The sequence below is a fragment of the Protopterus annectens genome, chromosome 2.part0 (assembly GCF_019279795.1).
Source record: "Protopterus annectens isolate FY-2018-M chromosome 2.part0, PAN1.0, whole genome shotgun sequence".
Classification (NCBI taxonomy): domain Eukaryota; kingdom Metazoa; phylum Chordata; order Ceratodontiformes; family Protopteridae; genus Protopterus; species Protopterus annectens.
The window spans coordinates 528,670,345-528,742,433 of record NC_056728.1 but is presented as its reverse complement, the minus strand read 5'-3'; positions in this window follow the sequence as shown (position 1 = coordinate 528,742,433).

Here is a 72,089-nt window from a genome sequence, read left to right as displayed (position 1 = left end):
AGGAAGGACTTAGATAACGCTATACAAGAACACATACCGTAGTATGTCAAACCAACACAAGTGGGTTCACCTCCCACAGCACCCCAATGTGGGGGTCTGCTCCCTACACATCCCCATCTATATAAACCAACTCTGAGATCACACTACAGTAGGGAAAAGGGCAAATTGTGCTGTTGGCCAACTGCTTCCTATCCCTACTTAAATCTTTTGCTGATGTAAACATTCACATAATTGAATATTCCATGGTTTTGAGTTGATGAAAAGTTCACTTCTGTGAACCTTTCACAAATGGATACAGACCCCTGTGGATGTAATTTATTTATTCTCTGTCATTGGGCTTCAGTGGTTTCATACTTTTCTTTCTCTAGTCATGTCATTATCCACTCAGGATATTGAATTGGTCACTTCCCTACTTGATTTAACCATGAATAATATTTTTTTATTCTTTGGGGGGATTATTATCATCAACCTTCTGAAGTTGCTATGGATGCAGCTTGCAGCCCCATATATGCCTATATTGTGTTGGCAATGTGGGAAATGAGGTGTGTTTTTACCCGCCAATTTGTGGTCTTGATACATGTTTATCGTACCTGGGTGATGATGTAATCTTGTGCAAAGGTAGTTAAAGTCAATGGTAAATATTTTTCAATCAGTGGCAAGATTCCACATCCATTTTAAAGTTTACACAATCCATTACTGGTATTAATATTAACTACCTTGGCATTTCATTGGGGAAGAATGTGGACAAAGGTTGTTATACATTGACTGTTTATAGAAAAGAAACATTCACTAATACCTACCTCCACTTTGAAGGATGCCACCTTTTGTATAAAAAAAAAAGTCTATAGTAAAGGGACAGATGGTTAGGCTGTCCTGACATATCCAATGAGACAATTTTCAACAACCAGTTGCATTATTTGATGTGCTTGTTTTTAGACAGGGGTCCTATTCAACTGTTAAGGGACATCAGAGATGAAGTGGAGGGGCGCCGACAGAACTGCTTCACTCACATTTTAAATATTAATACAAATGTTATTAGAAAAGTGACTACTTGAGATACAACCACTGGTAATGTAGCAACTATTGCTACTGTATATAGACAAAATGTTTTAGTTAATGGGACCCTCCCTCTTTTTATGATTCCTTTCAGTACCAATACATGGGGGAATTTAATAAAGCCTACACATTTTTTTTGCCATGTAGGCATCTTGCAGCGATGCTTACATGGCTGCAAACATATTAAGATTCAGTAAGTGCTGCTGCATGCACGCATAAACTTGGAAAATTTCATGGCTTTCAAATTTCCTCATAAGCAGGTGACTCCCATGCAAATGAGGCAGGTAGAGTGATCCAACAAGCAGAAAAGGTGTTTGTTCAAACCCCATGTCATTGTCCATAGTGCACATGGAAATTCCCATGTACAGGAAACTATACAGAAAAAAAGGAGGCGTAAAGCTGTAGAAATATGAACGTAAATCCCCTGACAATGTAATACTACATACACATATGAGCAAAATATTATTCTGAATGTCAGAAAGATTAAGGGAATAAGTTAAATTAATAATTTCTTTTAATAATCTTGGCATGTTTGTGCTAATTGCCACAATGCGCAGACATGCTTAATAGAAAAATAATAAAAAAAAAATAGGAAGAAAAAGAATTTTATACTATGTGACAGAAATGTATTAAAGGACCTTGCGTGGGGTCCCTACAGTGGTGCATCGCTGCTGTTGTTAAGGTGATAGGGTTATGAAGTGTGTAGTTTCCAGGCTGTCAGCATGGATAAGTATGCACATGAGGTGGAGTTTTTGAATAGCAGAAAGGAGTACTCGTATCTGCATATCCCCTTCATGTAGGGTCATACACCATGTTGATGTTTACACAGAATGTGGCTGACATCAGGGGAGAGTGCCCTTTCACTTCTAAGCTCTTTCAAGCTTAGGTGCACGCATTTGCTCAGCTCACTGCCTAGTTGAGCGTGTCCTCAAAACCAGATGTATTCAATTAAAAATGTTGACCTTTGTCTAAGCTATGCGGTACACAGTGCCATGCGCTGAAATAGGGTCATTAAATACTGTTAGTTATATTGTAGGCAGGTGGAATGCATCATAGTTAGCCAATCACACATTTTGCACCTACAGCAGAGCTGTATAAAATATGCGTACACCCTGCATTCTGATTTTCTCCCAATACTATGTACCATTGGAGTACAGACTTGGGAATTTTAACTGAGATAATGCTAGAGGCTGCTGCAGGTCTGTTACATATGTATATACTAGATGCTGAAGTCAATGTTGCTGGTGCTGCTGACAATAGGCCTAGACAGAGAAGGAGAAGAGTGTCCAGGCCCAGGGTAGCCTTCCAGGAGCTACTTGAGCTGGAGATTGTAGAAAGTTACTGGGTGGATAGGGACATACTACAAGAACTCACTGAGTTCTGCCACCTTCAACTCAGACCCAGAGCCAACAAAGGGGAACCAATCCCAGTGGAAACAAAGTTATGTGTAGCCCTTAGGATACTAGTTACAGGTACTTGCCAGAGACCAACTGAAGACATGATGGGGGTCTCACAGGCATCTGCATCCAGGATACTCCACCAGTTCCTGGATGCCATGCTACCACATGTCAGTGAGTACATATCTCTTACCCTCACTGCTGAGGCAAGTGCCAGCAATATGCATCACTCCTGCCATGTAGCACACTACACTGAGTACTGGGTGCCATAGATTGCACTCATATACACATCAAGGCACTACCCAGTGAAGATGGTAGAATCTATGCCAATCGCAAGGGGTACCACTCCATCAACTTCCAGGTCTTGTGCAATGCCCAGGGGATTAGCCTGAATATGTGTTATGGCAGTCCTGGCAGATATCATGACTCCCATATCTGGCACACATCACAGCTGTACCAGATGTTTGCTAGGGGGGACATCCCAGATGGCCATTTACTGGGGGATGCTGGCTATGCCCTGGAAACGTGAATGATGACACCTGTCAGAAATGCACAGACACCCAAGGAAGAATGTCATAATGAGGCACATGCACAAGCTAAGAACATCATATAGTGTGTGTTTTGGCTTTTGAAGTCATGGTACCAATGCCTCGATATATCTGGTGGAGCCCTGCTGTACTTTCCAGCCACATGTGCACATATGTTCAGAGTATGTGCTATGCTACACACTCTGATACTTTGGAAATAGCTGCAGCAGAATCAGCAAAGGGAAGAGATACACAGCCCCTCACCAGTGCCTAGGTCACCACAGTCAGTGTCACAGGAGGACTTGGAGGAGGAACCCCCTACTGATGTCCCTGTAGGCAGACATAGGCATGCTCAGTACTCCCTGGCTTTGGCTAACAGACAGTGCATAGCACATGCACTGACAGCCTAGGGACCTAGGGTCTGACACCTTACTCCTACTCATATACATATATTAAAATTGATGCCAGGCAACCCACACAACCTGTAACTATCCATGTATTGGCTGTGTACTGCTTGCATCAGACAGAGTGAGCCCTGAACTACAGTTCTGTCAAATGCTGCGTTCACAGTTTAAGTCTCTAGCCTACACAGTACTTGTAAGAATTAGTATGATATGGTATTGTATGTATGGATCTCCTACATTTATGCAAGTAAATAAAGTGGGCTATTTGTACAGAAGTAACATACACATGGGACTACAGATACCCAGTCCACTATCGTGTATTATTTAATATTTACTAGGCCTCATGCATGGAATATTCTCTACATCAGTCAAGGGAGCTGTTAAACAGTGGGGTTACATGATATTTGGACTGCTCTGTATCCTAGCAGAATATGCAGAGTTGTTCCCCCACCCTCAACACAGCAGTATTCACATATAACTGCTTTAACTACTTTACTGGAAAGGCTCACTCAGATTCTGCTGCAGTTTGTTGTGAGGGAAAGGTTAGTTTGCTTTTTATTTGTTGTATTTTGTATTACTTTATTGCCTTTTTCTGTTTTGTATACTGTGATTTGTTTTCTTTACACTGTGTTTTCCTTATATTCCTCTTTTAACTGCATATTAAAACTTGAAAAGAGACCACAACTCTGTCTCTTGTGAGTCAGACAGAAATTAGAACAGGTCAATTAAGGAGTCATACATAAGTTAGAAGAGGTCAGTTAAGGTTAATCATCTGTGAACTGAAGGGGTGGAGCTAGGAACTACACCTTCTATTTAAAGAGTAAAATAAAACATTGCCTTTTTCTATTTTGTATACTGTGATTTGTTTTCTTTATACTGTGTTTTACTTGCATTCTGCTTTTAACTGCATATTAAAACTTGCAAAGAGACCACACCTCTGTCTCTTGTGTGTCAGACAGAAATTTTAAGGTTAATGTTGTGTTAATGTTAAACACCACTGTCTTTCTAGTTGCCAGCCCCTTATGTTAATTTGGTCACATATCTCATTTCCTCTCTGCTTTTACTGGCTGGTGTGAGTAAGTACACAATTATCATTTTGTGAAATCTTTCCCCTTCAACTATTTAAATTTATTGGCCATCCTACTGTATTCCGTAGTACCAGAATACAAAAGTGGCCACACTCTTTCAATCTATCTTGCTGTTTTAAAAATAGTGACTCTCCACTAAAACTTAACTTTTTAGACAGGTAAAACTTGTTACCTACTTTCACATCTAACTCTACTAGTGCACACTGCAGTGCTTAGGATAAACCATTTTCTCATCTTACCTTTAGGTATCTATTGCAAGACCACTAGTTATTGGAGAGCCCACATTCTGCCTCTAAGTAGTCATCTTGAGATTAGTGCTTCTATTTTCTCCTGGTGAGAGAAGGAGTTCAGTTACATTATTTCATGCAGACTGCTGATCACCAGAAAGCTTAATAACTGTTTTATAGGTGACAGCTTGGAATCTGTGCTTATATTTTGATCTTGGTGAGAGTAGGAGCAGAGTGCATAGATTCCTGACTATTTCTGGTTGGAGAGTAAGTGTTTGTGCTTAACGTACCTGATTGGTCAGTTTGCTATTCAAGGCATCTATCAGAAAAAGGCTACAAGCCTGCAGACCCTTGCATTATCTGGGACAAGACTGTGGATCACCAAACAGGCTGTGGCCTGCTTCTCTTCTTGGGACTGGTGCTAACATATTGCTTCTGGTGAGAGAAGAAGCAAAGGAGTATTGTATCCCAACAGAGTGAAGCTGTGCTGAGACTAGTATTAGTAGTAGCCAGACAGTAGCCATTCATGAAACTCCCCTCTTTTCATCATTCTTGGCAAGCTAATTCTTTATTTTTCAGTAAGTACTGCTTGATTTCTTTCTAACTTCAGAATATCTGCCTAAATACTTCATCCTTAAATTGTCAGGGTCTATGTATTAGTTTCCCCTCAAGTGTTTGGCAGTGCTCTGTACAGGCTCAGGCACCTTGAGTGACATTTTTAATGTAAAAGGAATATATAAGAAAACAGCTCCAGTACTTAGTAATAATAACCATCCCTTCTGGCATGTCTACAGGTCAGTTCCCTGTGCTTTCTCCTATTAACCTGGTGAACTTGGGCATTCTGAGGCAGAGTAGCAACTGCTTCATGTACACAGACAACCCTCTCCTCTTACCTCCCAACACTCAGACTTGTGAGAGATGCACTTATATATCCAAATTGGAAGCCATGCACAATCAAGCCTAGACCAGAATAGCTGGTCAAGAGGAGAAGGTCAACACCTGCACCACACCACATACAACACATAGCCCTCCAGGACACCCACCATCACAGCTCTCAAATAAAAACGCAAACCACGCACTCACCTTCGCGGAGGCTGTCAATAGTAATCTACCCAAACAGCAGAGACCTCCAAGGCAGAAACGCACTCGACCAATACAACACAGCACAAACCACAAGACACATAGCTCACCTACACAGTGTGCCCCTCAACCTAAGCCCCTAAGGCAAAACAGCTTGCCCAATACACTAATAATAGGTGACGCGATAGTGAGGCACACTGATGTCCCACTTACTAGGTTGAATAAGGAGAAGGTAACAGTCTGCTGTCTATCAGGTGTCAGAATCCGACACATAACACATGAACTCAGGTCACTCCACAACAAGTACAAGTATGACTCTGTCACTGTCAATGTGGCTGTGAATGACCTGAGATGCATCTCCCTGGACTACATGAAAAGAGAAATGGAGGAGTGCTCAGATTATGTGGCTCAGGCAGGTATGACCCTAGGCCTGAGCAGCATCCTACCGTTACATAGAATGATACCACAGTAGAAGCAGAAAATGATTGACTTCAACAATTGGCAACATTTCTGGTGTCATTCTAAGGGGATCCAGTATCTGTCTGCTTGGGATGACATGATTGCAGACCTCAATGCTTAGCCAGAGATGGCATGCATCTGTTACCCCTGGGTTTCCAAATATGGGCTAAGGCTCTTGCCACCCCTATAGTGCCTTTTTAAGGCGATGTTCCAAAGACCAAATTACCATCACACAACTTATAAATAAATGCAATCTGAGGGTCATGTTGCTCAACGATAGAAGTCTAAACCTCAAGATGCACTTGCTCGAAGCACTCTTCAAAATGGAGAACATCGACATTCATGCTGTAACAGAGACCTGGTTTAAAGCAGCAGAAAGCACCCCTGCACTACCAGGCTATAACTCATTCCACACCTTTCAGCCCCAGAACATGGACAGAAGCTCCAAAGGTGGTGGTGTCTCCATGTTCATAAAGGATATGCACACATCCAGACTAGTAGCCCAGCATAATGGATCTGAGATACTTTAGGTATAATTAACATTGGGTAAGATGGTGATTCAGGTTGTAGCCTGCTATAGGTCCCCAACCATGTCCTAAGATTCTCACTCTATGTTCCTAAGCACCCTGGAAACTATTAGGGTCCAACCCGACACTCTCATACTAGGTGACATATACTACCCCTCCATCAACTGGGAAAACTACTCATGCACCAATACACTGGCCCAACGCTTCCTGGAATTCATCATTTCCAGTGCCCTGGTCCTGCTCATTTTTACCCCCACTAGAGGAAGCAAGATCCTTGACCTGGTTATTACTAACATGGGCAACTGTTGCTCTATACCAATAGGCAATTCCTCCCTGGTTACATCTGCCCACAAACTAATTACCATGGAAATCCACATCTCACCCACACCCCCCACAAAGGTAACCACCATGAAAAACTTCTCCAAAGCTGACTTTGGGCTCCTAGAAACAGAGGTGGCTAACTTCATGGCACCCATGTCAATGAAAAATAAATGTATGACTGTCGAATCATACACCAATGCACTGTACGAACACATACATAAATTCATGGAACTAGCCATGCTCAACAGAAACAAAACGCTCTCCTCTAAAACAGGAAGCTAATCTGGTGGTCACCTGCCATTAATAAACTCTACAACAGAAAGAAGAAACTGTTGCAGAAAAAGTGAAGTCCCAAGACTTGAACAACTCCCTTATTCACCTCAACAAAAAGTTGAGATCCTTCATCAAAACCTCTAAAGCCAGCTATGAAGGCAGAATTGTGGCAGACACTAAAAACATACACAAAGCCTTCTATAGTTATATCAAATATCTCTACTGCAATACCCTGTTTTGCTCTGAGTTTCTACACAATGTTACCTCCTATACTGAGACAACAAATATTGCCAACATACTGGCCAACAGATTCAGTGCTAACTTTACCCATCTCTTCCCCCCTAAAAGACCATTCACAATACTGGAGGAATGCCAGGGACCCAAGATTACTACAGCACAGGTTAAAGCTGCATTGTCCAAGGCCATGTATAAAGGTTCCATGGGACCAAAAATATCCCTGGATGTGTTCTACATGAACTACAAAGTGAACTTGCACCACATCTGTATGCCCTGTTCAATCACAGCCTCACCTCAGGCTTTGTTCATACTGAATGGCACACTGCTACAGTCATCCCTCTCCATAAAGGGGAAGTGACTACAGACCCTGGGAATTATCACCCCATTAGCCTGACAAGTCTGATATGTAAGGTTATGGAGTGAATCATCATAGACCTAATTAACAAGGATATAGGGAATCTCCAAACTCTAGATCCCACGCAATTTGTTTTTGTGAAAGGTAGATCATGCCTGCTCACCCTGGCTGACTTCTTTGAGTCAGTCACCAGTGATGTGGATAAGGGCAAGGCAGTTCATATATCCTACCTCAATCTAGCCAAGGCCTTTGATACCATTTCCCACTCAGGAATTATTGATAAACTCACCAAACTAGGCATCAACCACTATATCACTAGGTGGGTTGCAAATTGGCTCACAGATAGAACCCACAGTGTGAAAGTAGCGGACTCCAAGTCAGACTGCCAACCAGTCACAAGTGGAGTCCCACAGGGATCAGTCCTGGGTCCTCTCCTGTTTGGCATCTACTTCTCAGAAGTGTCCAGGCCAACATGGAGGGACTCGGGCTGACCAAGTTATCAGACAACTGCAAGCTGGTAGCCATTATTAACTCCCCAAGTGATGTAGACATTCTGCAGAAAGCCCTCACTGAGACTAGTGACTAGTGTCAAAACCATAGGTTCATAGGTTCATAGGTTTATACTAGGCTATCTGCCCTAAGGCATTTATAAGCCTAGCCCAAATTATTGTGGCTTACGCCACCCCTTATATGAAAAAATACTGTGCCCATTAGTTTGTTGTGCCTCTGTCCAGCAGTGACCCAGAGATGATTCCCGGGGTAAACCTACGATCTCCCATCCACAGGTCTAGATTTCTCTTGAACAGAGTCAGCGAGGTGCTCTGCCTCACATGGACCGGGATTTTATTCCACAGCATAGGGAGTCTCTGAGTGATAAATCTATCCCTCCAGCACGTCCTATTTATATCCGTGCTAAGGTTTAAGTCGCTTGCTCTAGTGGATTTGGTGGATTTGGATTATTTGAGGTGGAGCATGTCCATTAATTCCGGGTTGGACATGGCCTTGTATGTCAGGCACATGTCACCTCTGAGCAGACGGTATGCACTGAATAGAGCTGGAGTTTCTTCAATCTGGCAGCATATGACAGATTTTGGAGTCCTTTATCCTTTTGGTGAGGAACTTTTGGGGTCTCTCCAATTGCTGCAGATGTCGGGTGAGATACATCCCGAATGGGGCATTGTACTCGATCATTGGTCTGATAAGTGAAGAGTACAGGGGAACAATGACCTCACTAGATCTGGATGTGAATCCCTTCATGATCAGGTGGGCAATGTAGAAGGTCTTTCTAACCACTTTAGCAATGTGAGTGTCAAAGAAAGGCCACTGTCAACCTGGGTCCCCAGGTCCCTGATAACCTCTTCTGTGCTTAGTGGATTGCCACCTATATGGTAGCTTGGGGTTACCTTGTTTTCCCGAAGGGTATGACTATACATTTCTTGGCGTTTAACTTCAGGCCATGGCTCTGGCACCAGCTATCTGTTTCCGTGAGTCCCTTCTGAAGGATATCAGTGTCCGATGCACTTTCCACTATGGCCCAGTTTGCAGTCATCTGCAAACTTTGTCAGCCAAAGTCCTCCCATGTTGGCCTGTACTTCTGAGAAGTAGATGCCAAACAATAGGGGGCCAAGGACCGAGCCCTGTGGGACACCACTTGTGACCGGCTTGGAGTCTGACACAGCGCCAGCAACTCTAACCCTGTGGGTTCTGTCCTTAAGCCAGTTTGCAACCCATCTTGTGACATATGGGTTTACATTTAAGCTGGTAAGTTTTTCTACAATACCCGAGTGGGGTATTGTGTCAGCCTTTGCAAGGTCAAGGTAGGCTGTATGGACTGCCTTTCCCTCATCAATGGCCTTGGTGACTATTTCGAAGAAGTCGACCAAGTTCAAAAGGCATGATCTTCCCTTGACAAAGCCAAACTGGGTCGGGTCCAATGTCTGCAAGTCCCTATATCTTTGTTTATGAGCTCCATTATGATCCTCTCCATAGCTTTGCAGACTAGACTTGTTAAGCTTATGGGGCGGTAATTACCAGGGTCCGTGAGGCCACCTTTGTGGAGTGGGACCACAGTTGCCGCACGCCACTCCTTGGGCACGTATCCTGTGGTAAGGCTGAGATTAAACAGCTGCCTTATGTGCGGGTTTAATTCCTCATTTAGCTTGTGTAGCACACAGCCGGGGACACCATCCGGTCCCATTGATGCTGTGTTTTAGCTTTAGAGAGAGCAGCTTTCACCTGCGCATTTGAGATGTCCGGGAGGCTACACTCGGCTGGGATAGTTATCTCTCCTTTAGGGGAGAGGGGTGAAGTTTGCACTGAACCTGTCTGCCAGTATGTTGGCAATGTCTGTGGGTTCAGTGATTTTTGTATCATTTTGGACTAATTCTGAGCATATCTGTGAGTTTCCACCCAGGTTCCTAACATAGCTGAAAAAGGCCTTATGATTGTCCTTTGAATCCATGGCAATTTTTCTCTCAAAATTGGCCTTAGTTGATTTTATGAGTGCTCGTATTTTTTACTAATAATGATCAGGGTGACTTCCCTTTTATGGATTTTGTTCTATCATGTAATAGCTTTCTCCTCTTATTGTAAAGTTTGTTAATGGCTGGGGTCCACCAGACTGGACGTTTGCCCTTTGTGGAAAGAGTCTTGGTTTTATTTGGGATTGCCTGATCCATGCAGTCCTGGAGGTGTTCATAGAAGGCATTTGTAAGGGCTTCCACAGCTTGGGTTGTGGTTTCCTCTGACTCAGGGGCCTTGAAGGATACCACACCAGTCTTGAGTAGTGTGAAGTTTGCTTTAGAGAAGTTCTTCACTATGGTCTTTTTTGTTTGGGGTGGGGGCGGGATGTGGATTTCCAGTGAGATTAGTTTATGATCAGATCTCACCAATGAGGGATATACTTCCGGTGTGGAGCATTTTGTCCCCATGTTTGTGACAATGAGATCTAGTATATTTTCTCAAGTTTAATGCCAAAAAATATGTTGTCATCCCCTTTGGGAAAAATTCAGTTCCAACTAATTACCACATTGATGGGACCCCACTGAACACTGAAGGCATTATAAGAGATCTGGGGACAGAGGTTGACAGCAACCTCCCCTTCGACCACCACATTGCTACTGTGGTCAGAAAGTCTTTCTATGTGGCACATCTCATTGCCAAGGGTTTTGCATCCAGGAAGAAGGAGGTCATAATCCCTCTCTACTCTTCTCTCATTAGGCCAATCATTGAGTATAATGCCCCATTTGGCATGTATCTCACTAGACACATGCAACAGCTGGAAAGGCCACAAAACAAAAGTATATCACGAAGAGGATGCTAGGCCTTAAACACATGTCATACACGGACAGACTCAAAAAACTCTAGGTATTCTCTGTCTCATATCGTCTACTAAGAGGCGATCTCTGCTTGACTTAAAAAACCATGTCTGACCCAGCTGTTAGAAATGCTTCATCTAAAGAAATCCCATTCCCTCCGCACCACATGCTCCAGATATCTCACCCTCATTACCACGATCAACAGAACATGCTGGAGGTGCAGGTTCATAATCCAGAGACTGCCCATGCTCTGGAATAGACTTCCCATACATGTCAAGCAGAGCACCTCAGTGACCATCTTCAAGAGAAATCTTGATGAGTGGATGGGAAATAGAAAGTTCACCCAGGGCATCACTCAAGTGGCTCTACTTGATAGAGGCACTGGGAAATAACATTGGGCGTCATGATGCCAGGGCACTTCTATTGGCTAGGCTTGCAAAAGGCTCCAGGGCCATTAGCCTAGTACACACCTATGAACCTATGAACAGTAACTCATCAATGGTATATCAGCAGTCCAGGCAATCTCAGGGCAGTAACAAAGAAGTTGATCATACATTGTATGTCTCACTTAATGCAGGAATAACACTGTACATATTTATGCTGTTGATTGTGTGATGAATGACTCCTCTTTGTCTGGCATCTTTTGTGGATCAGTGGACTATGGAAGTGAGTATGTGTAATAGTGTTGATGGTTGTAATCTGGAGGTATCCACATCTTTTGGATGTGAGGTATTATTATGCTGTTTTTTTTTGTTTGTTTTTACAGACTGTCAGTCTGTGTGTGGTGTAACATTATTAATCTCTGTCACATATTAATTAAATCAAACAGCTGAAGAATGCAGTGTCAATTTCATTGAAGTGCAGTACTGCAGAAACGGGGACAGATGTCATTGTTTGTAACACACAAAATCCTGGCCTGGAGTACAGGTAGGTGTGGCGAGGAGTCAGTTTATAAGTACTGACAATCCCACTGGGCATGCTCATACACATAGTTAAACAGAGCACGGTTATGTTGCCCCTTGCTAAAAATGACCTGTTATGTATAGATATGTCTATACATACGGGTTCACTTCAAAATCCTGAAAGCTCAAAATCCCGAACTGAAAATCCTGAAAGCTCACAATACTGAAAACTCATAATACTGAATCTCATAATACTGAAAAACATACAGGACACCAACACTGACTGTATTCCAGCGGAAATACATACAGAAACAAAGAAAAGATAAACCATATCAGTCTAAACCAACTATAAGCAGGGGGGGCAATCCCCTTGCACCCCCCACACTCCCAATAGATCAACTCCGAGATTGCACTTCACTACACTGTGATGAGTTATGTTGTAGTATAGTACATTAAAAGGGAACATGACTTAGGATACAACAGGCAGTCATGAAGTATGTAATGGTATGTTTGCCATTTTCTTCTTTGAAGTGTGATCTTAGAGTTGATATATTTAAGTAGCAGGGGGTGTGGGGGACACATCCCCCCACATGGGGGGTGCAGGGGGGCTTGCCCCCTGCTTATAATTGTAGATGAGTAATATGTTTCTGTATATATTTCTGCTGCAATACAGTCAGTGTTGGTGTCCTGTATGTTTTTCAGCATTATGAGATTCAGTATTAATGAGTTTTCAGTATTTAGAGCTTTCAGGATTTTGAAGTGAGCCCATACATACATACATATATGTATAGATATCTGTCTGTCACTATCTGTACCTCCCATAGATAGTATATCTTTTCATTCACTGATAACTCATTTCACTGAATGTGAATTCACCCTCAAAAAATTGCTGAAAGCTCAAATCACTGAAAACTCATTTTACTAAATCACATTTCACTGAATGTTAAGTACGTTTGGGCAAATAAAATGTATATACCCTTTCCCCACTGTAGTGTGATCCTGGAGTTAGTATATATAGTTAGGGGGGTGTGGAGGCATAACCCCTTACCTACTTAGCTTTTATATTTATGAATCGTATTTCAATGAAAGCTAACAATATAAAACCAAAAATAGGTGGGGGGCTGCACCCCCACACCCCCCAACTATATATAATAACTCCAGGATCAGACTACAGTGAGAAAAAGGGCATATATGTTTTATTTGCCCAACAGTACTTACATTCAGTGAAATGTGATTGAGTGAAATGAGTTTTCAGTGATTTGAGCTTTCAGCAATTTGATGTTAGTGTTTTGAAATTCAGTGAAATGAGTTTTCAGTGAATCAAAGTAGATGATTCAAACTGTTAAGATGTCATTTAATTGAGCTTAGCAACACTGCGTGTCATGTAGCATTATGCAAAAAATCTTTAAATAAAAGAAAAATGGGGTGAGAGAACAGTAGTGAAATGGGCAGCAAGCAGGGTTAAAAACATAGTTAAAGGCAGGTAGGTATGTGCAGGAAGGGTGTAGTAAAGAACAATAGCTGTCCATTTCTTGTACAGCAATAATTGTGCACTTTGACAGACTTTGAAGATGAATTTGTACTGTTACCCACAGAAAGAGGGGTGAGGACATCATAACTACATTGTCAAACCAGGTGGAACCAAATTACACGTGTCCACTGGACAAGTGTGAAATGAAGAGCTATGTATGGGAAGATATGTTTTTTCTTTGGTACAGATGCCCATTTTGTTTTTTAGGGTTAGAGTGGAAAGTTGGGGAAGGGACATAGGTATGTGTGGGGGAGGTAAGTTGGGGAGGTGAGGAAGATTTTGCAGACAGCCAAGACACCAGACAGAGGGGATGTGTGACACAAGAGGGCATGAACACCTTGGAAGGAGAGGGAGTTGTGGAATTGCAGTCTTAGGTAGCTCCACAAGGTAGCAGCATGACTCAAGTCCCCACCCATGGGACTGTCAGCACTTCTCCTGCACTGCTCCAGGGGAGGCAGTGGTGGAGGCTGGGCTCCAGGGTGAGACTGCCCCACCAGGAAGGACACCATGCCCTCCATCTGGTGCAGGCAGTGTCCAAAACCATGAAACACAATCCTGCGCACCAATCCTGGCAGTTTGTAGTGGGTGACAACACCCCCCCACCACCACACCTAGAGGGGTCCCAGCCCTGGCCTATGGGGCAAAACTACCTGACTCCACAAGTATTGCAGGGGCAGCAGAGGAGGCAAAACCAGGCTGGGTCCCAGACGTGCTGAGCCCTGGTGCCATGGACGGAGGAGCCAAGGTAGATGGATTACCTGGAACCAGCCTACCTTGTTGCACTGTAGTAAATTAGTTATAACAATAAGTTAAGGTTAGTAATAACCAAACCAATGTTAGTATTAACATAATTCAACATAATGTTGATTAATCCAAATACATATTAAGGTATATTATGTGGAGCACAACATTAAGCAACATAACAGTAAGTATGTTAACTGCAAACCAGAATGAAATAACCCATAACACCAACAAAACACTTAACAGAATATATTAATATTAAATCATAATAATAAGTAGCATTAATAACTTAAAGAAGATTAGGGGTGGGGGTGAGAGAGAAAAACATAACATTAGTAAAGTAATAGATGATGGGCTGGATTCACGAAGGCTTGCACAGAGTCTTAGAGTAGAGTAAGCCTCCATGCAGCCAACATGTCCGCTGAGCGATTCAGGAACAGCTGGTAGGGGCATGGAACCGAGCTGTCTAAACTAGTCCTACATGGACAGGGCTGGGATATGCAAATTACCTCAATTGCATATGAAAGCTATGCAAATGAGGTAAATTTGTGATCCAGGAAACCCAAACCTGTCCGAGTAGGAGTAGTGTTACTTGCAGAAAAGTACTCAGTTGATAACTGAGTACGGTTCTGCAAATAGCAAAACGGAGCCGTGTCAGCTGGAAATAAAGCATGCATGTACAGGAGGAAGCATGTCAATGGCCAAAAATATGGCCATTGGCAACGGGAAGGGATGCAAATTAAAAATAAAATAACTTTTTTTTTTTATCCCAATCTCCGGGGTTTAACAGTAGCGCAGCGCTGAGCTCTAAAAAGCAGAAAATTAATAATTAAGATCACAAATGTGGATTTTATAGCTAAAAAGAATTTACAACGCAAGGGAATGGCAGGCTGAAGACAACATGGCCACCGAGTAGAGGTTGCTAAGGGGGGAAGCTCAGTCTAAGGGATGTAACTAAGCATTAGTAGGCAATCCTATGTAAATGAGAGTTAGGATAGTGAATTGCAAGTTTACATAGCAAATGAGCACAGTCAGTGGAGTGTAGGAGTAGGATAAGGGGAGTAACAGAGTAGAATATAGGTGACATCACAAGGGGGGGTATGTATGAAAGGATTGAAGCTCATTGGAGCAGAGTGACATGTGTCAGCTTACATTTACATAATAGTGAAAGAGGTGTGTCAACAGGTAGGCCAGGTAAAGTAAAGAAATGGAAGGTGTATGCTGTGGATAACACCAATGTTTCTTGCTGAGCATGCATGCATGCGGGGGTGCGCCAATTAACCCGAGTAAGACAGTGTGCGTGTGTGTAAGCGTGTGTGCATGCGTGTTGCCATGAGTAAGCATATGTAAGGTTGTGTAAACAGTTGTAAGCGCGTTTGCACCGGTGTGCTCGTGTTTTAACAAGAATAAGCAGGTTTTAGTCTGTGTAAGCATGTGTGCGCATGTGTTAGTTGCTGTGTGCGTATTTGCGCTTGTGGGTGTGGCGCTCCCCCCCCCACCGAGGAAACAGAAAAGAAAAAGGAAGCACACCAAGTAGTGGAAGTTACCAGGGAGTATTAGCAGAGCTAGCAGGTGAAAAAAATCTGAATCAGGCAATTACCCAGGCAGAACACTAGCCCAGCCCAGCACTTAAAACTTTACAAACAACAGTCCATTATGTTTCTCTCAAGAGACACTACAACACTGCAGTAAGCTAATAGAAGTGAAAACTGAAAAATCTTCACTGACACAAAAAATGTTAGGGGCTGCCATTGCTGTTATAAGGCGACATATGCAACATGCTGAGGGTGGTGATAATGCAAATGCTGCTGGACAACCCACAGTGAGAAGACGGAGAAGAGTGTACAGGCCCAGGGTTACCTACCAGGGGATACATGAGCTGGAGATAGTGGAGCACTATAGAGTGGACAGAGACCTCTTGCAGCATATTGTTGAGCTGTGCAGGCCACGCCTCACACACAGAACCAACAGAGGGGAACCCATCCCAGTAGAAACTAAGGTATGTGTTGGCCTAAGAATATTAGCAACAGGTACCTTCCAGAGACCAACTGGTGATATGATGGGGATATCACAGGCATCAGCGTCCAGGGTACTGCACCAGTTCCTGGATGCCATGTCAGCACATGTCGGTGATCATGTATATTTCCCCAGTTCCCGTGAGGTATTGGCTAGCAATATGTGTCTCTTCCAGCAAATAGTAGAATACCCTGAGGTAGTGGGTGCAATAGACTGCACGCACATACGCATCAAAGCACCAGACGGTGAACAGGGTAGGGTCTACTTCAACCGCAAGGGCTTCCTCTCCATCAACTGCCAGGTCGTGTGTGATGCCCAGGATATAATACTGAATGTGTGTGCTGGCTGCCCTGGAAGCTACCATGATTCCCATATCTGGCATTTGACGCAGCTGTACCAGGCATTTGCCAATGGGGCATCCCACATGGTCACCTAGTGGGGGATGCTGGCTATGCACTGGAGCCGTGGCTGATGACACCCATCAGAAACGCACACACACCTGAACAAGAATGCCATAATGAGCCACACGCACAAACACGAAATGTAATTGAGCGTGCGTTTGGGCTGCTCAAGTCACGGTTCCAGTGCCTGGGCACATCTGATGGAGCCTTGCAGTACTCACCAACTACATGTAACCAGATTGTCATGGTATGTGCTATCCTACTAATATGATCCTGCAAAAACAGCTGCAGCAGGACCAGCATAGGCCTGGGCCAAACAGCCCCCCACCATTTCCAAGGCCATCACAGGCAGAGAGTGACTCGGAGGAGGAACAACCTGAGCCTGCCCCAGTAGGCAGAAGGAGGCGTGCCTGGTATGATTTGGCCTTGGCAAAGAGGCAATGCATAGCACATACACTGGCTCAGTAGGAACCCTGGAAATTATACCTCTCTCTGACTCGCACAAATAGTAAAAGGGATGCCTAACTTGACACTACCTGTTTCCAAACATGTATAGGGAGTGCAGTATGTGCATCCAAGATAGGCAGCCCTGCAGCACCACCTGAGGCATGATTGCCATGTGTTAAGCAATATAAAGCAGTGCTAAACAGCTTTCACCACCATTTAGTATATGTAAAGCAATTTCACACACTAACACTAGCACAACTGTGGCCAATGTTGAGCAATATTGGGCAATGTTCTGTAATGTTGGTTAACTTTGAGCAATGTTGGACAAGTCTGGTCTACGTTGGGCATAGCTGAACAAAAGCCAACATGTTCATATTTGCTCTACTGGCCCCTAAGCAGTCTGGTCTGCTCAGTATGAAAATATAAGCGGCGATGGGCCTCGAAACCAGGATACTGTGCACTATAGTCATAGTACTGAACCACTAAACCATGACAGTATTGCAGTGGTTAGCCTGTATGAAGAATTGTCAATAAGTCTATGCAAAGTATTTCTCGGAAACCCTGCATGCACAGCATAATCCCTGTTGAGTTATGACACAAAGGTGAGTCTTGCAGTAAGAATAGAACCTGACTTTCAACACACACAGTACAAATGTTAATATTGGACAGGTAGACATACATCAACAAATGTAGTGGACCTCAGAAAGCAACATACTGAAAGGTCACACTGGGCATGCTCACACACTTGAATACATGAGACAAATGTCAGGCAACAGAACACTGACAGTCTGAACTGGGCATGCTCACACACTTAGGCCATGTTGGAGTACAGCATTGGGCCACACAAGCAGGCAGTTGCATGTGTTAACCCAGGAACCTCTCACTACCCAGCAATCTGCCCTGTGCACACACTTATATGACAACAGACACGCATATAATATAATGGAACCCTGCCATAAGCAAATATGTTCTGCAGATACCTAAGCGGTTCATAGAAAGTGTGAAAGCAAAGATGATAAACACCTGCAAACAGTATCAGCAATAAACATTGTGTATCATGAAAATTATCATAGATTCAGAGGTTGATACTAGGCTATCTGCCCTAGGGCATGTACAAGCATAGCCAGAGTGTGTTTGGCTTCTGCAACCCAGTCAAATCAGAACACTGTGCCTCTGAATAGTAGGCCACACAAGATAGCCCATTCACGCTCAGTGTTTTGTACCTCTGTCTAGCAGGGGCCCAGAAGATATCCCATGGGTAAACATGTGATCACCCATCCACATGTCAATATGTCACCTGTAGGTGGTCAGTGGGTGGCTCTGCCTATGCAAAACCGGGACTACACTCTGGAGTGAGTGGAGGCTTTCTGATAATAATCTGTCCCCCCAGCATGTCCTTTTAACATCAGTGCTGAGGTATATGTCCCTGGAGTGCGTAGCTCCAAGGGAGTCGGATACCCTGAGGTGGAGCATGTCCAGTAAGTCTGGGTCAGATATTGCCTGCAACTACAGGCACACAACACATCCGTGTAGGTGGTAAGTGAATGAGTAGAGCTGGAGTTACTGTATCGGAACTGTGCAGGGCATCTGTGTGAGTCCCTACATCTGCTCGATGAGTAACATTTGTGGCCATTACAGTTACTGCAGGTGTCAGGTAAGGTACATCCCAAATGTGGCATAGTAACCAAGCATGGTCATGAAGAATATAGGGGCACAATGGCCACACGTGATCAACATGTGAAACCATGAGGGATATGGTGGGCTATGTAGATGTACTGTCTAACCACTATGGCAATAGGATTGTCAAAGGCGAGAGTATGAACAGGTCGTATCCCAAACCCGTAACAACCACTACTGTACGTAATGGATTACAACCTATGTGGTAATGTGTGGGCATCTTGTCATCCTCAAAGGGGATGACTATGCAACTAATGGCATGTAGCCGTGGGCCATGGCTCAGGCACCAGTCAACCTATCTCTGTGAGACCCTGTATAAGTATGCATGTGCTAGCAGGAGAGCTGATTATGGCACCCAGTTTGCAGTCATCTGCAAATATGGGCAGCCATATCCCTCCTGTGATAGCCTGTACATCACACAAATATATACTGAACAAGAGAGGTCCCAGGACTGAGCCTTGTGAGATGCCATGTGTAATTGGTGTAATTAGTCAGACATGGCACCTGCAACACTGAGCATGTGGGTGCTATCCCTGATCCAGGTATCAATCCATCATGTCAGATATGTGTCAATATTGATGCTGGTGAGCCTATGCATAATGGCCGAGTGGGGTATTGTGAAGAAGGGTTGTGCAAGGCCCAGGCAGGCTGTGTGGACAACCGTCCCAACACTGATGGACCTGGTAACTGTTGAAAGAATATGAACAGGTCCAACAGGAAAGATCTGCCCACAACAATGCTGTAATGTGTAAGATCCAGTGTTTGTAGGTTTCCCATGTCTATGTTCATGAGTCCCAATACAATACACCCCATAGCTTTGCAGAACAGGCTAATTAGCCTTTTAGGCCGATATTGCCTGTGGTCTGTTGTGGCAGTATTCAGTGGCGTGGTACCACTATCGCTGTACGCCATTCCGTGGGTACATATCCTGCAGTAACTCTTATGTCGAACAGTGACGTAATGTGAGTGTTATGTCTGTCATGAAGGCTGTGTACGACACAGGCTGGGACACTGTCTGGTCCCATTGATGCTGTGTTGTCTGCTGTGGGGAGGGCAGCACTCACCTGTTTACTCGTGATGTCTGGGAGGTTACACTCTGTTGGTATGGACAGTACCACCTTAGGGGGGATGGGGGGGACACATCTGCACTGAACCTGTTTGCCAGGATGATGGCAATGTCAGTGGGTTCAGGGTATGTTTAGTCAGTATGCAGTAACACACAGCATATCAGTGAGTGTCCAGCCAGGTACCTGAATTAACTGAAGAAGGCCTTGTGAGTGTCCGACATGTCTGGTGCAATTGTCCGTTAGAAGCGTGCCTGACATATTTACCCAGGTGATTGTAGCTGTCTGCTAGTACAGATCAAAAATGCTTTCCCTGTCTGGGATTGTGCTCTATCATGTAGTAGCTTCCTCCATTTGTTGTAAAGCATATGAATGGCTGGGGTCTACCAGACAGGTCCACTGCCATTGGAGGAATGAGTCCAGTTGTTATTTTGGATGTAACGATCCATGTGGTCCACTAGGTGTCCATAGAATGTGTATGTAAAGAATTCAGCAGTCTGAGCCATACTTACCACTGACCCAGGGTCTCTGAAGGATAACACCATGGTTTAGAGGAGTGTGACATTTTCCTTTGGGAAGTTCACCAACATTACCCAGGATGGGTGTGGGGATGGGATATGGATGTCCAGTGAGATAAAGTATGTTCTGCTCTTACCAATGAGGGGCATATCACAGGTGTGGAACATAGAGTCCCCATGTCGGTGATGATCATGTCCGATATGTTGTCCCCTCTTGTGGGAGTGTTGACCGGTTGTGCCATAGCATATGAGTTTAGAAATAGTAGCAACTGTTGGTCGAGGGTGTTGTGGCCTGAGTACTATCCACAGTCAATGTGTGGGTATTTGACGTCACCCAATATAATGGTGTTTGGGGAGACCTTCATATTGTCCAATGTTCCCAGGAAAGCTGAGTGGGGTTGCTGAGTCAGGGAGTGTGGTCTGTAGCAGGCAACAAACCAAAAGGCCGATTTGCACAGTGTTAGGTGCATATGTATGGTCTGTGATGCTTTGTGCAGTGCTACCAACCCGGAGGTATGTGTATCTGTGATGTATATGGCTACACCCCCCTATTTGTGTTGGTCATTCCAAGTTATGTGGTCAGAAAGCATGGTACAAAATACAACCTGGTAGTGCTGGTGTGCATGTGGGAGCCTGAACCATGTGTCTGTTAGTGCACAGATATTGCTATCCTCCATACTGAGGAGATTACTGAGTGGGCATAATTTGAGGGTAATACATCTGGTGTTGAGCAGCATTACCCTCAGTGTCTTGTACTCTGTAATGTCTATGGAGGTGGTTCTGTCCTTTGAGCCCCGCTTAAATAAGGCAGTATGGTGGCAGCAAGTGCCCTAGCCAGTATTCAAAAGTCCAAAGGTGACAGGTGCAAGCTGTCCATAGGGAAGCTACGTGGCATGTCGAGCATATCACCCCAGGGTGACAGACACTGTATCCCCTTTGAATAACACCAATATATTAGCCAACTGTTAAACGTGATCAGTGTGTTGGTATACTGTGACATCATACTTGGCGAGTGTAAGATGCTAGACAAGGTCAGGGTAATACTGGGCTGGGCTACATGATCACAGAGTTCCTCTATGTTTCATGTCATGTGGTCCAGGGAGGAACGTCTGAGGTTGTACGCACCAGCATGTACAATGATGGAGCCAGTCCTGGACTTGCTTTGGAGTGACCTAAGTGCATGTGTTATGTGGCGGATCCTGGCACCTGAGAGACAGCTCAAAGTGACTATTCCCTTGTTTGGCCTGGTGAGTGGGACGACAGTGTGTTTGACATTAAGTGTCACCTATAACAAGTGTAGCAGGTGTGTTGTTTAGCCCAAAGGGCAGTGACTGCGTGGCACACTGACATTGTGATCTGTGTGACATGTGGGCATTGTAATGGGGTAGCAGTTGTATGTGTGTCTGCTTTGGAGGTCTCTGCTGCTTAGGCAGAGTGTATGTAGAGCCTCCAAATATATGTATGTGTGATAATGTGGTTTGTGTGCTGTCACTATCAGTGTATGTGAGACTGATATGTGGTGTGTGTGGTCACCCTCACCACCTGATAGACTATGCCAGTCATGGGTCGAGAGAGCTTAGTGTCCTGTATGTCAATATTGTTACATCTCCCAGATATATGTGAGTGTGATGTGAGGAGGAGAGGGTTGTCTGTGTACATGAGGCAGATGTGACATTGTGTTGTAACCACAATATTCACTAGCTGGACTGGAGAGTACACATAAAACTGACCCCTGGACATGCCAGTGTATTATGATGACATACTCTGTAGCCTGATCACAAAGGATCAGTAGGGTGTTAAGTGTGTAAAAGAGTATAACAGGGATTAGTGCTCAGGTTTGTTGGTGTTTTATAAAGAGTAGCTGAGAAGGAGTCCAGACTGAGAATCATGACATGTCCTTCAGCTATGTAATAAATAGTAATGTACATGCATATATGTGCTGAGTCAGGGACAATACCTTACTGACATTGCTGACATCCTGTCAGACAGGCCCATGTATACATACCCACCTCCCACAGACGATAGTCCCTGACATCATACCAGGAGATATCATGTGTAGAATGGCTGAACAGCTCCCCCCTAAGCCAGAAGCATGGCTGCAATTGGATTACATTGTTTCCCAATATGTGTCATGCATGCACTACAGAACAAACAGACCCTGCACCTGAACAGTCTGTTGAGCCTCACCCACTCCACAGGACCTGGGACCATCAAATGTGTTACAGCAACATATGGCACTCCCCACATGTGTGGGTGCACAACACACCATGGGAAGTATAGTCCAGTAAGCCTATAAAGTCTGATCTGCAAGGCCATGGAGTGCATCATGGCAGACGTGATAAACAGAGCTATTGGAAACCGACAAACACACAACCCTACCAACTGTGGTATGTTCATGTGCATATCATGGTTCCCAAGCATGCTACACCGTCTGCAAGGCAGCCACCCAGGACATACATCATGGAACAGAGCTACGCATGTCCCACATAGACTTTGAACAGCTCTTCATCAACATCACAGACACATGTTGTATCCACAAAACCAACAATCTGTGTATAGATATGTGTTGACATATGAAGGGATGTCAATGTGTCCACAGATAGATCACACAAGGTGAGACTCACAGGGTCCTGTACAAGCTGTTAATACCTGCCGACCTGCATGGTTCATTCCTGGGATTGCAAAAAAATGTGTACACACATTAACATGTCCAGTCTGATGATGTCATCATCCTACAAATATACCAGGAGAACAAAAATCACCCAATAAAGCATGTAACATGTCGTGTTAATGCATATTTATCTAGTGTCATAACATAGTTGGATAGGGGTTTGAGTCTTGTAAACGCCAAGTGTGTGGGGGGGGATGTGTATGGTTTCCTTTGAGAGGTGTAGCCTTTTTGGAGACTGGGAAAACACATTAAAAGAGGTACATCCCTCTTTGGAAGGGCTGATGATGTCAGCATCCTACAAATATTGAAGTTGAACATAAACCACTAAGTAATGCATATAGCGTGCTGTGTTATTGCGTACCTCTCTAACATCATAATATAGTTAAGTAGGGATTTGAGTCCTGCAAACGCCAAGTGTATGTGTGCGGTTTCCTTTGAGAGGAGTAGCCTTTTTGGAGACTGGGAAAACACATTAAAAGAGGTACATCTCTCTTTGGAAAGTCTGATGATGTCAGCATCCTACAAATATTCAAGGAGAACATAAGCAACCCAAAAACGCATATAGTACGCCGTGTTAATGCGTATCTTTCTAGCATCATAACAGTTAGTTAGGGGTTTGAGTCTTGCAAACGCCAAGTGTATGTGGGGGGTATATGTATGTGTGTGGTTTCCTTTAAAAGGAGTAGCCTTTTTGGGACTGGGAAAACACATTAAAAGAGGTACACCCCTCTTTGGAAAGTCTGATGATGTCAGCATCTTACAAATATTCAAGGAGAACATAAGCCACCCTGTAATGCATATAGCGCACTGTGTTAATGCATATCGCTGTAGCATCATAGCATAGTTAGGTAGGGGTTTGAGTCTTGCAAATGCTGTGTGTGTGTGTGTGTGCCACAGGTGGTCAATGCAGTGTGGGTTTTGCTTTTACTACAGTATGACATATGTTTCAAACAGTATGTGCACTGCACACTTCGGGTATCTGCGTGCCAAATAAATATGTGTACATGTGACCTCAATCAGTACATAGGTGTGAAGCCTGCATACAACATGAATACATTTATAACCTTCGACAGATTGTGCCGCTGCTTCACAAATCATAGGTCACATATGTATGTATGTCTGTGTCAAGCCAGGCCAATGTAGTAATCCATGGCCAAGGACAGCTCTGCCACACACAACCCATGACACATACTATAGAGTACTGTGAGTGAGGGTAATTGCCGGGGTATATGTCAGACATGTTCATACACAACAACGACTGGCAATAATGGACAGTCATTATAGGGGTACACCAGCCCTGTGTATATGCATGCAGGCCCCTAATGTGTTATGTGAAACACAGAGGGAGTGTGTATGTGTGTGGTTTCCTTTGAGAGGTGTAGCCTTTTTGGACACTGGGGAAACACATTAAAAGAGGTACATCCCTCTTTGGAAAGACTGATGATGTCAGCATCCTACAAATATTCAAGGAGAACATAAGCAACCCAAAAACGCATATAGCATGCCGTGTTAATGCGTATCTCTCTATCATCATAACAGTTAGTTAGGGGTTTGAGTCTTGCAAACGCCAAGTGTATGTGTGTGGTTTCCTTTGAGAGGAGTAGCCTTTTTGGAGACTGGGAAAACACATTAAAAGAGGTACATCCCTCTTTGGAAAGTCTGATGATATCAGCATCCTACAAATATTCAAGGAGAACATAAACCACCCTGTAATGCATATAGCGCACTGTGTTAATGCATATTGCTCTAGCATAATTAGATAGGGGTTTGAGTCCTGCAAATGCTGTGTGTGTGTGTGTGTGTGTGCCACAGGTGGTCAATGCAGTGTGGGTTTTGCTTTTACTATGGTATGACATATGTTTCAAACAGTATGTGCACTGCACACTTCAGGTATCTGCGTGCCAAATAAATATGTGTACATGTGACCTCAATCAGTACATAGGTGTGAAGCCTGCATACGACATGAATATATTTGTAACCTTCGACAGATTGTGCCGCTGCTTCACAAATCATAGGTCACATATGTATGTATGTCTGTGTCAAGCCAGGCCAATGTAGTGATCCATGGCCAAGGACATCTCTGCCACACACACCCATGACATGTACTATAGAGTACTGTGAGTGAGGGTAATTGCCGGGGTATATGTCAGACATGTTCATACACAACAACGTCTGGCAACAATGGACAGTCATTATAGGGGTACACCAGCCCTGTGTATATGCATGCAGGCCCCTAATGTGTTATGTGAAACACAGAGGGAGTGTGTATGTGTGTGGTTTCCTTTGAGAGGTGTAGCCTTTTTGGACACTGGGGAAACACATTAAAAGAGGTACATCCCTCTTTGGAAAGGCTGATGATGTCAGCATCCTACAAATATTCAAGGAGAACAAAAGCAACCCAAAAACGCATATAGCACGCCGTGTTAATGCGTATCTCTCTAGCATCATAACAGTTAGTTAGGGGTTTGAGTCTTGCAAACACCAAGTGTATGTGGGGGGTATATGTATGTGTGTGGTTTCCTTTGAGAGGAGTAGCCTTTTTGGAGACTGGGAAAACACATTAAAAGAGGAACATCCCTCTTTGGAAAGTCTGATGATATCAGCATCCTACAAATATTCAAGGAGAACATAAACCACCCTGTAATGCATATAGCGCACTGTGTTAATGCATATCGCTCTAGCATAGTTAGATAGGGGTTTGAGTCCTGCAAATGCTGTGTGTGTGCCACAGGTGGTCAATGCAGTGTGGGTTTTGCTTTTACTACGGTATGACATATGTTTCAAACAGTATGTGCACTGCACACTTCGGGTATCTGCGTGCCAAATAAATATGTGTACATGTGACCTCAATCAGTACATAGGTGTGAAGCCTGCATACGACATGAATACATTTGTAACCTTCGACGGATTGTGCCGCTGCTTCACAAATCATAGGTCACATATGTATGTATGTCTGTGTCAAGCCAGGCCAATGTAGTGATCCGTGGCCAAGGACATCTCTGCCACACACACCCATGACACGTACTATAGAGTACTGTGAGTGAGGGTAATTGCCGGGGTATATGTCAGACATGTTCATACACAACAACGACTGGCAATAATGGACAGTCATTATAGGTGTACACCAGCACTGTGTATATGCATGCAGGCCCCTAATGTGTTATGTGAAACACAGAGGGACCCCACAATACCTATGGATATGTGGATACCAAGGGACAGATGACATAACAGGTATCTGTCTATACACATTAGTACCCAACATACATGTTGAGGGCTACCACCTATGTGGTACTGTCTGTATAGTAAATGTGGATGAATATGCCATAGACGGCTTACTGCTATACAGCATGTATTGGACGACAGGTATCTGTCTGTATGATACCCTTGTGTAGGATATGCGTCCCATCCTGGGATTGCAGTGTAGGCCAATGCATACATTTCCATATGTGGATGGACATATCCCTAGTGTGTTTGCATGTACCTAAGAGGGCTATATGCCACACAGGTGTGGTCCCAGGAATGTGTGGCGGTCAATACCACTGGTTACTGTTATTGTATAGTACTGGAATGATCCAACTGTTACTGAGTTCCCTACAACTGTGAGTCATTTGTCAGGACATCATCTAATGATTGGTTATAATCATGCTGTTCAGATGGTGTATACTACCAGACTGCAGATCATTGACAGATATCAACAGTATCACCCACAGCATAGTGCCAACCCATGTAATATACACATGTGTACCCATGTTAGTACATATCTGTAGTAGAATGCATACTGGCCATCGAAAGATACCATGAGATGTTAACAATGTGTAGAACAGGGTATGTCACACATCCCACGTGCCCACTATGCACGTACATGCAGACAGTGCGCACACACCATGTTCACAGATGTACACCCGCTAATTTGTAATGCACACATCACTCACGTACTGTCCACTCACTAACACATGCTGGCAACACTGTACACTTCAGCCAAGTGGCAGATGGGTGGACAATACATACTCAGGCCTAACACTGGTGTAAACAATGCTACAATGACTATCACAGCTGTGATGCATAATGCCTGCTCAGGTATACGTACAAGGATATCATTACACTTTCCTGTTGTCAACTTGCTACTATTGCTACACTGCTATAATGCCACCCTGTGCATCAGAACCATGTTAGCCTGTTCCTGCATCAATGTTACAGATGACAAGAGGTGGCACAGGTGTTATCATATGCACAGGGTGTGTTGTAGGTTTGCCAGAACCTGACATTGACCCATCCAATCGGCATGTCTGTGTGTGTGTGTGTGTGTGTGTGTGAGGGACAACAGTACTGCATGGGCCAATGTTGATGTAATGTGTGTGTGTATGTGTGAGCCCAAGTTGTATGGTAAATGTGTGTGTGTCTGCATGCACACAACTCCACCTTGTGGCTGCCATATACGGGCAGTTGTGGGACAGCCACAGACTGTACCTGCTAGGCCATACAGATCACTGTCTCCGGCCATGGACACAGTACCTGTGCCTAGCAGGTGTGCTACAGGCAGTATCGGGTACCAACCCTGACTGGGTCCTATCATCAGAGGCAGAGGTATGATGACTGGACCCATGTCATTGCTGGGACTGGTCAGTGCCACGTGCATGTGGTCTAGTAGGACGGTCAATGGACAGGCCAGCCCCAGCATTGCTAGGGCTGGTACTGCCACTACAGGAGTTGCTGTGATCCGTGGTTCGTCCGCGATGACTGCCAGCTGATGCTGTTGCTGGCATGCATCCGCATCAGCTTCTCATCTGTCCCGCATGGTCCTGGCTCATGGCTAACACATCGTGGAGGACATCTAATGTCTCACTCCAATGGCTATCAATGACCTCGGTGTAATTCCGGATGTTACCGGCAAGGTCATGGATGCTGTCATTGATAGCAGTGTAATGGGCCCTCTGCTCCCTTAGTCCCTGTCGGGTGTACCATTCCATATGTGCCTGTGCCTGCATTACAGCCCGGAACATACTGGAGGTTGTAACACGTCTGGGGGCAAATCTGCCAGGGGCAATATGACCAGTGGTGCTCCCCCGAGAACCCCTAGACATCCGCCTATGTGGTACCATTCCAGTAATCTGGCTATGGCTGCTGTGAGGGGATACACGTGCCATAGGTACCACACTCTCCTGGTCAATGCCAACTATATGCTGTACCTCAGCTAAGGCCATTGGTGACGAGGGGTGTATTGGCAGTATGAGTGTGCACATAGATGGGGTTGACCGCTGTGTACTGTCGATTGGTGGACCAACAACAGACCCTGTCAGACCTTCCTGTGCCACAATACATGTCTCATCATCTCCACTATTAGTGGCAGTGACAACAGGTTCCCTGCTGCATTCAGCCACTCCTAACTCAGCACCTGTGGAAGGAAGACAGGGAACACACTTTACAATCTGTACGTGATGTTAGCACACATGCCCACATGAACACATGCACACATGCACACATGCACACATGAACACATGCACACATGCACACATAAACACATGCACACATGCACACATAAACACATGCACACATGAACACATGCACACATGCACACATGAACACACGAACACATGAACACATGCACACATGCACACATGGACACATGCACATATGGACACATGCACACATGAACACATGCACACATGCACACTTGCACACATGAACACATGCACACATGAACACATGCACACATGCATACATGCACAGAAATACACTGCTCACCACAGCACATACACACACACACACACACACACACACACACACACACACACACACACACACACACACACACACACACACACCAGCAATCCAACACATACACAATAGTGGGTGATGGTGGGTTACAGTATCACAGGGCAAACAGTCACCACACATGTGTCAGCATGCAGAATATGTGTTGCTCAAGACTATGCAGTACAAGTGTAGACAGCCCTATCTAATGATATTATACATGGCTTTGATGCATGTGTGTAGTTGTTCAGTGATTGTGTACACCCTGGAACACAATGTGTACATGGACACAACATTGCTGTGCAAGTATTATCTGCTCTGCAATGTCATGTGCACCATCACTCAATGGTATACATACCATGGCTGCATGTATCTGTGTGACACATAGATTGCCATGTCTGATGACAGTGTCTGTGTCCATAGCACATAATAGTGGGCACAGGTGTAGCAAATGCATGCAATGTACAGACATGGGATGAGTGGTGCATGTAGATGTGAAGGAATCCCAATGCTCGACATAGACATTGTAGAGTGGTTATCGTGAGTGTGGGACATATTGCAGATATGTCAGTGCCAGCCATGACATGGCATGCTACACGACTGCAACATTAAACACCATGCATACCCAATGTGTGTTATGTGACCTATACACCCAATAGCATTCCAGGATATATATGTGACTCTTTGTACAGATGGCGACTGATGTGCAAAATGTGTATACTAGCATATGTAAGCACACACACAACATGCTATGCATGGTGTGTATAGGTGCATATGTTTGCAAACACAGAACAATGAGGTGCACAGCAAAGACTGCTATGTGTAGTACTGTGGTCACTGTAACCAGATGGGGTGTAGTACCATGTGCCATCATCATCATCATCATGCATCTTGTGGTCACTCATGGCTACTACTGTGTGACATACCACTGCGTAGCATGCTGTACCTGAACTGCAGTGCCGTGGATACGGTGACTATTACACAGCCACTTTGTACATGGGTGTATGAGGTGCCCAGTAGAGAGCATTGCCTAACATGACTGTGTTATGTGTTGAAGAGTGTTGCACAGCCCCATGATAGGCCTCTACCCCTGAGGTATGTCATGTGTGTGTGGATGACATGTGGGATACTGGAGTGTGACCTTACAGTGGGTGTGTGGTTACGCCATATGTAGCATGACTTTGTGTACTGCATGTGATAAATGTGTTATGTTGTGTACAGGTGTTGCAACTATGCCTATCCAATGTGCAGTATGGGGTTGCCACAACTGTGTGTCATGCTCTGTATATTGCATGTCATTGAGGCAGCTACTGACATTACTGAGCTGTACAACGTCTCACAGCAAACATGCACGGCATGCATTATGCGTAGATGTGTTACGTGTACATGGCCTACACCTCACCTATGACATGCATATTTCATTACCAACATTGCAGGTATAACACACTCACTAGCATGGATCGGCTGCCCTGCCATCACATCAGAGGGACCTATGAGAATATGAGAGGGATCTTCAGTGGCCACAACTGTGGCATTGCTACAGTGGGTATGCTAAACTGTAGTACAACAACAGTCAACAGTCACAGGTGTAGGGATATTATTCAAACTATCCATATTGCACAACACTAGGCAGCGGAACTGCTAAACACACAGTACACATCTCACGTGCACATAATCTAACAATACAGTTAACTGTAGTCTACAGATAGGGCATGTTACCTGCTTGCTCCAAGTGGATGTGCTGGGTGGCTCCGGCCTCCATTACAATACATGTCAGTGGTTGATGTAGCTGTTGTCCATGAGACACCATGTTTAGGAGCAGCTCCTCCGCTCTGGTGAGGGGGGGATGAATGGCCACCCCTCCACCTGTGGCAAGCTGCTGTCTTTGGATATCAGACACACGCCACTGGACATGTCTAATTAAATCACTGCAGTGATGGCGTACCTGCTCATATGTCCAGTTATGCATGCTTATATCATTTACCCAACGAACAAGTTCCTGCCACAGTGTGGTCCACTCCTGCTGGTGCTGGCTGCTTCTGGAGAAGAGCACTGTGTACCACTGCAATAGGCTGTCGAGTATCACCTCTTCCTCATCTGCTGTGTACGTTGGGTTACATTGGTGGGCCATCTGGATGAAAGAGATATGAACAATATGTGTGAGAGTGTCCTGTGGCACACTTTACACCTTTACCCACAGATATCACTTTACTGACATATATACCATCCTATTGTCTGTCAGAGGTTACACACGTTCAATACCACTTATTGGTTTTCAGGCCACAACTAACTAACACTGCCTGGCAGACTCTATATATCACACCACTATACAACAGTACCCGACACACTGTTTGTGACACATTGTACAACCTCAAGACAGAGGTGTATATCACACCGATGCACGAACAGAGATGCCATCCATTGCAATGGATGTAAAGTACAGGTACAGTAGTACCAATCAACCACCCTAGTCATTGATGCCATAGCCGTGCCTAACAGATCTGTCCAGTTGTTACTATAGGTGGCATACTGCTGTAACAGACTATATATGTTGCTGGATACACACGTTTACCCTGTAACACACATATGATTGCAGCCATTGTGCAGGCATAATCACACACACATCACGCAAACATACAATGCACCACTGTATACCAACACAGATGAGCATTACCTGTGTACCATATGGTACTGTGTGCCACTACTTACACACCCTTATGCCTGCATTCTGTCCTCTGTGGAGACTACAGGAAACACACATGACTGTGTTTCCAAGCAATGTGAACACACACCATACTGTGCTGTTTAGGCCTACAGCTTCAGGTAGTACTACAGTTCATGTTGGTGATGGATTCACCAGCAGTACCACTCACTAAGCATACATGTATTGCTTTAGCCTACAATGAGACACCACATTCGTCAACGGAGAACTATGTCACATCATCTGCCGTACTACTATGTCTGCCTAATAGTACATTACACATCAGTTGCTGTCCTCACAGGTAGGATAGGCACTACCATGTCAGATACAACATCACACTAAGCTATCACACCTTTACAGACCTTGCATATATTCAGTGTTACACTTATTCAACCTCACATAGCAGCTATTGCATTAAGTACATGTATGAGTGCATAGTGTCATAGGTAGGTAATATGCTATTGGCCCTAAGGCCTATAGCAGCCTAGCCATATGCTACCCTGGCCTTTGACACACATGTACTTTGATTTCACTTGCCCCTGCTAACCTGAACCACAGAGGTGTTTCCTGAAGTGTATTACCAATCTCCCACACAATCATCCGGGGTATTTATAACAACTGCTAAGGAGGAGCCTTGTTTGCTATTGCTATGTGGTCTATTCCGGTGTATGGCATATCTCTGAAATGGGAAACTATCCCTCCAGCATGTGCCGTTTAGTGAGCTGACAAGGTTTAGGGCCCTAGAACGTGTATCCCGGAGGGATTGTGATATGTTGCCATGGTGGTTGTCACCCAGCTATGGGTGTGACATACTTCTGTATGTCCGGCAGAGGTCACCTCTGTGTGGCCAGTATGCAATACAGTGTAGTTTTAGTTTTGTGAGTCAGCCTGCATAGGTCATCTGTTTGCGGCCAGTATTACCCTCTGGGAGGTCTGTCTGTGGCCTGTTCACCTGGTGTAGTTGTCATGTGAAGTACATACCACACAGGGCATTGTGATGAGTAGAGGGGAACTCTACCCTATACTTCCATAGCTGACACACCTGTTGTCATGACACATACCACACAGACAGATTACAGGTGTAGTGTGACACTGTCTTCATCTAAGCGGAGGCTACTGTCCACCTGTGTCCCATGTTCCCTTATCACACCTTCACTGTTAGGTAGATCTCTACCTATGTGGTAGTTAATGGGTACACTGTTTTGGGAAGGTGGAATGGCACTGCAGTGTCAACACTTGTCTACAGTCCATGCCTTGGTCACCACACACCTGTTGCGGTACATATGACCCCATGTCTCTCTGTCTCTCTCTCTCACTCTATATGTATATATATATCTATATATCTATATATGTAGATATATATATATATATATATATATATATATATATATATATATATATATATGCATATCTATACACATACATGTACACATTCATTGCTGTACACATGGATGTACATATAGGCACATGTACAGTCCACCTTTCCTGGTGGGGATATTACTTATGCGACAGTTGTGGGATGTACAGGTATGTGATTAAATTGCACAGTGTTGTGCAGAATGCATGTGGGTGTCCTCAGCCCTTGTAGCATTAGCAGGCCTCACTGGCTGTAACACAGCAGATCTGACAAATCTGTCCCATAGCATTTAGCCACAACATGACATATATCAACACTACCATAGCTGGCCTTAGGCGTAGGCCAACTGTGCGGCTGCCTAGGGCACCGCTCTAACAGGGGTGCTTTTCCACTATTTATGTGGTGTAGTAAGACAAGGATGGGGGCACCAGGAAGTTTGCTATGGGGTGCCATGGAGCCCTTTTGCCTAGGGCACCAGTTGACCGAAGGCTGCTCCTGCGCACTGCATGCTGTTTTCTAAGCCACACACTATGACCTACATGGATATATGCACATATCAACCTTCACTGACAGATATCTGTCCACCCTTCACTAACAGTTGCAGTATGTCCCTTGCCCTATGCACATGTGCAGATACAGATAGATACATACTGCTGCCACACATGGATGATTTGCAGTGTGTAGAGTACTCTTCAGGAACATCTACAACATGCCATACATGTGAGTTACATACCTTACCTTTGTATTTCCCTGCTCTGTGTGTTAGGGTTTTGTAGTTTTTTTTTTTTTTTATTGGTGCTTTTTTTGGGGAGTTTTTACCCTCTATTTAACATTCTGTCTCAGTTTCTCACTCTGTTCTATCTCTGTCTCAGTCTGTGTCTTTGGCCATGTCTCTCTCTCTCTCTCTCTCTCTCTCTCTCTCTCACTCTCTATCTCTCAGCACTTGCAATGATATAATTGCATGTGTGGACTGCAGGTACAGCCTGCTTTTCTAGGTATCTGCACTTGTGCATGTGACAGCCTCTGCACCAATTGCTGCCCACCATTCAGTAATTGCATGCAGCCTGCTGTTTGGTGATTGCATTACTCACTGTGATTGCAGCCCACTGCTATAAAATGCTAGGCTAGGTAGGCATAGCCCTTTCAGATTTCCAAGGTGGGGCCCATGCCTGTTTGCTTTGGACACCGTTGTGTCAGTCTGAAGGTTGGTATATGTCTCTTATCTGATGCTAGGGTTGTAGCCAGTTATATGCATGTTGTACTCAAACCTGAATGTTGCTGCTTCCAGTACATACATCTCAGTGTAGACATGTATGCACTCCTCCAAATGCTAACACAGGATACATGGGAGTATGTACTTTTTCCTCACTTACACAATTAACTGCCATACAAATGTGGTTATTGCACTGTATTCCTGTGGCCAGTATTAATCCTGGTCTGATACTGTATGGTGTTTGTAAGGTGCTACTGTAACATTATTCCCTGCTAGGATGGCTGGTTCTCCTTTCACAGTCATGTCATGCAGTTCCACAACCACTGATGGTAAAGACCCACAAAAAAGGATTTGTGTTATACCATTCCTAATTTCCATTTACATTCCCTCATTGTAATGCATGATATATTTATTTCAGAACCAAGTTATTTGTATATCTGCTGTGGCTTAATGGTAATTCATGCAGTCTATTGTGTCAATGGTCTGGGGTTCAAGACTGGCAGAGGTTTTTTCTTTTGCTGCTCAGCAGAACAAGGGCCCTGCCATAGAGTGACTAAGGCACTTTTAAGCAGTTGTAAGCAGGTTTGCGTGACGCTTAGCGACGCTTAGCTAAGTGTACACATGCGTATACTCGCTTAATCCCGCTTACTACTGCTTACAAGTGCTTACTCCCACTAACCCCCGCACTAATTTCTTTTAAAGAAAGGAAATGGGGAGATAAGAAAGTGGTGAAAAAGGGGGCACAAAGAGGGACAGACAGTAGGTAAACAAGCTTGGGATGTGCAGGACGGGTGTAGGGAAGGTCCATAGCTGCCCATTTCTTTAACAGCAACAGCTGTGCATATGCAATAAATTTGAAGTGATATTTGAAACCTTCCACCCCTGGGAGAGGGGTGATGACAAAAAAGTATGTTGCACTGCCAGTTCTAATTATCAGCTTACATGTTTGTCCAATGGACATGTGTGCAAAATGGGCAGCTATGCATGGGGCATAATTTTTTTGTGGGTACAGATTGCCCTTTTTTTTTTCAGGTAAGAGTGGGAAGTGAGGTATAGGAAGTAGGTATGTCCAGGGAGGTAGGTTGGGAAGGTAAACAGACAAGACAGACAAGACGCATACAGGGGTGGTGTATGACACATGGGGTGGGTGAACACAATTGACGGGGTCGGATGTTTGGAAATAGCAAGCCCATGAGCCCACAGATGTTAACAGTGGAACTGAGATCCCCACCCATGGGCAGTCACCACTGAACCTTCACAGCCCCGAGGGTGGCTGTGCTGGGGTCTGCATAGGATGGGCAGGCTCACCTGTGAGACACGCCACTCTCGCCTCAAGCTGGTGTAGGGGATCAGTGACTGAACGCTGGATCTCCCTACGCACCACAACCCGGACCCTTCAAAGGCTGACAGGTGGCCCTTCTCCGCCCATGCTTGGACGGGGGGGACATACCCCATCCCCTGCAGCGCTTCCACCTGAAGGTGGCACAGGACCAACGGAGGAGGGGAGCCCGGGCTGGGCACCGGACCTGCTGGTGCCAGGTGCACTCGCTGGCTGAGGAGGGACAGGTGGGTCCACTGAGACAGGCCTTCCCATACGTTCTGTGATTAGGTGTGTTTAATTACAACATAAGCAAAACAGCATTCCGAATTAGTTGTAACAGCATGCAATAATATTCCCATTAACCCAACACACCAAGGTTACAACAGTTGAACAGCAAGCATAACACATGCATATATTGAACCACAGTGGATATTCCAACAGCATGCAGGGATGTTTGGTAGCAACAGGCCACCATGATTGTGGTGTTTAAACAGGGCACATGCATCAACGTGAATGCAAATATTTATAGAACAACAGGACATATGTCCCAACAAATATGTAAGATTACACATACCCATTGAGGTGTGGAATTGCATGGTTTATGCACATACAGTAGGGTGTAGAAAAAACCTCGGTTAACATCTTATAATTACCTTTTCGTCTACACTACATTCCTAGTGACTGCAAGTGTATATCCCCTACATGTATTATTACACCTGCCACCATACATTAGGTTGTGTAATGGGTTTGGCTAGTTCAATATATGCCTGACCTATATCTGACATACTAACTGTCCAGGATGCAGATGTTACTGCTACATATTTCTTGATTGCATTTATATTTCTTTATCTATATATCTGGGATGTTTTCACATGACATTTTCACTTTGATTTGTACAGAACCCTGCATTTCTTGACACACACTCACATTTCTGGTGAAAAATAACATGCTACACGTGTGCCATATTTACTTATTCATGCCAGCCAGTAACTGACTGTTGTGGACTGTATATATGTTTCACAGCTACTAGCACTTCCATCACCAACTTTATATGGGACTGCACAACTCTGGGTTGCCAGCACCTTTTCAAACAGTACTGTTTGTATAATGCAAGGGTACAACAACATTTCAAACTCTGTGACACAGACACACTCCTGGTTTTAGACCTTTATTAATGACATTACACACTTTTCCACAGGCTCACTCCTTTATTTGTTTTAACGGTGTATATGGCAGACATGTTCAAGACATATTATACCTTTATTAATGGGTTAGAACACTCTTTTTTCAGGCTCACTCACTTATTTTATATGACAGTGCATGCAGAGATATTATTCCAGATATATGTTACCTTTCTTAATGGGTTACTACACTCTTTTACTGCCTCTCTGACGTTTTTATCTGACAGTACATGCAGAGGACTTATTCTGGCAATTTTATGGCTGTATTATTGGACTACAACACTTTCTTTCATGCTCTCTCCCATATTTTATATAACAATACATGCAGAATAATCACTAACCTGCCTGGTGGTGCAGCCTTAGCAGCCAATCAGCATAGGCTTGCTGATTCGCAGCACGGTCACCTGCAGCTGTAAAGTAAATGAAGGGATATTGAGACATACGTAACCATTATACATACTCCATTATCAGTACTTACATACTGCATTCCATGGCTACTTACTCAGTTGTAGGGCATACCGCATCCCACAGGCCTCCTGTATCCATTGGTTCAGGCGGTCCTGCTTTCGTCTCTTCAGGTCTGCATGGTGGTGACAGACCTACTCACCAGTCTGAGGAATGCCTGTGGCACTGGTGAGGTCACGAGCTCACTGGTTCCAAGCCTCTGCCTTGTACTCCGTCTCTTGGAACTGGCCCTGCAGGAGTCTTGACTCATGAAGGTGGACAAGGAGTCAAACCTTGTATTTCGACTCCTCAATGCCTCAACTTTGCGCTCGGAAGAGTGTTCCCTCTCCAACACCAGACATTCTAACTGAGATGTGAGCTACAATCAGTTATGGTGTGTATTCCCGCCTGTGGGGCTTAAATATGCTGCATTTCCCGCACTTTTTTGCGATTGGCCGTTTTGTAAAATTCTCGGCTGACTGCAGACCTGATTAGTAATGATTAAACTACCATTCGTAAGTATATGAATGTTAACAGTGGCTGTTTCCCCTATGTTGTCATGGCTTAGTGGTTCTGTACTTTGGTTCTGATGCACAGAGTTCTGGGTTCAAACCTTGTCATTCATTTTATTTTCATACTGTCCAGACAGGCTAGGGGGTGTGGCTGCATTTAAGCAACTTTGCTCTATGTTGCTCCTCGGTGCCCTATGGTGCCCTGGTTGGCACGGTGCGCACGTCCACGCAAACACATTGCACTGGGTAAAGCTCTGTTAAACTATGGGCAACTCTATTGCGCTGAGTAAAGCACTGTTAAACTATGGGCAACTCTATTGCGCTGGATGAAGCGCTGCTTAACTGCAGGCAATTTTATATTGGAATCCTTTAAAATGTTTATTTTGTTCACTGGTACATTGGCCATTTCACTGCTTTTTAGTTATGTTTAAACATATATGTCAGGTATTATTCCATATACTGATTTAAAAAATAAATACGAAAGGGAGTGGTGGGACTCGAACCGTGAATGCCTCTTCTTTGTGCAAATGATCTACCATTACGCTATAGCTATTTGGTGTGATTTGCATAAACATTCTTTCTTATGCTCTTCCATGTCAGAATTGCTAACTGTAGCTAAGCAATGGGCACACCCGTGCACACACGCGCAAATACGGGCAGCTATTTTGGGAATTTAAAAAATATTAATGTTATGCGTTTTAGAACTGTGATGGGGGTTTACAATATCAAACAGTGAGGTGTTGGGTGCAGGGACATTTCAGCGGACTCACTCTTGTTTATTTGCTTTTATTTTAAACACTTGCAGGGGCATGGACATTTAGACTGCTCGGCAGTCGGACACACCCCCTGCTTTCTTACACGGTCCTTGTAAGTCTTACGGTTGAGTCAGCGTGCCCTCATGCATATTCATGGCACGCTGACATCATACCGTTCAACTGCAGCCTCCTAGTAAGACTTATTAAGTCTTACATGGAGGATTCGTGAATCTGGGGGGATATTATTACACAGACTGTTAATACATACTTCTACAGGTGTGCAGTGTCAGTTGTGAGTACAGTGACTCAAATTCTTCTATAGATGATGTAGCATGTACATACCTCTCAAGCTATTAGCATGGGACAGTATGGCCCAAGCACTAGCAAATGCAGGTACACAGCTACATAGAACTGTTTCATATAACATGCACATACATAACTACCAAGGTGTTCTGTAAACAGATTTGCAAATACATTGCATTCCAGGTAATCATTTATCTGCTAATCATGGACCAGAAAGATTGAGCAGTTGACATTTCATTCCAAAAAATCATGACAGTTGAGAGGTATGTTTGTGTACATTAAGTAGACTAGACAGGCATCATGACTTAGTTGGCAGGCATGGGAGTAGAACCCAGAAGCTGTGACTGCAGGGGACCTGTGCACATAATGTAACAACTAACTGCAGTGACATTAGAACAGACAGGCAATGAATGCAGCCCAACTGCACTTATTTGCATACATTAGTTATCAAAACACAATCCTGCTTTACACTTTATTGTTATTGCTCCTTAAAATCTGTAAAGTATATACATGATATCTGCTCAGAACACAGACTACCTTACCCATGTACTTTGTTCCTGGAGTGGGAGGAATAGAGAGCATTATGTGACTGAAAGTGGGCTAGAGACCACCCTGAACCATACTGTGGGCTGTGCAATACATTTATCAAGCAATTACTTTTGCATTCTTTATTTATTTTAGTTTTACAGTTGACTTCAGTTACATTAGAACAGGCATGCATTGAATACAGCCCTACTGCACCTATTTGCACACATTGGTTATCAAACCACAATCCTGCTTTACACCTTAATGCTTATTGTTATTGGTATCACTTATTGTTTATTGTACTACAATTATCAGAAAATATCCATACTTACCACACTCACAGCGTATCCTGTACAGAAACCTGACATGAGACTGGGTATTGCAAGCCCATTCAGCTGCAGCTGTTTGAATGAAAGCACACCATTATGCATACCAGTTTTGCACAGATTCAGCTTGAATTTTAGTAAAGTAGTAACAAACATACTTACATATCTGTACGGCATGCCCGGCACTAGCCTCTTGGACCCAGGTATCCAAGGTTCCCCACTTCCTTCACTTCAGGTCATCATAGTGATGATGACACTGCTCAGTAATGTGGGGGATACCAGTAGCACTGATAAAGTCCCTGGCTAATAAATCCTAGGCTTCAGCTTTACATTCTGAGTCCTGTTAATCACCCTACAACAGCCAGGATTCATAGTTGCAGACCAGGAGTCCAACAAACACTCTGGACTCCTGCACAACCTACCTCTGTGGCCGAAAGCCCGTTCCCTCACCAACACCACCAGGAATATCAGCAGGTTAATAAGACTTCAACAAATGCTACAGAATTCCTGCCTATTGGCCTTAATATAGGCTGTTTTCCCACCCTTACATGTCATACTGCAACATTCAAAAATACGCCATGTTGCTTAGCATCAAGCAAACCAGCTTAGAACAACCGTGTTTTAATAAAGCTTATCAATGTGCAAATGGGACTAGCCATTAAGCATGTATAAGCAGTGCTTAGCACCAAGCAGTTTTTTCAAATGTAACAATTTTGTTTTTACATTAAACCACCCTTTAGGTTACCTCACACATTTCCACAGCAATAAATGTGAAATGGCATGACTGCTGGGGAATCAAACCCAGTACCTTCAACAGTTGAGGCTGTGACTCTACCTATTTAGGTACTTGGATAGTAAAAAAAAACAGTATACCTTCCTATATACTACTAAACTACCTGCTAGTGTTGCTAAGCACCAGGCCATGCCGTGCAAATGGCCATTCAAAAAAAATAAATAAATAATAAAATAAAAATACATAGACAAAACATGTAATTAATTACATCCAGTTTCTATTTATAGATGTCTGGCAGATGTTACCTGTGCATGTTTAAGTGCAGCTCAGCATTGCTGCACTCCATACCACACTGTGGAAATGGGCATTAACAAAATAAAAAAAAATGCAAACATAAAACAAAAATATTAAAATTCACACATATTTCTAACACTAGCAGGGTACATTACAGAGATTCTCTTCTTGTACATGACATCTATCCAGGAATTTCCTAGACAATTCACAACCATGGCACACTACACTACTGCCTACATAAATTGAATATCCCTGTTACTATGATCTTCCTTGGCAGGCGTCATGATTAATATGCATGGTGCACTGCTGAGGGGGAACTGTGGCCGTGTACATGGATACATTCCGTGTAGGCTCTACATGTAGCCTACATGGATTTTATGGAATCCTGGAGCATATCTTTACACTAATATTATCAGGTCATAGTGGGACATTGTTTTCACTGATGACATTTAAAAACGCCTTGGAGCTGCCCTGATTATTGTATATTCCAAAGGGACAAATGTTAGAACTTTTTTGGAGTCAGCTTCAGGGAGAACAGCTTTGTCACATAGTAATATGCAGAAATGTGGATTTTCTAAGTTATGCGGCTATGTTCATGAAGGTCCCTATATTGTGGTCCACAATTTTGAGAGAACCATTCCATGTCCAGGGAAGTTTAATTGTCATACTACCCACATTGTCTTCTTGGCATCTTGTGATTCATGCAATGCGCATTATGTAGGAAACAATCAGAAAACTGAAAGATATTAAATGGGAACATTATTATGATATTAGGAAAAAGAAAAATACAAATGCCCTTTTTAGGCATACCACTGTTTGCCCTAATTTCAGAAAGTTTACCTTTTTATTATTGACAGAGTGAAGATAACTCTAATGGGGGTTGATACTGAGACTTTACTTGAGCTAAAGAAATTAACTTGTCAACTGAGGCATAATGCCTCAGTTTTACCAGGTTTTAAATGACTCTGTTTCTTTATCCAGTGTCTTAAAGATCAGGGCAGCTATTATTTAAGCAATCATTTATTTATTCAATTGTATTTATTAACTAGCAATGTATTTATATTTGTATATGATCATCAACTTAGTGAACATTGTTATTTGCTGTTAGGTTATTATTGATCAATATGTTTTATATTTATAACATATTTTATATTAATGGAGTGCTTTGATTGAATTAAGTATTTCTGCATCTAATTAATTACATCAGTATGCCTCCTATTGGTGGGTTGTTTGTATTTAGTGTATAAATTGTATTTGGTTTCACCAGATCATTAGTCTGATGAAGTCTTTTAAATTGTAAGACAAAAGCACTAAGTTTTTATTTATTAAACCTTGCACAGTTTCAAATGTGGTGTCCTTGTTGATTTAATTTGTTCTAAGGTCATTTGTTGTGCTTGTGTTTTGACATACTGATAATAACCTCAAGTGTGTGTTGTGAATGACCTGGTGTACTGGGGTTTTAATCCAGAAAAAGTGCTGCTTATGTGATTTTTAAGGAGAATAATTTATCTTCATTGCTTGAATGCTGTTTGACAATGAGTGCTCCTGACTGGCAGTACAACAGCATTCTATAACAGTGAACAACAGTTTACTCCTGGTGGAAAAAAGTAAAAAAAAATGAACGTGGGCTACCTTTTGAAGTGCAAATGAGCCTAGTGCCAGGACACGGTGGTCAGTCCTCTGGACAGTTCTCATTGATGAAAATGCATCTCTTGAATAGCTTTCCCTGTGGACGAAAGTGTAAATGCAATGATGTTATTGAAAGAGAACAGCTGATGCAGGGTTTGACTCCAGTTTGCAGATAATTTTATAGAGGAGGTGTGAATAGATATTTGCACACAATGTGTTATATAGGTTCATAAATTCAAAAGGGATTATTAAGCTAACAGATTTAAGAGCCCTTACAAGCCTAGCCTGTATAACCCAATTTTACCCAAAATGTTGTCCCTAGGGACAAGAAAATGGCATAGGTTTGTACACATGCCTTGAGAATTTTACAGATTGCCCCTGTCCATAAGGGAGTGTCCAGCTGTGAATTTGCAATTCCTTATCCATTTGAAGAGGCTTAGGGAAGGGCTCTGTTTAATGTGAATAGGAAGCCTGGTCCAAAGAAGGTGTAGTTTCTTTGCGACAGATATCCATCTTATTTGAGTCATTAATTAGGTTTAGATTCCTAGATCTGGTGACCATTGTGCTGATTGCCTTACAGATGTGTAGCAGCTCCATCATTGCTGGATTTGTGAGTGCCTTGTATGTAAGGCATAGTTCACTCCTTAATAGTCAGTAGGAGACAGAGTAAAAGTATAGGACTTTAAGTCTATCTACACAGGGCATGTTGGTAACACCCTGTATTTTCTTTGTGAGGAATCTCTGGCATCACTCCAGCTGTTGTAAATGCCTAGTCAAATACATGCCAAATGGTGCATTGTACTTGATTATTGGTATAATAAGGGCTGAATAAACTTCTTTGGATCTGCATGTCATACCTTTACTTATAAGCTGTGCCACATAGAATGACTTCCTCACCACTGTGGATACATGGCAGTCAAAGTTCAGGCTATTATCTAGCTGTGTGCCTAGATCTCTCACCTCTAAGTCTGCTCTTAGGAGTGTGGCTCTGGTGCCAACCATTTGTCTGATTTAGACCATCCTGAAAAATATCTACATTGTTGGGTGGATTGCCCCTAACTTGCAGTCATTGGCAAACTTTGTCATCTAGAGGTCTTCCACATTAGTCTTGACTTCAGAGAAGTACAGTCCAAATAAGAATGGCCCCAGCACTGATCATTTGACGCACCACTAGTTATTGGCCTCTTGCTGTATTTGGATTCAGTCATTTTAGCCACATGGGTCCCATCCATGAGTCAAGTGGCTATCCACCTGGTGGCCCAGGGATTTATGCACAGTTTTTTTAGTTTATTTACAATACCTGAGTATGGGATTGTGTCAAATGCCATGGCCAGTTCAAAGGAGGTGGTACATACTCTTTTATCCTCATCCATGGCCCTAGTGACTTTTTCAAAAAAGTTCACCGGATTTAGTAGGCATGATCTGGCATTGATAAAGCTGAATTGTGTTGAGTCCAGTGTTTGGAAGTTTCCTATGTCATTATTTATCATTATTCTTTCTATGGGTTTACATATAAGATGAGTCAAACTTATGGTTCTGTAGTTAGCCAGGTTAGTAGATAGTCCCCCTTTGTTCAGAGGGATGACTGTTGTTGTCCTCCACTCTGTCGGGACAAAGCCAGTCCAGAGGCTATGGTTAAATAGAGATCCCAATAAGCCTGATAGGTACTGATTAAAACTGTTAAGAAGCAACTTGGTATATTGTTGGGCACAATGGAAGTCTTGGTTTTAGCTTTATAGAGCACAGTGGCAACCTGTTCTTTAGTAATATCTGGCAGGGGAGTTGTGGGGGATATTTCATTGGGGAGAACTGTGGGTGATGGGAAGGTGAAATTTGAGCTGAATTTATCAACCAGCAGATTTTCCATATCTTCTGGCTGAGTATAGATGATGCCATATACAACTAATTCTGTGTATTGTTGGGTGTTGCCCTTATGATTGTGGGCAAAATTGAAAAATGCCTTATGTTTGTTCTTAGCTTTGGAGGGTATTTTTGCCTCAAAGTTCTTTCAGAATCTTGATTAGTTCCTTTATTTGCTTGTTTGGACTATTGAGGGACTTTTTGTTCTGTTGTGTTCATTTCATCATACTTCTTGACAAGATTTTCTGTCTTTTGTTGTACAATCTATTAATACCAGGGGTCCACAATGGTAGCTTGTTTTTGTCATTGACCTGAGCTTATTTCAGTCTGGTACTGCCATTTCTATGCAGTTGTTTATATGGTCATTACAGGGCTTTTGTATATGCCTCTGCATAGGCTCCTGTGCTTTCTTGATTTAGGGGAATTTGCAAACTAGCTATGCCATCACTTAATAGGAAGTAGCTTGCCTTAGAAAAGTTCTTAAAGTTCTCGGACTTAGGTGGAGTGGATTTTTGACAGTGCCTTGATGCCCAAATTGGAAGGAATGACAAGGTCCTGTTTCATTTTGTCAAAAAGATGCCACATCCAGCACAGACTCAGGCAACTGACACAGATGACAGTGATGACACTTCTGACAGTGAGGACTATATTCTAACCATTCTCAAGCTGCACATAGATGCACAGCTGCAGTCCCTTACCTATCCCCAGTTATGGTAGCTCCCAAACTTTTGAGTCCAACACCATCCCTGTCTGCCTTGCATGTCTTATGTGTCTGCACCTGCTACCCTACCTACTGGACCCTCTCATTCCTTATCTTCTTACCCAACATTCCTCTCTCTCCAGAAAAAAAAAAACTCACTTTACCTATATGTCATCTTAACACAATTGATTTGGTCTTTGGCTATGTAACATTATTCTGATGTTGTCACCCACTCCAGCTGTGTACAATTCTATATTTATGTTGTGAAAAAGTGGATAGCTATGGTGCATTCTCACTGCCATCCTGCAAATTCCTGTACTCTTTTCCCAGTGTCCTACGTTTTGCTTGCCCCCCTACCCCTACCATTTTCACCACTGTTCTAGCAATACTTTTTTCATATGTTTAATCTGGTCAAAAAATAGAATCACACACAACACGCCTGGCCAGAAATAGTACATCAAAAAGCCTTCACATTTTGTCCTCAGCCTTTGCTTGGAGGTTGCCACCATTCACCGATGCTGAGTGACAGTGAATGCAGTTTAACTTCCTATGGCAATAGCTAAACATTTTAATTTCAGCTGCACTAGCACATTTCATTTCATGCAAATGTACATAAATCTGCTGTGCCATACGAATAATGAGTAAAGGCAGAGTAAAGGTACTACTTAGAAACAGATACTCTAACAGTTCTTAGGCTGCTGGATGTAATGAACTGAGAGAATTATCCTGTGTGTAAACTGATGTTTTCGCATAGTGTCATAGGTTGATTGCAGCTGCATGTCAAATTATTATTTCAATACATTTTATCTTCCTATCATATGTTTAACTGAAAACATATTTATTTCCAGTTACAGTACTTCATTAACATAGAATTTGAATTGTGCAGCAAGGAAACATTTGCTAAAAATTTCCATTCTCAACAGGGAGACCTATTAAATCACCTTTATCCTGCTTATGCTTTAATCTTGTTTCTACTCCCCTGCCCCTTCTGCTCCCTATAGCAAACACTTTTTTGTACAGAGCATGACAGAGTAATAATGAGAAACAGCCTATGAGTAACACACTATAGATATGGTATTAAATGTGCTATAAACAAAACGCTTGCTATTTCTCTTTCCACCTCTCTCTCTCTTCACCCCTTTGGTTTCAGTAAGTTGTGAATGTCCCTTCAACTATGCAATTTAAAGTGCTTGAAATAGGAGTTCCTTTGTGGTATGATACTTCAGGCATTTGCAAACTGTTACTGACTGTTTTTGTACGCTATTTTATGTTTAGCAGTTGCCTGCACATTTTTTTGTACCATCATTATTATGCTTCTGTCATAATCTACTTGTTCTCTGCCTCCCTCTCCCCTTCTCTATGTCTGTTCCCCTTCCTCTGTCATCAGTCTGTCTATTCAGCATATGTGCAATGCCTGGTGGTGAGCAGCATCTGTAACTTAGGGGAAATGGAAGTACACAGCTGATGGCAAACTCTAGCCTCATTACTCTGGTGCTCTTCATGCTACTGTGCTTAGCCTCACTGCAATACGTACAGACTAATCTTTTCTTGAACAGGTTGAAAAGTTGAATGTACATCATGTAGGATGTTTTCATTTCAAATATTGTTAGGAAGCATTTGGCAATGGATGATTTAGTATGCTTTGGGCTGTAATATACACCTTATTTGAAGTTAAAATTGTCACTATTGTGATAAAGCCTGATGTCTACATTTTCCCTTGCTGCATTGTTTTGTGACTGTCTCTTCAAACCATTAAAACCAAGGTTGCTTATGTCTCAGTCATGGTTATACTTTCAGACCCCTGTTTGATCCCTATTGCAAACACTTGATTGTACATAACATGACAGATAACTTTTCAGGAAACAAAAACATAACAGTAACACACCCCAAAGGTGTCAAAAATACTCACAAAAAATATAACATTCTTTATCTCTGTCACTCTCTCCATATCTCTATCTGTTCCCACTTCTGTATCATCACTTTTACTGTGTCATATGTATTGTGTTAATTGAAGTAACATACAAGTTAATTGATTTTTCAATTGTCATGAGTGTAGTGAAATCAATCTGCCACCATATTTGAAGTTTGCAAAGGAGGAGTTCCTATTTGGTGTGATTAGATAATGCTCAGTTCTGTCGACTTTTTTTGGAACACTGTCAGGGTTTGAATCTGGATGCATGCTGAAGTGTTTTGAATGTATTGTATGACTCATGTACACAGACAACCCTCTCCTCCTACCACCCAACACTACAACCTGTGAGATATGCACTTACATAACCAAACTAGAAGCAAAGCTCTCTCCACCCAAGATTGTGCTAGACAGTCAAGAGGAGTAGGTTAACACCTGCACTACACTTCAAGCAACACATAGCCCTTCTAAACCCACACCACCAACACCCACACATAGCAACATGTAATCCACATATGCAGAGGCACTTAACTGTAACCTGCTCAAGCAACAAGGACCTCCGAAGCTGAAATGTAAACAAACACCAATCACAACCAAAGTGTCACATAGCTCACAACACCAGTTTGTCACCCAGCAACAGCCCCTAAGGCAAGACAACATACCTAACACTTTAGTCATAGGTGACTCTATAGTCAGACACACTGATGTCCCACTCACCAGGCTGAACAAGGAGAAAATTACAGTCAGCTGCCTGTTGGGTGCCAGGATCCACCACATAACGCATGCACTCATGTCATTCCACAACAAGTACAAATATGACTCTGTCATTGTCCATGTTGGAGTGAATGACTTGAGATGTACCTCCCTGGACTACATGAAAAGAGACATGGAAGAGCTCTCGGATCATGTGGCCCAGGCAGGTATGACCCTAGCCCTGAGTAGCATCCTGCCTTCGCCCAGAATGATACCACAATATAAGGACAAAATTATTGACTTCAACATTTGGCTAAGCTTCTGGTATCATTCAAAGGGGATCCAGTATCTGTCTTCCTGGGATGATATGATTGACAGACCATGATGCTTTGCCAGAGATAGTCTGCACCTGTCACTCCTGGGATTCAGGTTACTGGCTAAAGCTATTTTAGGCAAAGTTCAAAGGACAAAACCACCACCGTAACAGGTACAAGCATGCAAATTCTGAAGGTAATGCTACTTAATGCTAGAAGTCTAAACCTCAAAATGCACTCTCTTGAGGCACTCCTAAAAATGGAGAACATCGATATCTGTGCAGTAACTGAGACCTGGTTCAAGGCTCCAGAGAGCACCCCTGCAATACTAGGCTATAACTGTTACCACACTTTTTGGCCACCAAACCAGGACCAAAACACTAAAGGTGGAGGAATGTCCATATTCACCAAGGTTATTCACACCACCAGGCTTGTTGCCCAACACAATGCATATGAAATTCTCCAGGTGCAACTAACACTAGATAAGACTGCAATCCAAATTGTAGCTTGCTACAGATCCCCCACCATGCCCCAAAATTTTCACTACACCTTTCTAAACATACTGGAAAATATTAAGATTCAACCAAAAACACGCTAATACTGGGTGATTTCAACTACCCTACCATTAACTGGGAAAACTACTCATGTACCAAATCCTTTGCCCAATGGTTCTTGGAATTCATAAATTCCAATGCCCTTGATCAACTAATTCATAGTCTCACCAGGGGCTCCAATATCCTAGACCTGGTCATTATCAACATGGGAAATCGATGCTCCACACCTATGGTTGCCCCCTGGTTGGTCAGGTCTGACCATAAGCTAATCACCCTTAACATCCACATTCCACCCTCACCCCCAGTAAGGAAACCTCCATAAAAAAACTTCTCCAAAGCCAACTTCATGCTACTCAAGTCAGAAGTAACAAACTTCATGACACCCATGCAGATGGGAACTGAAAGTTCGACTTCTGAATCCTACACTAAGGCACTGTACGAGCACATCCACTCATGCATGAATTGTGCCATCCCAAATAGAACCAATATGCTCTCCTCCAAAAAAAGGAAGCCAATCTGGTGGTCTCCTGCCATAAACAAACTTTACAACAAAAGTAAGAAACTGTTCCAGAAAAGAGGAAAATCCCAGGATGCAAAAAACTCCCTTACCAGCCTCAGTAAGAAGCTGAGATCCCTCATAAAATCCTCCAAAGCTAGTTACGAAAATAAAATTGCCAAAGATTCCAAAGACAGCCACAAGGCATTCTATAGCTATGTCAAGAATCTAAATGGCAATGCTCTGTGTTACAGCAGAATGGCATTAAATATACTGATTCCTAAGGATATTGCCAATATCCTGGCAGATCAATTCAGTGCCAACTTCACCCCCCTCTCATCCCCTAAATGGCCCATCTCAATACCGGAAGATTGCCAAATTCCAGTAATAATGGCCACATAGGTACAAAACGCACTCTCCAAAGCTAAGTATACAGCATCCATGGGACCAGATGACATCCCAGGTTGTGTACTACATGAACTACAAAATGAACTGGCACCTCACCTAAGTGTCATGTTTAATCATAGCCTCATGTCAGGCTTCGTGCCCACTGAGTGGTGCACAGCTACAGTTATCCCACTCCACAAGGGGGGATCCACCTTGGATCCCGGGAACTACCGCCCGATCAGTCTGACGAGTCTGATCTGCAAGACCATGGAATATATTATCATGGAACTTATAAACAAAGACAATAGCAACCTTCAAACACTGGACCCCACCTAGTTTGGGTTTGTGAAGGGCCAATCTTGTCTCCTGAACCTGATTGACTTCTTTGAATCAGTCTCCAGAGCCAGGGATTAAGGTAAGGCGGTTCACACAGCCTATTTGTACCTCGCCAAGACCTTTGACACCATCCCCCACTCTGGAATCATAGATAGACTTACTAAGCTGGGCATTAATCTCTACGTCACTCGATGGGTTGCCAACTGGCTTACTGACAGAACCCACACTGTAAAAGTAGCTGACTCCAAATCCATCTCTAGACAAGTGACAAGTGGAGTACCTCAGGGTTCAGTCCTGGGACCGCTCTTGTTTGGCATCTACTTCTCTGAAGTACAGGCCAACACTAAGGGACTCTGGCTACCAAAGTTCGCAGATGACTGCAAACTGGGAGCCATTATTGAATCCCCAAATTATGTGGACACTCTACATAAGGGCCTTACGGAAACAGATGCTTGGTGCCAGAGCCATGGGCTCAAGCTCAATGCCAAGAAATGTATAGTTATCCCCTTTGGGAAAAAACATGTACCCGTGAATTACCACATAGGTGGCAGTACACTAAACACCGAAAGTGTGATAAGAGACTTAGGGACACAGGTGGACAGTGGTCTCACCTTCGTTAACCACATCACCACAGCAGTCAGAAATCCTTCTATGTGGCACACCTCATCACTAAGGGCTTTTCATCCAGAAAAAAGGAGGTCATTGTCCCACTGAACTCATCCCTCATCTACCATGGTGTATAGTAGCATATTTTTTTGCAACTTATAGATTTATTTATCTATCCATGTGTGTGTGTGTGTGTGTGTGTGTGTGTGTGTGTGTGTGTGTGTGTGTGTGTGTGTATATATATATATATATATATATAAGTTCAATAGTCCGAATCCATAATTACTGAACACACTTTAACGAAAGCGCTTTCACCGAAAAAGTGCTCTCGTTAAAGTGCATTAAAAAAAAAAAAGAAAAAACAATAAATCTACTTTTATGCAGGGGGCAAGCCCCACTGTACCCTCCATGTGGGGAGCTGTGCCCCCCACACCCCCACACCCCCCCTACTTTAATATTCTCACTCCTAGACCGCACTACAGTGAGGAAAATGGAATATCAGCACCGTAGTATGATCTCTGCAAAAGTCATTCCCCCACGACTCCCTCTAGCTGTAGGCATACTTCTGCAAAAGTGCTTTTTTGGTAAAAAGCACTTTCGTGGAAGTATGCCCAGCTGTTTGTGTTTCGGTCAAAAGTTCCTTCGGGGATCAGTACCGATCCCATATATATATATATATATATATATATATATATATATATATATATATATATATATATATATATACATATATATATGCATGTGTATACATCTATACCCACACACACACACACACACACACATAAATATATATATTTATATATATATATATATATATATATATATATATATATATATATATCAGTGAGTGGGTGTGTTTAGCAGCATTACAGTACAGTTGGTCAACTACACAAATAGTAGATCTCTATTTGTAATGTGTGTTGTGGGTGATTCTGCAACTGCGGTTAGTCAAATGATGTTGTGGTTGGTGATAACAGATAATGAAGAATACTGTGGTATAGTTGTGGTTCTACAACTGTGGAGTTAGTATAAACACACACACACACACACACACACACACACACACACACACACACACACACACACACACACACACACACACAGATAGATATGTGTGTGTAGGTGTGTGTTATATTAGGAATTGTGGATGTGTGCTCTGTTTTCTTGATGTCTGTTTTGTCTGCTGATAAAAAAGCTATTTTTTCTGTTATTACTAAAACTGGTATTTGGAATCTTCTTCTTTCGGCTTTTCCCGGTTAGGGGTCGCCACAGCGGATCACCTGTCCACTCATGACTGGCAGTGGAGTTTTACGGTGTCAAGTTGCCAGCCCGACGCCCAACCTTCCACTGAAGGCACACACACACTCACACCTAGGGCCAGTTTGGAGTGTGCAATCCACCTATAGCATGTCTTTGGGATGTGGGAGGAAACCGGAGCACCCAGAGGAAACCCACGCGACCACAGGAAGGACATGCAGACTCCACACAGAAGGCACCCCAGCCGAGGATCGAACCAGAGAACCTCTTGCTGTGAGGCGACAGTGCTAACCACTACTAAAACTGGTATTTGGAATAAATTATGTTATGGGAAATGGGAAATTATGCAATATGGATAGCAAAATATGGAGAAAGGTGTGTTTTTGATCAATAGAGTTGTGACTGGTTGTGTCTGACAAGTTGTCCAGTCACTGACAAGTTGCAGATGATATCTGATAATTCAAGTCTTACTTCATATCATTGCAGTTGATTGATTTTATGAAATATTAATGCAATCTCATCATATCTGGATGTGGCCAAGGTGTACATATCTGGTTTTCATATTGGTTTATGTACCGAAATAAAAAAGTAATGTAACGTCATTTATCTAATTTGCTCTTTTGACCAGCTCGATTCATCAAAACCCATTTCAATGAAATGTTGGGACAGGCTTTAACAGGGATCCTGTAGAGATGCAAATCCATCTTTCCATGCTTGTTACAGTCAAAGAGTTGATTTTGATAAATTTGGCTTAATGATCTACTGGGGGATTTAATAAACTCCTTATAGACTTTGCGCACAGCCTACACAGAGTTTATGTGCTATCGCAACTATGGTTGGCACCCGTCAACATGCAATGCATATTAATGGGACACAGCATGCTTCATCTAGACTTTGTGGCTATTAACAGTGTTGCTGGTCACTAAACCTTGTTAGTGAATGCAGATAGCAAATCCATGTAAAGATCAAAAACAGTGAGTAAAAAGGTCACAAAGGAAAATCAACTGGTTAAGAAACACAAAAAGAAAGATCTAACAAAATTAGATTTCCACTGTGTGATACATTAAACCTCTTATATCAGAGGCAACATGGGATATATGCAAATGACCCCTTAAGGATATCAGGTGTTTCAGTTAAATGGAAAATCTGAATGCCCATGACTTTTTATTTTACTTTTAAGTCTATTTATGGACAATTTCATGCCAATAAAGCCAGACTCTTCTAACCGGAAACATGCATGTTTCTGCCTTCTTATGTCATCATCAGCACAACATAAGAGAAATGTTTGACAGTTGGAAACACAAGGTTGTCATACCCAGCTGATAGCCATAAGCATTAGGGTGTCGACAAAATATCGCAACTAACAAACTAAAACAATGAGCAAAAAGGTCACACAGGAAAACCAACTGGTTAAAAAACAAAAAAAGAAAAATATAACAAAGCAAGACTTTTCACTGTGTGATACCTTAAACCTCTTGTCTCAGAGGCAACATGGGATATATGCAAATTACCCCTTAAGGATATTAGGTGTTTCAGCTAAATGGCAATTCTGAATGTCCATGACTTTTTCTTTTATTTTTAAGTCTATTTATGGACAATTTCAGGCCAATCAAGCCAAACCCCTCTAGCTGTGGACATGCATGTTTCTGCCTTCTTATGGCATCATTAGCATGAAAATTACCTACAGTGTGTGGATTTGCATGCAATGCCACAATGATCACCAGGGCTTTACAAATAGCTGCCATTCTGTTAGTGCAACACATCGGCACAGAGGCTAACTTAATGAGAGGACAACTAACCAGCAACAGGGACATATTTGACATAGATGTCACATAGGAATGTGTTAGAATGTAACACTCTCAACCTCTTAGAGTGAGAAATGTGGCCAAAGCCATATAAATGGGGGACAAAGGGACAGAAATAGGGACAGATGTTTAATATTGCACTTCCAAACTTCGTAAGTTAATAGAATATATAGGCTGTACATTAACATGTACTTTCTGAAGAGCATGAAGTTTGAAACTCAAATGTCAGTCATCAGTTTCTGACTACACTCTGCAATGACTTGCAAATGATTTGCCAGGAAAAAATGTTATGAGGAAAAGATCACAGATATAAAACAAAAACTGCACATTTTTGCACAGATCAGGACAGTTCAGAGGTATGTTCTCAAATGTATGTATTATTGAGTCACATCAGTCCAAAGATCATCACAGTGCTATGGCAGAATGCCACATATTTGATAAGGAAAACATCTTGACATCCTGGGAATATCTGAACAGTTGAGAGGTATGAATGTGAAGTATTTGGTCCAAACACAGTTCAGAACAGTGTAGCTACAGAGTATTGTGTTATCCCATTCCTGGCATCCTGTACTGAAGCTGTGCTAATAATCTGTAACAGGACATGGGACTGCCATGTAAAATGATCACTCATGGGAAGTATGTGTACTGAATAGGGACACACAGATGAATTGTAGGAATAAACATAGGGAAAGAGTGCAGGTGAAACTCCCACATGTACAGCAGCGGACAGTATGTCAATGGCAGTTGGTTGCTGCAGCAACACCAAGCACATATCTGTATGGTACAGTATAGACTATACAGTGAAAATGTATTGTCTGTGAGTGTCACAGATGGTGACATAACAATGGGGAAGATATATGTGAGTGAGATAAGCATCCTTACATGAATAATGCAGAGGACATCTATCAGGGATCTGACATATAATAGGGGGAGGGTGCATATTGGGAAGCTGTGCAAAATGGTATACCTGAATAGGAGTGTACTCTAAGTAGAGGTCTCCAGCAAGGTGGCCAGTGGTGAAAGATCATGGCAAACATTACAAGAACTTACCAAAATCATGGACAATATCAGAATAATACCACCTCTAATCCCATACCTGTAACATAACATATATGATGTGGAGTGATAACAGATGAGTGTGCACACACACTTGACAACTATTTTGATACAGCCACACTCTATGAGGGTAACCACATTCACTGTCTTGGTACTGTAATATCTACAGGAGGTGTTATGAGGGACAATGCTATGTCTGTATGTGACAGTATGGGCAATACAGGCTAGTTGCCTTGTGTGCACGGCATATATCTATGGCACAATCCACACTGTCACGAATGATATACATGCCATTAAAGTTGTCAAACACCTATGTATGCAGTGTGTGCCTAGGCTGAACAGATATCACATGCAACTGATGTAACAGCTCACTAAGACCAAGAAAACTGCATCAATGGGCCCAGACAATTTCCCCGGATGCCTTCTAAGTAGAATGAAACATGACCTATTAGGCCCCTGGAATTGCTATTTAGCCTTAACCTCCAAACATGCTTCATGCCTCATGAATGGAGAACAGCAACAGCCATCACTCAGCACAAAGGTGGGCTATCTGCAGACCATGGAAACTACAGAACCATAAGTCTCACTAGTCTTATCTGTAAAGCCATGGGAAGAATTATCATGGAAATAATGAATAGTGATATAGTAACACTCCAGACACTCCACCCAACCCAGTTTGGTTCCATCAAGGGCAGGTCATATCTACTCAAACTGGTGGACTTCTTTGAGAAGGTCATTAAAGGAATGGATTAGGGAAAATGGTTCACACCGCCTACATTACCATGGCCAAGGCATTTGACAAAATACCCCACTCGGGCATTTTTGACAAGCTCAAGAGGTTAGGTGCAAACCCGTATGTCACACGATGGATAGCTAATTGGTTCACAGACAAGACCCAAGAAGATAGAATTGGATAGTCCACCTCTACAAAGAGGCAAGTCATAAGTGGAGTCCCTCAGGGATCGGCCCTTGGACTGTTCCTTTTTGGCATTTACTTCTCTGAAGGCAAGGCCAATGTCAATAGTCTCTGGCTGACTAAATTAAAAGATGATTGCAAATTAGGAGCTGTTATCAAATCCCACATTGACACAAGTGTTCTTCACACAGGGCTAATACAGACAAGCAACTGGTTTCAGAGCCATGATCTAAAATTAAATACCAAGAAATGCATAATAGTATCCTTAGGGAAGTCATCCACCCCTGTTAACTATCATATTGACAACACACCCCTTAAAGCTGACCCAGTAGTCAGGGACTTAGGAACACACATAGATAGTAATCTAGCCTTTGACCGTCACATGTCTACAGTAGTGAGGAAATCATTCTATTTTGCACAACCTATAAACAAAGGTATGGCATCTAAGTCCAAGGAAGTCATTGTTCCACTGTATTTGGCATTCATCAGACCTATCATTGAGTAAATTGCATTGCCCCCTTTGGCATGTACCTAACCAGGCATATCCAACAATTGGAATGTCCACAGATGTTCCTCACTAAAAGAATACAGAGTGTACAGAAAATATCCTACGCAGACTGCCTCAAGGCCCCATCCTTTTATTCTACCTCCTACAGGCTTTTGAGTGGACATCTATGCCTGGCATATAGGACATTGTCAGACCCCACTCTGATGGACCTCCTACATATCCACAAAACAAACAGCACCAGAATTACCCATTCTAAAGACTTAAACATTATCTGTGATATAAATAGTGCCTTCTGGAGAGAGAGATATGTATCCCAGAGACTACCCTATCTCTGGAACAGACTGTCCACAGAATCATAGGATCACAGGAGATTACCAGGCTAATTGCCCCAGGGCCCTTACAAGCCTAGCTAAGTTAAACCCATATTCCCTAGGGTGTCTGGTTCAAGCAGACACTAAAATTGCACCTAATTGCCCCTGTGCAAGAGAAAGACACAGGTGGAACCCTCGGAGTGAATTTTCGGTTACCCATTTGTGTGAAGGAGAGTTCCTCACTAACCCAACTCAAGTGTAACTTGGACAATTGGATGGGGAACAGGAAATTCATCCCAGGTTCGGCACTTATGTCTCTAATAGACACAGGCAACCTGTAAATGGTTAATCTCTCAGGCCCCTGTTTGTAAATGTTTCATCTCCCAAGACCCTGCTTATGCTTATCGTGGGTATCAGAACTTGTCAGAGATTTGGGATGCATAGTTAGGCTTAACATGGCCCTTGTGGTCATTAGCGTAGTAAAAAAACTATGAACCTATGAACCTACTGGTGTTCTGCACCATCAGACAGGCATGTATATTCCCCAGAAAGAAGGCATAGGTATGGCCAATAAGCTGTGTAACAACACACTGTTTCAAAGGTGGTACACTTTCGTTACACATCACTGGAAGATGTATAGGGAGGTACTTCATGAAAGATGAATTGTGCACAGTTATTGGTGTGATAAAGGCTGGGAACCATGAAGTTATTATGGGCTCGGAATTGTGTGTCCTTCACATACTCAGTAATTGTGTTATATTCAGGGGAGTAGTCGGCACTGTGACCACATGCTGGTGGATGTACCACTTACCCTCTACCCCAGGACACAGGTCACATACCTATTGGTCTGATTATGGGATGTGATGTCCACATTATGGTGGTATGTCTGTTTCCTGATACAACAAATCCCTGCATGTGTCTCATCAATGCAGGTGTTGTCATGGTTGTGGCAACAGTCTCTGGTATATATTGATGCTGTCTTTATTATACTAATATCACAGTTGGAGTCAATGACTGCCCACATGCTGTAGTCCTTCAGGCAGCTGTTTGGACACAACATGTGTATATTATCTGTGATATCCATCACTTAACCAATGGGCAGGAAAGGGCCTAGCAGACGTCCCTGATGTACCGACCTGATCACTGGATGCAAGATATATGTCACATCACACAGTTCAATATAGTGAGATGCCACATATGTCATACACCGGTCTACCCATTTTGTCATATTACTGTGGCCACATATGATTATGTTGATTGAATACTTCAATGTGTGTTTTTGTCAAATGCCTTGACCTGTTCAAGTTCCACAATACGATACTGTTGTCATCATGCATGCCCTTGATGACCTCTTTGAGGACATCTATCAGATGTAACAGAGCTGATGCAGCAGTAAAAACTCACACAGATCTGTTGCATACACCTGGAATATTACTAGTGTACATGTAGAAGAGGCCTATGATGAAATCTTGGTTTGCCTTAAAGTTGAGAAAAGTCAGGATGTCCCTATACATGCATGCATCAGGTGCTGCCATCCTACATCAGGTGGATGCACATTGATGTACACCACTGTATGGGAACATAGGCCATCTGGAGGGCATATTTAACTGTGTATTCATCCTTATCTGTATGTGCCGGGTCACTCCATAGGTGATCAGTGATATTGTCACAGCACATGAATTCCATGTGATAGGCCTGGATGAAGGTAAGCAGTACATACTACCTATTGTGATCTGGTCTAGGGTTTTGACACAGTCGTACAAGCAGATATTATTGAGGAAACCCCCAAGCTGGGGATTAAACCTTGTGTCAGTTGATGAGTAAACAACTGGCTTAATGACAGAACACATCATGTGAAAGTAGGTGAATCAACTTTTGCTAGTAGAGCTGTCACCATTGACAAACCCCAGAGATTGGTGCTTGGCCCTTCACAGTTTGAACTGCATTTCTTGACAGATCAGGCTAAAGTACATGGCCTTTGGCTTGCCAAGTTTGTAGGTTCTTGCATATTGTCTGCAATCATTCACTCCACCAATGGTGATAACATAGTACAGGAGGAGCTGTCCCACACAACTGAATGGTGACAAAGGCACACGATGTACAAATTAATGCAGAAATCTGTGTTTGTAATGTTGTCCATCTGAAAAGTGGAGTTCCATGTTAATCATAGCATTGACAACAGTCCATCTATGTAGAAATCCAGTGATGCAAGCACTGGGTACACATTTAGATAGCCAATCTGAACTTTGACCACCAAGTTTCCACACTGCTATTGAAAGCCTATGTTATGCACATCATAGGTTACACCATCATATTGAGATCTTAGGATTGTATAACAGCACTGTAGTCAAACCTCATTACAGCACTTATAGAGTATAATGTACATTTTTGCAAGTGCATCACCAGACACATGTAATAGCTGGAAAGACCACATGGCTTTCTCAGTAAGATAACAGTGGGATAACACTGGGCCTACACACCAAGTCATGATGTATACAGATAGATTAAAAGTCATGGCACTGTAAACTTTGTTGCATAGCATAAGGTGACTTCTGCTTGGCCCCTAGGCCAGTCTCTGACCCTGCTCAGTTGAAAGTAGTGCATATCCAAAAATGTAATATAGCTGATGACATCAACAGTGTCTGCTGAGGAGAAGATAACAGTGTCCCACATGCTGTTGTAAAATTCTCTCTGTAATATCAAGCAACAGCTCACCCCCCCACACACACACACACACGCACACACAATCCCAGTTGAGAACAGAACCCCTACCTAAATTCACAGACTACCAAACACAGCATGTTACAAAAGCACCATAGCACAAGTCTGATTAATTTAAGAGTTTAGGTGAACTTATAGTAGATGTCATCAGCAGGCCATGTGAGAGACACGAGGATGGGAGGTCTGTATGAATTTGATCTGTAGGCATGAGCAAGTATCAAATTACTGGCAATCCATGTAATTGGAGAAGTAACTGTAGGATACACACGTCTGGTCTGCTGTCTAGACACACACCCAATTGACTGGAGTGAGAACAGAACCCCTACCTATCTAAGTGCATGGAATCCAGAGCACAGTACGTAATGCAAGCACCATGTCACAAGTCTGATTTACATGACATCTGCAGGCTGTGTTGGAGACAAGAGTTTGGGAGGCCTGTATGCATAGGATGTGTAGACATGAGCAAGTATCAAAATACTGAAAATTCATGTAATTGGAAAATTAACTACAGAATAAATGTCTTCCCTACTGTTTAGACACACATGCACATGCACACACACACACACACACACACACACACACACACACACACACACACACACACACACACACACACACAGAGCCCATACCTAAGTACACAGACTACAGAACAAAGTACATTATGCAAGCTCCATGACATAAGTCTGACCTTTGCAAGAGTACAGGTGAACTTATAGAAGACATCGACAGGCCATGTAGGAGTCAACAGGTTGTGAGGCCTGCATAATCACATAGCTTCATAGGTTCATATGAGGATATTAAACTATTAGCACTAGGATGTTTAGAAGCCAGGCTGTATAAACACACAAGTACTCTTATTGTGCATATTTGGATGGTAGTGTTTAGCAGAGCATGTTTGTGAGCAGCACCAACTGGCCCTGTCCATAAGGGACATAGGTGCCAGCCCAGAGGTGGCTTTACAATCACCCAACCAATAGTCAAGGTTGTGTTTGAACAGGGTCTTTGAGGAGCACTGCTTCATATGCAGTGGGAGCTTATTACAGATGAGTGTGAATCAATGTGGGATATATCTGTCTCCCCAGCATGTTCTATTTATGTCACAGCCTAGGATGAGAACCTTGGGCAAAGTATAGTTTTCCCATTTGAATTGGAGATGTCCATCATTTCCAGAAGGACAGTGTCTGAGACTGCTTTGCAGGGCAGCCATAGGTTAACTCTCAGAAGCCTGCATGATACCAAGTACAGTGACAGGTATGTCAGTCTTTCCATGTATGTCATATTTGGAGGACTTGGAGTCTTCCAGGCTCAACCCCGTGTTCTCTCCAATTGCTGCAAGTATCTGGTGAGATGCCTAGAGATGGGAGCATTGTACTGCATTATTGTTGTGATAAGGGTAGAGTACAGCAGTGGTATGACTACGCGGGTCTTGCATGTGATTTCCATATGTATGATGTGCACACTACAGATTGTGTGTGTCATCACTATGGGCACATAGTGATGAAAGTGTAGATCATTGTGTGTATTGTTCCTAGTCAGCCACTTTAGTTAGATAACATGTGCATATAAGTACTGAGCACGTGCAAGAAAAGTGCCATTTTGTACAGTCAGACAGAATAAATGCAGTCATGACTGGCGATGCACATGTGAGTGTGGCTGAAGTAATGAGTGAATCAATTAGCTTAATGCATGTTCCAGTTAAAGTTCCTGATGTGTTTATGTACATTAAATGTCTTGAACCCATACAACACTTTATCATCTCTTTTGAATGCATGAGACAAGCGACAGTGAGGAGGCAATTGCAGACAGACAAGACAAACAAGACAAGACATAGGGACAGTGATGGACACAAGAGGTTGGTGGACACCATGGATGGGTTGAGGGTGGTGACATCCAGGACACATGGTCATCAAGCTGGGTGACACAGAGAATCGAGTCCTCACCCACTTGACTGCCATCACTGTCACCTCACTCTGCCACTGGGGTCCCTCAACTAACCTGGAGAACTATAGAACCATAAGCCTGACCAGCCTTGCCTGTAAGGCCAAGGAGAGAATCATCTTAGACCTTATCAAAAAGGACATTGGTGACCTTCGAACTCTTAACCTGACCCAGTTTGGCTTTGTTAAGGGAAGATCATGCCTTTTAAATCTAGTGGAATTCTTCAAGAGTTTCAGCAAAGCCCTGGATGAAGGCAAATCAGTACATACTGCCTATCTGGACTTGGCCAAGGGCTTTGACACAATCCCTCACTCAGGCATCATTGAGAAACTCACCCAACTGGGAATTAACCCATACATCATTAGATGGGTAGCCAACTGGCTCATCAAAAGAAAGCATACAGTGATAGCTGGGGATTCCACCTCTACCATCAGACCTATTACCAGTGGTGCACCACAAGGGTCTCTGCTGGGCCTCCTACTGTTTGGAATCTATGTACCAGAAATTCAGGTGATAACAGATGGCCTGTGGCTCACCAAGTTCGCTGTCAACTGCAAACTGTGTGCAATCATTGAATTCTCAAACAATGTCAACATACCTCAAAAAGGGCTTACATGCAGAAATGATTGTTGTCAAAGGCACAGACTTAAACTTAACCTCCCAAAAATGCACTATTTTCCTTTTGGCAAAGGAGCGGTCTCTGCAAATTACACTTTTAATATAGCACCTCCCTAAGTTCCAAACCAGTGGTGAGAGATTTGGGAATGCAGGTTGACAGCAATGTCAGTTTGATCACCATGTGTCCACAGTGGTAAGGAAGGGTTTTTACATTGCACACCTCATAAGTAAGGGCATATGATCCAAGACTAAGAATGCTATCAATCCACTATACTCATCCCTCATCAGACCAATAATAGAGTACAATGTTCCATTTTGCATGTATCTCACCAGACACCTGCAGCAGCTGTAGAAAACTAAGAGGTTTCTCACCAAGAAAATCCAGGAACTTCAACACATGACCTACATGGACAAACTGAAGGGCCATTTACTGCACTCTGTATCATACAGACTGCTGAGAAGCGACTTGTGCCTGGCCTAAATAGAACTCTCAAACTCTGCCTTAATGGAAATGTTGAGTCTCTACAAATCAAATGGGACAAGACTCACTCACTCACTATAGGGATCTTAACCTAGCCTGCAACATCAGCAGGACATGTTGGAGAGACAGATATGTCTCCCAGAGATTGCCACTGCTATGGAACAAACTCCCAATTCATGTGAAACTGAGCTCTTCAATGACCCTATTTAAGTGTAACATACAATTGGATGGGAAATTATAAATTTACCCCAGGGGTTTCACGTATGTCACTCCTAGGGGCAACCAGTGCTGATCATGGATTTGTGAATATGGACTACATATCTTGGTCTATAAGGGAACAATGGTACAACCTCACTAGGCTTGAAAAGGCCCCAGGGCCATTGGCCTAGCGAAGGGGGGGGGGCTATGTAGATTGACACACCTGAGTGGCATACTTGTGGGTGTCCTAAAAGACAACAGAAGTATAAAAACACATAACTATCACATAACTACAAAATAACTGTTTGCAGATAAAACAGAAAAGGTAGTCAGACAATTAATCCAGTGAAAAAACAGAACACAGTCTACAGATGTGAAACACTAACACAGGCAGGATGCAAAACCAGGAGAGTAACAAGAGCAACGTATCCTTGTTTGTGCCATAACAGTAACTCACCTTTGCCTCCCCAAAACAACAGTCCATTCTTGTTTGTGCCATAACAGTAACTAATATTTGCCAACACCCCAAAAAAATAACAGGTAAATGACCCATTTTGCTAGCAAAACATCTCTGAAATGCTAAAAGTGCCATCAAAGTACCTGTCCCTGAAACATTTGTACGTATTTATGACAAACATTTTCTGCTGTGTATGTCATAGATTGCTTTTCCTAATTTCAAGAATTTCTCCCTTTTTTCTTTTATGTATTTATTTATTTATTGCCAGTGTTTGTGTGATGAGCTGCTTAGAACAAACAAGGGAACCAGAGAAAAAAAAAGAATGTCAGGTTTAACTGTGCTTATCAATTTGCATGAAATGTGGCAGTGAGCTAACTGGACAACTAGGTTGTAGTATAGGGTGTGCAACTTTTTTTCACTGTTGTGACACTCTATTTTATAGCAATGAATTGAAACATGAACAACTGTTATTTCAACTCTCTTGTGTTAAACAAAGGGAGACCATGTGGTAGCTAAGGTTGGGATAGATAAATCCCAGGAATGAATGATTTAATTAATATAAAATGTTTTTTGAAAAATAAGAGGTTGAAGTTTTGCAAGAATGCTTGTTAGAAAGATGCTTGTTTTTAACAAAAAAATATTTTTTTCTTGTTATGTTTTTGCTTTTTATTTTTATTTTTGTCATATGTATTAAGTGTTTTTTATGGCTTTGTAATTTGAAGAAGTTTGGTCGTTTTGATAGGTTAATTAGTTCTATTGGTATACTATGTAATTAATTTAAGGTGTGTCAGGCTATGTTTAAGAGAACTGATTGAAATGTATTTGTATTTGATGTTGCTTCTGAGGAAGTCTCTTTGGGGACGAAAGTGATATTAAAGCTGTTTTTTCACTAAAGAAACTTGTTCTAATTATTTGAGATCCTTTTCCACTTGTCTAGTGGATTTTTTGGTGATGTCAAAAGTTACAGAAATATGCAGTGCTTTATCTTACATTATATGTTAATGTGTACTTTTAATGTTTTTTTTTGTAGCTGTCAATAGTGAACATTTGTCTTTGCAGTCTAAGTTCGTCATTGCAGTTTACATTAGTGACACATGACAGCATAGATGTTTGAAGTTAATAACATTTCATGTGTGTGGCTATAGGCAAGTCATATGGAAACATTTTGTTTTGAGGTTCATTGACCTGTCTTTTTCAACACCTTTTCCAGCTATCATAATGGGCATTCTGTTGGGAAGTTAGATGTTACATCACATGGTTGGAATGTGCAAACACTGAAGAAATGCATGATTAATCAAGGGAATGAGACATAATTCATGTATTTTATAACCATTGATATGAATACTTTAAAATTAATCTTCAGGACTTCAGACATATCATGTATTACATTTTATCAATATTTAATAGATTATTATTGATGTTTTAGCTTTTATTTTTCCATTTATTCATTTATACATACTTTTTATATTTTGTGGACATTAATTGAGTTGTTATATATTTACTTTGATTACTGTGTCTGCACACTTAATTATCTTAGTAAATTATTCATTAGATGGCCACTAAGTGGTGGATGTTTATTTAAACTGTGGCACGGAAGTAATGGTTTTAACTCTGATGAAGTACCCAATCCATTTGAGATGAAAGTGCTTAGTTGTTTTTACAATAAACTTTTTTAGTTATAATACATTTGGATACATGCATGATTTATGGTGTTATACGAGTGGTAATGCATTTTGTGAAGTAAACATGTAGTTTATTCTGGGGCATACACTCTTCACATTGGTGGAACATGGTTTGAATCTGGACTGTGAGGTAGTTGCTGAACTTTTCTAGGTTATTAGTTACATTGCTGTATTGCTTTGATTTTCTGTTTTTGTATGGCAGACATTCCTGTGAGATGGCTTCACAGAACAAATCATTTGTAAATTCCCAAGAAACCAGATTACCATACTATATATTGCAAAAATTGTTAAGTTTGTTCTTGCAATTCCAGATAAGGTCAGTGTTTCATCTGAATTCAATTTCAAGGGTTCTGGTTCCCCTCAACTATTAATTACCAGACAAATGGAAGATTTTCATGACTATCTTGTTGGAGTTGTCTGCAAGCAGCAAGTATCCAACATTTGTCTGCAAGCAGCAAGTATCCAACATTTGAGTGATTTTAATTTTGATCATTGGTGAACAGCACTCAGTATTTATTTAATGCAGCTCCTGCTGTTCTTCAAGCTAGTTTGAAGGTGCAGTCGGTAAAGTCTGAATAAAAACTCCTTAAATTTAGAGTCTTACAGCTTGAAAATAATTATTTCCATGAATGCTTGCAGGTGAAAAGGAAAGGAGGGCTGATAGTATGGACGTTTCCAAGTGAGGATGGTGGAGGCTAACTCTATTTTATATAAGGAACTGCTAAAGTTATTTGACTCTATGAGGCTAAAGTTGATTGAATTATTGATTAAAGGCAATGAGAGAAAACTGAGTAAGCTTAATGCAGAACTTAAAGACTTAATGCAGTGCTTACTGGTCTAATTTTCAATTCCATTAAGGAGGATTACAACAGCATTTTTTTGAAAGTGGTCAATATTATAAAAAACAAAAAGAGCAGAAAGTTAACAAGTTAGACAGAGATGGGTGCAACTACGAGGAAAAGCATACACATCTAAAGCCCCCATATTTTAATTTAGGAGGTTGATAGTAAGATGATGGAAGCCTCTACTGCCAACAGTAATACAGTTAATTTAGAGCCTATGTAAGAGAATGCTGTTGAATCATCATTTTTAGAACATTCCCAGTTGAGATGATCAGACAGAGTAGCGCACAAGAAGACAGGCCACATTCAGGAATCTATCTTGAACCACAGGAGGAACAATTTTATCAGTTGACACTGACAGGGATGGCGAAGGGTGTAGAAGTGTTGACTTGTGTACCTGTGATTGTAGAGGAAGATTTAATTCTTCACAGTGTGCTTTTTATTTTATTTATTTATTTACATTTGTTAACCGGGTAGTGTCTGACTGGGTCAGTTGGACCATTTTCAGCGGAGACCTGGGGAGATAAGCTCCAAAGACAAGTAGTTTACATAGAAAAAAGAAAACATTGAAACATAGCAAAAAACATAGAACATAATGGCAAAGATTAAAATAAGAAATTACAGAGGCATTAGATAAAACATACAATGATGCTAGTTCAAAAATATGCAATTAAAATAAAACATAGCAATTAAATGCAAACAGTGCAAAGTTATAAAGAGTAGTATGTATAACAAGCTAAATTTATATTAGCATATTTTATACAGACTGAGATTAGAGAAAGATAGACTAGAGAAAGTCAGGGTTGGAGTATGTGAATAATATTGCAGTAAATGGTAGGTAAGGAGCTTAATCAGGGGAAGTCCAGGAGCATAGCCAGTGTTTGATGAAGTGTTCTTTTAGGAGAAGTTTGAACTTGTGGCTGTCTGGATTTAGTAGGATATGTTGGGGAAGTGAGTTCCAGGTTTTAATGTTTTATGTTAATGTATAATGTTTTAATGTTTTTGTTCTGTCTAGTTCATCTCTTCCTCATAGTTGCCTGACTTTGTTTAACAAGGGTTTTCATTTTACACCAAATTTCAATTTAGAGATTGCTAAATTGTTAATTCAACTAAAACTGGTTAGTAGAAACTTAAACTTATTTTTTTCCTTGTAAATCTGTTAATACATGTGAACTGAGCTTGAAAAGGAGAAGTATGTGTTTGCCCCCTCAAAAGCCTCTGGTAGCTGTATTTGAAAAGCTTTCTCAGAGCAAGTTCAGACAACTTCAAAGATCTTGAGGGAAGTTTGTTGACAACCTGACCCATGATAAAAGGCAGTTTTTAAAACATTTAATTAGGGATAAAACCCTATGTATTATTAAACCAGACAAGGGTGGGGGGATAGTTGTTATGGAGAGTTTAGATTATTTGTTCAAATGTTAGAATTATTATCTGATGGACATATCTATAGAAGAGTGACCAAGAACAAAATTAATATTGCTTATAGTAAACTTAATTACATTTTGAATGACTTTTTATTACAAGGATCTATTGATAAAATCACATTCGATTATTTACTGGTTGCAAAATCATTGATTACTTCTATCTCTGACATTTTGAAGAGCCATAAAAAATAAGTTGACCCCCATTTTAGACTGATTGTTGCTGTTATAGAGTCAAAAACTGAACCAATTGCCACATTTATAGCTATGAAGTGGAAAAAGCTTTTAAAGGTCACCACATATTCTACATTATTTTTGGCATTTATTAATAAATCTCAAAACATCTTTTTATGTGGCTCTTTTATTTGTCACAATAGGTGAGATTAATTTGTTTATGGTTTTTCGATACAGAGTGGGTCCTAACCAGTTTAATAAACTTTTAATTGGTCATGACCTTATTTCCACTAATGAGATTTTGGTGATTGACACCCTGTTGGATATGGTACTTACCAACACTTTTATATTCTTTGAAGGAGAATATTTCCATCATTTATCAGGTATAGCCATGGGGGCAGCCTGTGCCCTCATATATATTAATGCTGCTTTGGCAGAACGGGAAGTGCGCTACATTTTTAATTTTGAATACCAACACTTGATTCATGCCTATTTTAGATTTTTATATGATATCTTGGTTCTATTGAAAGGTTCAGAAAAATGATCAACCTTCATGTCATATTTAGAGACTACAACAGTTTTTTGAAGTTCACCTATCAATATGATTCCACTAGAATCAAAAACCTGGATGTGACTATTGAAAATGATCATTTGAAAGGTTTTAATGTGACTGTTTATAGAAAAAACACATTTTCTAACTCCTTTTATACTTCAAGTGTTATCACCCCTTTCATCAGAAAGGAGGGATTGTTAAGGGGCAGATGGCCCATTTATCAAGACTTATTACAGGGGAGAAGGTGTTTGAGAAAGAGGTACATAATTTATAGTGCATGTTAAGGTACAGGGGATATCCCCAGTACTTCCTTCACTCTGTTAAAGAGGATGTCTTAATGAGTATAACAACTAGGTTTGAGCCTTTGTTATTTGGTAACAAACAAATACCCATAATAGTGATGGCAGCCCTGACTTTGGTGATAAATCCCTACTACTGGTTGTGCTTTTTAACAATGCAATTATTAAAAAAAATTGAAGTTTGAATATGGACTTCCCAGGAGATGTAAAAAATGGTGGACACCCAGTAGTTGTGCTTAGTAAAGGTATATCGATAAAGAACTTGATTAAAGGTCAGCCTAGGAAATTGTTGTCTACAGGATGTTTTATTCAGATGAGTATGTGCAGCAGGTACAAATTTTGTAGATTTAGGCATGAAAGACCCGTTCCAATGGTGGATGGTTTTGATCAAAGCCTGGCATGTCCAGGTAGACACAGCTCTGACACTAGATATGTAGTTTACATTGCTACTTGTACATCTTGTCCAGCATTTTTCAGTATGAAAAAACACCACCCAGCTAATGCTCTATACAGGCACACAGTCAGTTGTAAAAAATGTTTTATAAATCGTATTTTTGTAGTGGATATGGTGGTTAATTTGTCAAGTGGGGGTAATGTGGATAATTTATTAGAATTCAAGGAACTCTTGTGGCTAAGACTTAATGCATGTAAATTTCCGGGTTTTAATGATTCATTGTCTTTTGGTAGTGTCTTACAAACCAGGGCCAACAGGCTGTGATATGTGAAAGATTGATGCATTTATGAATTTTGTCTACAATATATTTTATAGGCATTGATATGAACACTTTGAAATTAATCTTCAGGACTTTTGGCATACCATTTATTACATGTTTCAATATTTAATAGACTGATGTTTTTAGCTTTTATTTTTTTCTTTCATTCATTTAAATATACTTTTTATATTTTGTGGACATTAATTAAGTTGTCATACATGTAGTTTGATTACTGTTTCTGCAATCTTAACTATATCTTAATGAATTATTCATTAGAAGGCTGTTGGTGGTGGATTTCTATTTAAATTGCAGCATGGAAGTGATGGTTTTAACTCTGATGAAGTCCCAGAAACATTTGTGATGAAAGCACTCAGTCGTTTTTTTGCAATAACATTTTTTTCGTTGTAGTACATTTAGATATGTGCACAAATTGTGGTGCTACACACGTGTAACTGATTTTGTGAAGGTCATGAGTAGTTTATGCTGGAACATACCCTCCTCACATTGGTGGAGCGAGGTTTGAATCTGGACTGTGAGCTGCTTGCTGAACTCCTATTCCTAGGTTATTAGATACATTGCCATAGTGCTTTCATGATCTTTATTAGACAACATGTACCTGTTTCCTGTCCCTCAATTCAAAAAAGGCATGTAGAGAGCATTATCCTGAATTCAGAATATTTTCTTTGAAAATCAGAAGGATGTATGCTACATCTTTAATTGAGATGAGGAAGGAGATACGAGTACAAACTGGTTAACATAAAGATTTATGTAAACAGATAATATTCACATCTAATTTGTAATATACTGCAATGTTATGTTTCTACTCACATATTTAGACCAATATTTTTCTGAAAAGTGTGTAGTGAAAAGATGCTTTTTCCTTGAATTGTAGAAAATATATTTGACTCGTGATTCCTATAGTTATGAATTGAAAATGCATGAGGAATGTATTCAAAAGGTATGTTATCATTCAAAAACACATTGACTGTCTATCTATCTATCTATCTATCTATCTATCTATCTATCTATCTATCTATCTCAATATACTTATCTATTTCTTTGTCTATCTATCAGGTGAAACAGCACAAACAATCATGAAGTACACTTATCAACACTTCAGTAAATGTGAATCCAGTAAAAATAGTGGCAAATAAAAATGACTGAAGGAAAAGAACACAAACATCACCTCAATCAGTTCATAGTTGAAAACCATAACCAAGAACTGCATATGTAGTGATCCAGAATAATTTAGAACATAATATGAAGACAACAAAGATTACACAAATATCTGGAATTTGAGTACAACCAGTAACAAGAGAGAACTCAGTTATTGTCCCTATAGCATGGACATTAATAGAAGCTTATTAAAGGTATAATTAGTTTAGATATAAATTCAATACACTTCAAATCGCCTCTGGTATACTCAGCTAAAATCATCCAAGTTGCAAAAGTAATGCTTTTGAGACAGAATCTCCAGATGTGATTTCCATTTTCAGTTAATGTCAAATATTCAGTCTCTTCTGTTCTCATTTCTAGAAATATTCTTACTAAACTGTTCTTGGTATATGCAAACTATTTTGTATTATTAAACATGGTTGCAGAGCAATGAAAGCTCCTCCTCAGTCCCTGGGTATAATGCCTATCATGTCTTCAGACCCACACTCAGTTGTGGGGGAGTAATGGTATTTCCAAGGATATCATCAGCTCATGGCAGATTCCCTGGGACACCACATGTGAACTACTAAAAGTCCAAATTTCCCTAAACAAGACTAATTACCACTTCATAGCTAGCTATAGAATACCCTCTATGTCCCCTTCTGAGCATGATAACTATCCGAACACATTAGCTCAAATTCCAGTTAAACCCAAAACCTTTTACTGGGGGACTTCAACTATCCATCAATAAACTGGGTGACCTACATTACCAATGGTCAGCATGCCCAGTGCTTTCTTGACATTATAAATGCTAACTTTCTTTCACAAATATTTAACCATCACACTAGGGGCCCCAATATCCTGGAGCTAGTCCTCACAAATATGGTCAATTCTTGCAAAGTTTCATATGTGTTGCCATTTCTTGTTAAATCAGACCATGATTTAATAACCTTTTCCTTTTAAACTGGTGGTACTTTCCCTGTAAATATCTCTGTATTTATGGGCTTCTCAAATGCAAACCTTTTTCAGTTACTTGATGACTTAAATAAATTCTGCTGTAATCTTCCTCTGAAGAATCCTATTGATAAAGCTGCTACCTATGCTTCTGGTTTCTACTGCCTCTTAAAAAGTTGTATTGATAGGGCAGTCCCTATCTGAAACAAATACAATGAGGTATAAAAAGAAGGGTCTATGGTTATTCATCAAAGGGTAAAAGCATTGAATGTCATTACATCATAAATGCCGTTAAATGAAACCCCTCCTCTGAGGAGCTAAACCCCCATACCCTCCGCTAATTATATATACCAAATCCGAGATCGCACTACAGTGGGGAAAGGGCAAATTTCCTTATCCCTACACCAATGCGATCTTAGTCAGAATGGCTCAATGAAAGGCATGTTCAAACATACATGCAGTTTGATGCTTTTTTTGACAGACAGACATGTATCCTAAAAACAAACCCCTGTGGTGGAGTACCTGTATAAATAAATTATATAACAAGAGAAAGAAACTGTATAATGCTTATGAGAGGTCACACTCTACCTACATTAAGAGCACACTTAAGCAAACTATTCAAGAGCTTGAGCAAACCATTAGGAAGCTTGAAGCTGAGTATGGATTTAATATAGCCAATAAAACCAAAAATAACTTCAAATCTTTCTTTAACTAAGTCAGAAAGTTAAGAACTAACACCTGACAGTGTTTGGAGCTTGTACACAATAATAGTACACTCTCTAACCTAGTGGAAATAGCTAATATCCTAGCTAGCATATTTAGTGGAAAAATTTACTTTCCCTACAATAATAGCTATCTCACAGGTTCCACAATCCAAGCCATCCCCATTAATTACTATGGAACACGTTCTCTCAGCCTTTTCAAAAACTAAGAATATTTCATCCACATGGCCTGACACCATACCAGGTTACCTGATTATCAGTGCCAAATATGACCTTTCTGAATCCCTATTTAAATGCTTTAATCTAAGCCTCTTGATTGGTTACATTCCTGAAGCCTGGAAAACAGCTATTGTAATACTATCACACAAGAGTGGCCCAACTATGGTCCTTGGTAATGATAGATCATTAGTATCACTAGCATCATAGTTAAAGCTAGATTCCCTTTAAATGTCACTAGAAGCTTAGCCGATTGTTGAAATTGATCATCTTTTCTTTATACTGAGGTATCATTCTTGGTGAGGGCATTATGCTACTCAGGGTAAGGGTCATACCAGCCTGGGCTACATGATCAGAGAGCTCTTCCATGTCTCTTTTCATATAGTCTAGGGAGGTATGTCTCAGGTCATTCACACCAACATGAACAATGACAGAGTCATATTTGTACTTGTTCTGGAGTGACCTGAGTGCTTGTGTTCTGTGGTGGATTCTGGCTGCTGACAGGCAGCTAACAGTAACCTTCTCCTTGTTCAGCCTAGTGAGTGGGACGTCAGTGTGCCTGTCTATAGAGTCACCTATTACTAGTGTGTTAGGTATGTTATTTTGCCTTGGGGGCTGTGATTGTGCGGCACACTAATTTTGTGTTTTATGTGTTGTCTGGTTTGTGAAGGGAGGTGTAGGTTGTGTGGGTGTCTGCTTTGGAGGTCTCTGATGCTTTTGCAGGTTTTTATTTAGAGCCTCCGAGTATGATTTTGTGTGTTTACGTGTATTTTTTGCCAGTGCTGGTTTAGTAGGTCTATGTGTGGCTGGAGGTGTGGCGCAAGTTTTAACCTTCTCCTCTTGACTGTCTGTTACAGTCTTGGGTGGAGACAGCCTAGCCTCCAGTTTGGCTATATAATTGCATCTCTCGCATATGTTAGTGTTTGGTGGTAGGAGGAGCGGGTTGTCTGTGTACA